This window comes from Saccopteryx leptura, chromosome 1 (assembly GCF_036850995.1).
Source record: "Saccopteryx leptura isolate mSacLep1 chromosome 1, mSacLep1_pri_phased_curated, whole genome shotgun sequence".
In the NCBI taxonomy this organism is placed as follows: Eukaryota; Metazoa; Chordata; class Mammalia; order Chiroptera; family Emballonuridae; genus Saccopteryx; species Saccopteryx leptura.
Genome location: NC_089503.1, coordinates 149,320,882 through 149,392,312, shown reverse-complemented (window position 1 = coordinate 149,392,312; position 71,431 = coordinate 149,320,882). Strand labels below are relative to the sequence as shown.

Sequence of the window (71,431 nt, the reverse complement as noted above, 5' to 3'; positions counted from 1 at the left end):
TCAAGGCGAGCGGGCAAGGGTGGGCGGAGCTTACTGAGGCCGCTGGCTTGTGGTGGGTGGAGCCTGAGACAAGCTCGGCCCGAGGTGGGCGTGGCCGTGGTTGAGGCTGCGGGAGTCAGAGGAGGGCCGGGCGCCCGACGGGTCGTGGAGCTTAGGGGTGGGCGGGGCCTGAGGCCTATTTCCCGTCGTGCCCCGCGCGGCGGGTTTGGCCAAGTGGGCGCTGTGCCCAGGTCGGTTCGGTTTAGCAGTCTGCGCTGGCTCGCGCGCCTGCGAAGTGTGGAAAGTTTTGAATGAGACGTGCAGCGCGGCGTGTGGTGCGCAGCCGGCCCTCCACCCGGCGTGGCTAGCAGGTGGACGTCCTAGAAAGACCAGGCCCGGGCTGGTTCACGTGGTGAGAGCCACCCGCTGGCGGCGAGACCTGCGTTCAGCGGTGGGAGTGCCGCGCGTGGGCGCGGGTCCGCGCCTGGGCCAGCGGGTGGCGGCGGGCGGGTGTCGCCGGCGCCAGTCCGTTGTGCGCTGGTGGGGCAGGTCCCCGTGATGTCCACGGGAGCGGTTAGAGCCCCAGTTTCCAGAGGCGTCGTGAACTTTCTTTTGGTCCAGAGGTAAAAGCCATAGGATGATGGCATCACACTGTTGCAGCCATGAAGGAAGTGCTCACTCCTGAGAGAGGATGTGACAACGTGTATAAAATGTGACCTGCGATGTGTATTTGAAACTACAAGGCTAGGAAAAGCCATGGCCTGCGGGGATTCTCAGTGGCGCGACAGTCAGATGGGTGGCCGTGGGGGCTGCTCTGTCACTCCACCCCCACGCCACTTATACCACCTTTAGGACCTAATATCTCCAAATGCAAGGACTCGGCCACATGACATGCGGTAGGATTGGGCCTTTCATAAACCTTGGCAGTTTTTTCCCTTGGGTATGTATTGTTGGCCGTTTGATAACTCTACCCCTGAACAGCTCTTAGTTGTCTGTGCTTCAAACTCACGAGATTATTTTCATGGAGCCAGTGACCCCAGAAGGCCTAAAGACAGTCCCGCTGGCGTTTATCAGCTGAAGGGTAGTGATTAGAGATTTCTCCCGTTTTTTAGGACTCTCCGATATGTTCCAGAGGCATTTAAGGACAAGGTTATCTCTGATGAAGATGTTCTCGGAATGTTACTGAAAGTTTTCCAGGCTCTATTCGTAAATGATTTCGATAAACAAGCGGCAATCTTGACAGTGCTTCCAGAACTTGTTCACTCAAAATATCAAGACCTCCTATCAGGTCAACATCCAAGGGTGGAACTGCTTGAAAACAGATGTCATCAGCAAAATGTCTTTAAACCAGAGGATATTCTTTATAAGACACTGGGTTTCAGTGTTGCTCGGGCAACTAGCTCATTGATGTCTGCTGGAAGAGGTGTTTTTGTCACTAAAGGACTGGCAACAAAAGGCACAGTTGTATCCATGTATCCTGGTAAATATACGTTCAAAAAAAAAAAAAAGATAAACCTAGTCCTGTAATCCTTAGAGTAAGGAGTTGAATTGGAAGATTTTTAAATCTGGATTTGGAAATTAACTGTTTATAAATTACTTTATGTGTTACAAAGTATCCATAGGTATTTATTGGCATAAATGCATTTTAAGGAAATTTTTCTAGTCAATGTTTCCATTTAGGAGATTATGGAATGGCTTCCTTTGATCAGATTTATTGCTTAGAAAACACGAGAGAGTAAGTCATTTTGGTGTAGATAATTGGTAACTAAAGGAAAAAAGGATGTAGATTAAAACATGAAAGAGATTTTCAACCCCTACATCCCTGAATCAAGACCTTCCTGCCATTTCTGCATTTGGAAAGTAAAGCAGCTTCTTTGCAAAAGCTCTTTAATTAGGCTGCTCAGTAGACTATGTCATTTGTTAAGCTCACATTCTCTTATTTGGTGTAGTGGAAAATATATGTGGATGTTTAAGTTGGAGAGACTTATGATTCCAGAAAGTCCTTCAAGAACTAATTTTCATCCCTAGCAAGAGGGTCTCAATTTTTTCCTACACATTGACTCTGTAAACACTGAATGTACAGCCAACAACAAATGAATTCTGAAATAAACATAAGGGATTAACATGCCTGGAACATAAGAAGCATCCAGTAGGTGCAACATTGTCTCCTTTCCTCCATTTGCTGGTGAAGGGGGACTCCACCTGAATGTCAGACTCCTCTGTACCCATGTATGTCTACAGTATTTAATTGGCCATTAACAAAATACATTTCCGAAAAGATGCTCTGATAGATGTCTAATCACGTGTGACTAGAAAAGAACAAAAACACGACTCTGTAAACCCCAGCCTGAAACATGTACATGTTTTTGTGAACCAAGTCATACCTTTCTCAGCTGTTGGTTCTGTGCTCTCTGCCTTGGGGTACTCTTTAAAGGGAGAAACTAGCCAAAGGGAATGTGATGGTCTAGATTGGAGGTAAAATGTTAGGAAAAAAGGTTGAGAAACTAAAACTGTTACATGTTCTGTGTATGTTGCAGAGAAAGGTCCTTGTCATGATGTTGGTGATTTTTACACGCCATCATTTGTCTTTGTCTTGTTGCATAATAGGTACAGTGTATCAGAAATACGAGCCAATCTTTTTCCAGTCCATTGGAAATCCATTTATTTTTAGATGCTTGGATGGCATACTCATTGATGGAAATGACAAAGGAATATCAAGACTTGTGTACAGGTAAGTTGATGGTGCCATGTTCAAGTTTAGTTATAGGAAACAGAACCATACCCCAAGGACTATAATCACTAGCCTTAGTTGCCCAATTGATTAGACTAAAGGTTTTCTTTGTATGTTGTTTTGTTTTGTTTTTTTAAGAAAAATAGCACTTTTTCAGTTGCAAAGTTAATTTTGTGTTTTTGAACTTGAAGAGAAGAGCTATCCCTTAGCAATACTTTCACCTGTTTCAGATCTTGCAACAGAAGGGATCGACTTGGCCCTTTCAAAATGAGCGATAGTACGTGGCTAACATCAGAAACTCAGAATCCTCTGGCTGTAGGACAGTATGTCAACAATTGTTCCAATGGTAAGCTGGCATTGTGGGGCCATGAGACGGATATTAAAGAGTTAGAAATCATTCTCTTCCTTTGCCATATGACTGAATGCCAGGGGCAGTGGAATTTAACATCTCAGCAATCTGAAGCCCTTACAGAAACTCACTCTTTGAGACAGATGTCAAAGAGAGAATTTGGAGAAACAATAATATACATTAATTGGAACTCTTTAATTTACTACTTTTGTTTTGGTGTTGCAGTCAACATAGGCAATTGAAAACTGCCCTTTTGGTCATTATAATCATCATTTTTTAATAGTTAACAGTTGAGAAAACTGCTATGTTAGTCTTGCTGGCTTGTACTTGAGCCTGATTAGTGCATGAGCATGTGGCAGCACCATGTTTGTATAGTCTAAGTAAGGCTACGAGTGCTTGCACTCGGGGTGGATGGTGGATTGCCTGCCCGCCACTGTGAGGCGCTTTTTTTTGCTGTTTGTTCACTTGCTGCTGTGGGAAGAGGTTTCCTTTGCCAGGTTACTCAGCCACCATTATGAGACTCTGCTAAACGGGAATGGCCCCAGGCTTTCTGGTTCCACAGTTTCTGTACCGTCTGCTGGAATCCAGGGTGGACCTGCCTGTCCTCTGCCACCAGCATTACGTTAATTTAGAAATTATTTTGTCTGTGCCCCTATATAGCCTTGTAGATTAACCACTAGACTGGTCTCCCCTTTCTGTTATTAACTTTGTAAATAATTTAACCTTCTCTGAGGCTTGACTTTCCCACAAGTGTAAGTTTGATCATCTATCTGGCTGCCTTAGCATAGGCTTTGGCGATAGGGAGACGTGAACTTGAGGCCTGACTCGTCTCCTTAGCCTTTAACCTTCTGACCCTGTTTCCTCATCTTCAACAAGTAAATTTAAAAAAAACAACAACCATAGACATATATGTGTTGTATATATAAAGCTTAGCAGTGCCTGGAACATAATAGTAATTACTAAATTGAGCATGTTCTGATAATTTAGAAAACCCCACATCAAGTGTCATAATTCAGTCTGTTGGGGAAACAGCTATGTTGGGCTTGCTCACTGGCTTACCGGCTGCAAACACTTTGCTTGATTGGTGCGTGAGCCCGTGGCAGAAGCACGTGTGCAGAGTCTATGTAAGGCTATGGGTACTTGCACCAGGGGATTGCGGGTAGCGGATTGTGGATTGCCTGCCCTCCCGCCCGCCACTGTGAGGGGGCATTTTTTTGCTGTTTCTTTGCCTGAGAAGAGGTTTTTCCCCTGCCTGTTTGCTTGTCCACTGTTGCAAGACTTTATTAAACAGTAATGGCTCAACGCTTTCTGACTCCGTAGTTTTTCTACCATCTGCCTGAATCCAATGTGAACCTGCCTGGCCTCGGCCACCAGCATTGCACAGTCCTGTTTCCCATGACCTTGTAATATGGCTCTGTTTCTAAAAATGGCATCCTTGTTCCTAGACAGGCCAGCTAATGTCTGTTACCAGGAATTTGACCTGCCCACAGTTTTCCCTGTAGAACTGAAGCAGTATCTCCCGAACATTGCCTATAGCTGGGACGGACAAAGGTTAGTCTTCACAGAGAGCCTTTCCTAGCTTCAGTCCATGCTGGGCTGAAAAAAATATTTTCTCTAAAAAAAAAAAAAGATACACTGTATATAGAATTTGGGTGTTTTATTTTAGTGAAAAATTATAACTTAGGTTTTTATGTTCACATCATAATGTGTTTATGTAGACTTACTTGAAAATAAAAATTTTCCATGAACTTACCAACCTTAAAGTTTTTTTCAAGTGATTCTGCTGTTTATCCTACCTACAGAATCTTCCAAAAACATTTTTACTCAATCATTCTAAGGACCATGTTCTCCACCAGACCTGAGAGCACCTCACTAAAGAAAGAGGCCAAAGGACACATTAGTTCTTTTGCCCCTTTCTCTATTAGATCTGGAAACTAATAGTGGGGGGAAATAAAAGATATACCAACTAAAATTAGAAAGTAAAATAATTGCCTGACCAGGCGGTGGTGCAGTGAATAGAGCATCAGATTGGGATGCGGAGGACTCAGGTTCGAGACTCCAAGGTCGCCAGCTTGAGCACAGGCTCATCCAGTTTGAGCAAAAGCTCACCAGCTTGGACCCAAGGTCGCTGGCTCGAGCAAGGGGTTACTTGGTCTGCTGTAACCCCACGGTCAAGGCACATATGAGAAAGCAATCAATGAACAACTAAGGTGTCACAACGAAAAACTAATGATTGATGCTTCTCATCTCTCCATTCCTGTCTATCCCTCTCTCTGACTCTCTCTCTGTCTCTGTAAAAAAAAAAAAAAAAAAAAAGTAAAATAATTTTTTTAAGTAGTGAAAAAAGAAACATATTTAGAACATTTTTATTGTGGCATTACTCTTCTGTCCACTCAGTATAAAATCTACTGAAAATACTCAAGTAACAATTGTTAGTAATTCTGAGTTCTCTATCAACAATGATATAGGAAGATATAATCTTTGTATCACAAGGTTGCCATTTGCTAGCAAACTATTTTGTATGGGCCCTATGAGTTGTCCTTTTAAAAGAATAGTATTTAAAACTTAGACTATTCCCTGCCCTTAAAACTTGATAACTTTTCTTGTTTGAATATTTAAATTAGGCTTTTTTTAGCCATCTACTCTGAGGCATTATGTCATTACTACTCAGCAAGTACAGGAAACATTAAAGGAGTAGGAACATTGAACATTACACATCTTGTGTCTATAAGAAAACTATTTTTAATCCAATTAATTTTAAGGAATGTTTCCAGGTTTGCAGAATACAAAGACATAATTTTAAAATGTTAAACTTAATGATAGCATTTTTTAATACCTCTTTATTGTATATTTTCTCTCTATTTCATAAAGGATTTAAGTTTACTTAGAAAATTTCATCAACTGTAACAAGAGAGCATACCTTCAATGTGAGGCCACAGAAGAAAGTATGGGTTAGTTAGTACAAAGGGGAAACAGGATCGAAAAGAAAATGAGAGGAAAGTGCAAAATGTAAAACCATGATGTGCTTCTAAGCATTTATAATGGTATCATTTTAAAATGCTTTTTAGGACACCAGTTTTGAGGACCTGAACACAGAACATGTTCAGAAGTCATCAGTTGTATCAGCTTATTGATCTTTGATCTTTTTAAATGATCTTGAATGGACATAGTCTACTTTTTTTTTTTTTAATTGAGAGGCAGGAGGCAGACAAAAAGGCTTCTGCATGCATCCCAACCAGGGTCCACCCTGGTAAGCCCCCTACCTGGCGATGCTCTGCCCAGCTGGGGGTGCTGCTCCATTGCTTGGCAACTGAGCTTAGTGCCTAGTGCCGGAGGCATAGGCCATGGAGCCATCCTCAATTCCTGGGGCCAACTTTCTTTAACCATTGGAGCCATGGCTGTGGGAGGAGGGGGGGGGGGAGAAAGAAAGAAATGAGAGGGGGGGGGGTGGAAAAGCAGATGGTCACTTCTCCTGTGTGCCCTGACTAGGATTCGAACCCAGGACTTCCACATGCCGGGCCGATGCTCGACCACTGAGCCAACAGGCCAGTGCCGACATAGTCTACTTTTAAATGCCTCCATAAGGGATAAGAATGGTTTCCTCTTGGAGATCAAGTGCGTAAACTGAAATGATAGTAAGGAATGTGAATGAAATGACCTCCGTGACACTCATATTGGTTAAAGGAATGTGATCTTGTTCTGTTAACTCTTGTAAGTTGCATGTGTTGTTCTTATTTTCAGCTCCCTGCGCTGTGTTGTCCTTGTCGCACTCAGGGACATCAGACAAGGAGAAGAGCTTTTTTCAAACTACTATACAATTGTTAGCTGACTCTGAATGCAAAATTGGGTTTTCTACTCAGTATTGAGCTAACCTTAAGGTTTTTGTGAGTCAAGTCTCTGAGTTCCACCTGTATAGCATGTTATCTTGAGATCAGATCAGAGTGGGACTTTTACATTTTTGTTGATATTTTATTCGTGTTTCAATTCCACAATAAAAGCTGTTTGCTTTGTTACAATTTCAAATTTGCGATGCGATTCCAATTTTATTTCATTTCACCTAAATACACAATTATGTTATTAAATTAAAACCTACTGCCTGAACTTACAATTTCAGTGTTTCTTTTGTTTATTTGCTATATCTTTGTAGTGGTTTAAAAATTCTAGCCAAGTCATCAGCAATTTCTTTTGCTATTAATGTTGATGAACTTCGGTAAAAACTTTATTTTTATAGAATAAACTAAAGTTAAACATATTTTTTGTGTTACCATGAGTTAACTGATGTGTCCCTGTGTATGTATGTAATTGAAGGATTGTTTTAGCTGGCTAAGGGAGAAAATGTCAGGTAGTGGGGTGGTCATTCTGCTATTTTCACTTTTTTAAAAAAATATTTTATGTATTCATTTTAGAAGAGGAGAGAGAAAAGGGAGAGGAGCGGGAAGCATCAACTCATCAACTCCCATATGTGCCTTGACCGGGCCCAGGGCTTTGAACCGGTGACCTCAGCGTTCCAGGTTGATGCTTTATCCACTGTGCCACAACAGGCCAGGCCCGCAACTTTACTTCAACATTTACACACAGTTTAAAACAGCGTGGGAGAGATGGTTTGATATAGGAATTTGTTAAAAGCTCGTGGTGGGGCAAACACTTCCTGTTTACACACGGAAAGAAGGCTCCCATTAGTCATGCTCCTGGCCTCACTGCACCCCCTGGGGGAAGCTTGACTTTCTGTGATTCTCTGGAGAACTGGACACCAGAGCCCTCGAGTTTCTTCTCTGTGGACTCAGCTCACAGAGGACATGTCACTGGCCACTCTCTGCCCTATGTAGGCAGCCCCGTGGTCAGCTTGGCCTGTGGTGAACGAGGAATGAGCCAACTTGGCTACTGCTCTGAAGCCACTTTCTACAGCGAGTTTTATTCGTAATAGACACTTTCACCTCCATCGACCTGATTCCCTTGCCCAGCTCTCTGTTCCAAATGTGGGTAAGGAAGGGGTGTGTTTACAGGGCTCTGCTGTCCTCTCCTGGGGCTCTGCTGTCCTCACCCGGGGCTGTAGAACCAGACTCTCCTCCTTAGCTTCTCACCAGGCTTCCTGCAGCAGACAGCCTCTGTCCTTGCACAGAATAGGTCACAGGGAGTGTTTCTCTCAAAACTAAGTCCGGTCTTCCCCTGCCTGTGCTGAAAACCCCTGCTCAAAATTCTGATCACTCGTCCAATCCTGGGTACATGCTGTGGTCTTAAACACACACTCCCCTGCTCACTCCACCCAGCCACACACACCTGCCTGCTGCCCCTCCTGCACTTGCTGGGCGCACTGCCCCAGGACATTTGCATGCTCCCTTGTCTGCCAGATCTTCCTCCAACAGCCATGGAACTCATTCCCTCCTGTCACCTCTCCTCAACGCCCTACTGAAACTTACGGTCCCTCACTGCCCCTGGAAGTTTCTGTTCCACTTCCCTCTTTTTCTCCATGGCATTAATCATATATAAGGTGGGCAAAAGGAGGCTTATAGCTAGTCACATGGAGTAGAATGCAATAGTAAATGATAACAAGAGAATAAGCTGTGTTTCGCTGACTCAGAACTGTAAACCTACTTTTGCCCCACATTGAGCGTTCGTTTTTCTCATAAAAAAATCAACCTACTTAACTGAGAAGATCCTACGGCCCAGGACTGTGTGTAAAATACGAAAACTAGCTCCTGTGGATGTAGTAGGTAGGCTGAAGTATTTGGGAGCGAAGGGTTACAATGCCTATGACTTGAAAAATAGTTCAGAAAAAAATGCATGATAGAGCACAAATACGGTAAATGTTATTCTGTCTGGGTTGTTCTTTGTGCCGTTAAACTTGTCTTTAACGTTTTATATACTTTATTTTTATTTTATTTCTTATAATTTTTAAAAGTTGGAAACGGAGGCAGTCAGACAGACTCCCGCATGCGCCCGACCGGGATCCACCCAGCATGCCCACCAGGGGGCGTCGCTCTGCCGCAATCAGAGCCATTCCAGCGCCTGAGGCAGAGGCTACAGAGCCATCCTCAGCGCCTGGGCAAACTTTGCTCCAATGGAGCCTCGGCTGCGGGAGGGGAAGAGAGAGACAGAGAGGAAGGAGAGGGGAAGGGTGGAGAAGCAGATGGGCGCCTCTCCTGTGTGCCCTGGCCAGGAATCGAACCCGGGACTCCTGGACGCCAGGCCAACGCTCTACCACTGAGCCAACTGGCCAAGGCCTGTATACTTTTTAAAAGTTGGGGAAAGTCACCATCAACTTAAGGGTAATGTCACCAATATTTAGTGAACACCTACGTATTCTGTGCAGGGTTCTGGGAATAAATGCTTATGGTGGGCCTGAAGGGTGTGCATGGGACTGTGACGGTTTGTCCTGGAAATGGAATAAAGGTTATTTTCTTAAATTGAAGTTATTGGGGTGACATTGGTTCATAAACTTATACAGGTGTCAGGTGCACAGTTTTATAACACATCACCTGCGTATTGTGTTGTGTTCACCAACCCACGTCAGGTCTCCCTCCATCAGCATTTGTCCCCTTGATCTCCTGACTCCCCCACTGCCCCCTTATCTCTGGTAATCACCATGCTCTTTGATGTTTTTAAACGTAGAACCGCCTTTCCTTCTCCTTACTAAAGTAACTTTTTCGATTCGTAAGTGGGTGATTTCGCTTCTGACATGCCGCTGTGAATCCTGTGCCAGTGCACAGCATTGCTGCAGTGTCACCTGTCCGTCTGTGAAGGCAGGCGCAAGGGCAGGCTGCACAACAGGGCAGTGTGTCTGAAGTTCAGTTGGCTAGGGCACTATACACAGAACCTTGTAAGCACGCCTGGTCTAGGACACGAATTCGGAGCCCTGGGCACTGTTTGTCAGAGAACCTTCACATTCAGAAACAGAGGATGAGGACTAGGGGTCTCTCACCTGGATGGGAAGTGGCGAACAGTGCTGTGTCCCAAGGACTTGTTTAAATTATATAAGTGTGTACAAAAACACCCCATCTATAGACACCGAGTCCGTTGAGGAAGACAGAGAAGGAGCAGGCAGGCACAAAAAGCAAACCACTGTTGGAAGTTATGGCCCAAATAGATAAGGTATAGAAGTCACTAGTTTGTTCTACTCCTTCCCCTAAAAGCCTGAAACGCGATGTCACTCTTCTTTGGCACCTGGCCGCCTTCAAAAGTCCCCCATTGAAGGCACCTGTGTCACCCAGACCCTGCACGCCAGGCTCTTTGGTGTCCGTGAAGGCAGGCATATGGCTTTGGACAAGTCAGCAAAGCAAAGGGTCCAGGCTTTGTTTCCATGTCACCCTCTCTGTCCTTACACAAAACCTGGACATTCTAGGCAGCCTGACCAGCACATGTTAAGAATGGAACTACAGAGCAAGTGAAATACGGGTATAAACCTGTGAAATTAGGTGGAAAAAGCTTTAGCTTGAAAAGATGAAAGCTTAGGGAAGATATTTCTAGAGTCTATTAAACTGTGAATATAATAAAGACTGGTTTACAATATATTCTGTCAAACAATAACGTGATCAAATTTCAGATATGTCTTCCTAAAGCATAGTTACCTAGAAAAGTGTTTGAAACATAAAACATTCATTAAATATCTCCTTAATTAAAATTTGAAAGTATAATCCTCATTCTGGAATGGCTATGGTTTTATTATAAATGGAAATTTATTATAGAGAATTTACAGAAAACTTATCTACCAACTTTATTACTTACCTATCAAATATCTTATTTACTACATCTAAAACCAATATCGCCATGGTTAAATAGCTACCCATGTACTAGAGCTTAAGATTCATTAAATAAAAACCAATTTGTGGCAAATATTCACACAAACCAAGAAAAAAAAGATTTCCAGATTTTTATTTCTGGAACTGGACAGGTATTAAAGTACAACAAATACAAAATAATGCTAAAAAAATCAGTGTTTATGTACAGATATTAAAATCAATGCAACAATAGCAACTTCCTCTTGAACATCTGGTACTACAACTTGTTCTGATTGTCACTAATTCATCTCATACAGGGTACTTAGTTCAAATGGGGACCATTGGAATCGCTGGTTTTCTAAGAGGAATTTTCATATCTACCATAGTTAACAATAAAACTAATTAGTTTCCTCCTTTTAGTGAAAAAATTAAGAACTTTTTTAAAAACATAGTAATGTCAATATTCTTATAAATTATTTAAATTTCCATTTGTAGATAATGTGCTTTGAAACTCTGGGCAAACATCTCCTTGGTGGTCAGGTTTATGCCTTAGTTTACATTCAGAGTTGAGTCACTAGAGACTTTGGTTATGTTAATTGGCATCACGTTCTCAGATACATAAGGACCCTCAATTTTACAAATGAAAAGGAAATAACTGAACAATGCTTTGACCTAATTGTACACACTTTAGTACTATTTGTTTAAAGAGTTTCTACATCCTTCAAGTAAATTCAGCAGCTGACCCGGACAAGAGGAAAAGCAAGCATGTAGAGAGCCACGTGGAAAGGCGAAGCGTAGCTCACGCGGGAAGTATTGCTCCGGTCACAGCACCAACCCCACGTGGCCCCACCCCACCACAGCTCTCCGCACAGAAGACACACAGGCCAACAGTACAGCTGCTCACCATGGATTTTTGGTTTGTTCATACGAAAATAATGCAGCAAAGGAAACAAAACAAAAAGAATTTATCACAGTTTGTTATAAGAATTGTGCTTTAACACTTGGTAAGAAAGGCATTATTGTTTCTTCATAGGATTGCAAATCAGTTCTTCCCATGCTCTCAGACGCAATTCTTCTAATAAACAGTAACAAATTCTGTGTTAAGATGCTTAAATGGAGAGGGAAAAGAAGTTAAAGAAAGTTCAATAAATAGCTATTTTACATGAAGAAAGTCATAGTGGTACAATTTATGTATGTCACATCAAGCATGCACAAAAATGGTATTATACATGGCAGAGTCAGAAAATATTGAATTGGATCTAAAAAGATATGAAGAATTTATACATATATACAAAAATCTTGCAAATTATTGCCTCATTTTAACAAGGAATTAAAAGTAAACGTCACCAGCCAGTCGGCACTGAGAGGCTGAACCACATTGGCATTAAAATATCTATGAAACTAGCTGGAATTTACTTTTCTCTCATATCATTTTCTGGATTTTGGTCAAAAATCTTTATTCAAATAACTAAAGTGTCTATTCAACTTGCTGATAATCAAAACTGTAGATAAGAAACACTGTTTCCATCTTGTATCAAGACCCCAGCAATGCATAGATAAACTGAACATATTACTGCTTCAGCTACAAAAAATGGGCGTGTTCACTTAAGTGCAACTGGTATTCATGAGCATTCAGTCATCTTTGTGTAAATTGCTTTATACAGACCAGCCACTGTAAACCCAGAGTGGAAAGTAAAGTTACAACAATGGAAGATGACGGCCAGTATCTCACTAAGTTACAGAAGTTGTATTGATTTTTAACAAAAGAAGTAAAGTCCGAAGCTCAGCACAGCACTGCAGCAACAAGAAGCTGGCGATGTGGATAAAAACGTCTGAGCGCGACACTCGGCCCAGGTCACGCGTCACTTACTGTGTGCACAAAGGAGTGCTAGACTCCAGATGTATAATTAAAGACTGACTTCAAGTTACTAATTTATCTACTTTTGTCCACTGGGCTAAACAAAACCGTATGGTCAATGTGCTATACTGCGTGAACACTTCAAAGCAATCTTCATTAAAATGCTGCAAAGAAAAACAAGAACACACATCATCCAAACTAAGGATGTCATTGCAGTTCACAGTTTGTATAATAAATACCCTCCCTGTCCATCACCTACTAAGGTCGCTACAGCCTACCTGCCTGTCAGCACACCTTGAAGCGACGTATACTTACAAAGATCAGCAATGCAGCCAAACATTTAATTAAGCTTTAGGCAAAGCAAGAGAACTAGTAGAAATTGGAAACTTTAATTAAAGTGGTGCAAATAAAAATTTTTAAAAAGTAAAATTCTGTGTTTTAACTAAAATATAAAAGCAAAGCTTATTGCATCCTAATACTGTATCACATACTGTTTGTTTGAATTCACCTTATACGTTAAAGATGCATGTTTATAGAGCTAAAAATGGCCAAGGTTTATGACAATGGCTTCTCATTCACGTTTGCAATAAAAATAAAACTGAGTTTGAAACGCATCTGTCTACCACTTTCTAAAACTTAAAAGTGGTAACGTACCATTCTATTTCAGACAGTAACGCAAGATTTTTCTTGCCAATGGGTCAACTAAACAGAAACGTTTAAATATACTTCAAGGTTCTGCTGCATCATGTGTGAAATCTACAGGTTCCCCCCCAAGCATTAACACTTTGAACTGCAGTGCTACAGACAACGTAAGAGGTGTCCCAAAATGTAAACCATGAGTGGCAGCACCCACCCTGGGCTCTGCAGACTGTGCCGTGCCAGCACACTGCCTCAGGATAGACTAAATCAGCAATGACTGGTGTGGTTTTACAGTGACAGTCTTGACAGTGGTGGACAAAAACCCCATCTGGGTACCACATCTTCAGACGCCAGATCTGTAGCCAGTGAGTGAGTCAGAGAAAGACCTCCCGAGAGGAGAGGACTGCCCTGCGGAAGGTGGCCCTGCTTGAGTCCAGATCGGGACCCGGCAGCGTTCTTGCCCGCACGTAGGTCCCCATGCCACTCCGTGAAGACGGACTCGCTGCTGTGTAAACTCAAGTGCTCTTGGTGGAAGAACGTGAGAGAAGTTTCCATTAAAAAAAAAAAATTCTTGCATGTTTGTGCAGTTTAAAGAAACCTGTCCCTGCTTTTATTTAATTAAGAAAACCAAAAAAAATTGCTACATTGAGCAGGGATCAGGGTCGGTACCTGTAAACATTGTTATCCGCTGCATCCATTACGGCAAAAGGAGCTGACACAAAAAGAAGCCACTCCGTTCAGTTCAGAATCCCTGTGCTGGTTTTGAGCCGGTGGCCTCGGTCTACAGGCTTTAAAAGTGGGGACAAGAAGAGACTAGAAAAAGGAGGGAGTGGGCGAGAGGTATTGGGAGATAAGGAAGAGACGAGCAGAGCTTAAAGCTGCACCACAGAGTTCAGTCCTCTTCCCAACTCTGCTGATCACAGTTCGTTTCCACATGTATGGATTGAAAAATGAAAATATTCTTGATAAATCAAGATATAGTTCTATACATACTGACATCACTGATGTCATAGAGAGACGTTCACACTTCCAGTGAAAGACTAGGCAAACCCGACATCCCCTCCGGTTCACCGGCGTGGCCGGCCGGCGCCCAGGCCCGCGCTGCCCGCATCACTCGGAGTGCAGGGCGGCGTGCTGGTGCAGAGCGTGGGCGCTGATGAAGCCGTTGGTCTCGCCGGCAGACAGGCTGCCAAAGTCAGCCACGGACACGGCCATCTTGGCACTGGCGATGTGATGTGTGTGATTCTCAAAGTCCACACCCAGGTTACTGACGGAAACCTCATTCATGAAGGACTCGGGGACAGCAAGGCCCATTTTCAACCTCTTTGCTGGCCTTTCGGACTCCTCCCCGCACATGTTCATGGGGTTCAGCTCCGAGGGATAAAACCCAGTCTCAAATAAATTAAAACAATCACTCTCCCCGTTGCTGGGCAGGGTGAGCAACTCCTCTGTCACCACGGGCACGTGAGTCACTTGTCCACGGGGCGTGCTGCCCAGTGGAGGAAAGCCTTCCTCCAGACAATTCACGTCTGAGGGGTTGCAGCCGGTCGCAACACTGTTGGTCAGCGCTTTAAAAGAGAAAAGAACGGTTTAAGGAAGTGATCTGTGGTCCCACGTCATGAAACAAGAGGAGCCATGTTGCCCTGAGCTACGGAACAGTGTGTGTGTTACCTGTCAGGTCACCTGCGGTGAACGAGCTGAGGATATTCAGCTGCTGGTCAGGAACTGGCTCCTGTCGGCTGGAGGCTGAGGCGGGAGAGCCGACCGTCCCCCCCAGAGTTTCCGTCTCGTCCACCAGACGGTCCATGTAGTCCCTGGAAAACATACCCAGTTACCTCACAACCGCAAGTCCCGTCCCAGTGAGAAATCCAGGTCCCCAAGGTCGAATCCAGCACTCACGTGACTCCAGGGTGGTGGTTGTAGCGCTTCTTTCCAAACCTGGTCTGCTGAGCGAAGTAGTCATAGCGCTCAGACTTCTTCCACATGTAGTAGAACGCCACGCACTCCGCCACGGTTCGCGTCCTCACCTGGCGGCCCAAGTCAAATCCAAAAAAAGACCCGATACATTTATTAACTTTGCAACTTCAATCCATGGGACATTTTCTCTCCTCTCAATTATGAAATCCTGAACATTTTATCAGTGAAATGTCTCTACATTCATACTATTTAATAACGAGGTTACCCTCAAAAGCCCAAGGCATATTTTTTATTTAAACCAGAATGTGTTAATTTATAAAGTAAATGTGTCTCTAGAAGTTATCTTACACCTTGATTACACAGCCTACACCAATGGCTTTTCCGTTCCGCACTGACCCCTCCCTGCGGTTCTGACTGCAGCAAAGGCCTTCTCAACCCTGAGGGGGCAGTCCACGAAGGGCCTGCACTGGCATCTGTGGATCCCTAACAATTAAACGCAGGTACACTTCTCTGGGGAGAAGTGCAGCTTCATCATACTATCAGAGAATCCTAAAAATTCTCCTAATAAAGGGTCATAACAAGGCTGCAGGACACAAGACACAGAGTGAATGTGCAAAGGTCAGCTGCTTGCCTGCACACCAAGAATGAACAATGGATATCTGAAATTAAAACCACAGTGCCATTTCTATGAGTAACCCCCAAAAATAAAATACATAGGTATAAATCCAACAAGGCACACACAATATCTACGTAAGAAAAACTGCAAAACGCTGACTTAAGAAATCCAAGATGATCGAAGTAAATGGAGAAAGAGTACATTCATGGATAGGAAGACTCGTTACTGTTAGAACGCCAGTTCTTCCCAATTTGACCTAGTAGATTTAGTGCAATCCTGAACAAAACCCCAGCAAATTATTTAGTAAATGCTGACAAACTTGAGTTTTTACAAAAAGGCAAAACACCCATGATGGCCAGCATGATACTAAAGAACGGAATAGGAGGGTGGGCCGGGCTGATCTCAGAGCTGACCACAGGCTGCAGTAATGGGGACGGGGAGAGAACAGAGAGCCCAGAAACAAACCCACAAACACAGTCGGCTGATGTCTGAGAACAGGAGAGCCCGTGAAGGAAGGAAAATCTATCTCGCAACAAATGGGGCTGAAAAAAATGGACATCCACATGCAAAAAAAATCTAGATCGGTCTTAGCATTTTTCACAAAAATTAACACAAAATGCATTATAGGCCTAAATGTAAAATGCAAAACTATAAACCTTTTAGAAGATAACTTAGGAAAAAACCTGGATGACTTTGAGGATGGCGATAACTTTTTAAATATCACAGAAACCATGATATAAGAAAGAAAAATTAGTTTGGACTTCATTAAAAATGAAAAGACAAGCCACAGGCTGGGAGAAAACATTTCCAAAACACACGTCTGATAAAGCACTGTTATCCAAAACATACAAAGAAGTTTTAAAACTCAACAGTAAGGGGGAATAAAACAAAAACACCTGGTTAAAATGGGCTGAAAACCTGACCCAACATCACAGAAGACACACAGAAGTCAAAGCAGCACAAGAGAAGACGCTGCACATCCTGCCATCAGAAAAGGAAAGTAAGACGCCACTTCACATCTATTAGAACAGCTACAACCTAAAACATGAACACCCAGTGCTGGCAAGGATGTGGCTACAGGAACTCTCACTCCTTCCTGGTGGAATGAAAGATGGTACAGCCACTGTGAAAGACAGTTTGGCAGTTTTCTAAAACACCGATCAGCCACCTGGCCATAGGACCGTATGATCCAGCAGTCATACCCACTGGTATTTACCCAAAGGTGGTGAAAACTTCTGTCCACAGAACCTCCACACAGATGTTCTCAGCACCTTTACTCTTACCTGCCAACACCTGAAAATAACCAGATATCCGATGACACAAGAAATGAGCTATCAGAGGCCACAAGAAGACATGAGAGACTTTGAATGCGTACTGCTAAGTCAAATAAGCCAACCTAAAAGGACTCCATGCCATCTGGTCCCAATGACAGGACATGCTGGAAAAGGAAATCCTATTGGAGAAGGGTAAAAAGACCAGTGGCCCCCGGGGTTGCAGGGAGGGGTGAACAGGCAGAGCATGGAGACTGTAGGCAGTGGGGCTGCCCTGTATGGCACTGCCATGCTGGACACACGTCATCAGACCTGTGTCAGAGCCCACAGGATACACAGCACAAGAGTGAGCCCCAATGTAACTAGGGACTTAAGTTAATAAAACTGTATCGGCCCTGGCCGGTTGGCTCAGTGGTAGAGCGTGGGCCTGGCATGCAGGAGTCCTGGGTTCAATTCCCGGCCAGGGCACACAAGAGAAGCGCCCATCTGCTTCTCCATCCTTCCCCCTCTCCTTCCTCTCTGTCTGTCTCTTCCCCTCCCGCAGCCAAGGCTCCATTGGAGCAAAGTTGGCCCGGGCACTGAGGATGGCTCCATGGCCTCTGCCTCAGGCACTAGAATGGCTCTGGTTGCAACAGAGCAACGCCCCAGATGGGCAGAGCATCACCCCCTGGTGGGCATGCCAGGTGGATACCGGTCAGGTGCATGCGGGAGTCTGTCTGACTGCCTCCCCCTTTCCAACTTATGAAAAAAAAACACAAAAAAAACCCTGTATAAATATTGGTTCATTAACTGTAATATACCTGTCACACTACTGTAAAATACTGAAAAAGCTGTGTGTGTCGGGGAGGGGTATAAGGCAACTCTACACACCTTCTGATCAGTTTTTCTGAACACCAAAAACTGCTCTCAAATAATGAAGTCTTTTGATTAAAAAGAAAAAAGCCTTAGATACGCACCTACCCACCTGACTACTTCAGAACCCTCTGTTCCTTTACGGTGAAGAGGTAATCATAATGATTCCAAACATTAGAATTTACACACACTTTTTAACAAAATATATTTTAGAGCAGTTTCAAGTTCACAATAGACTTGAGCAAAAAGTAGAGTTCCCACACACCTGCTCCCCAACCTGAACACCTGTCCGGAGATACATCCCCTGTAGTCGCTGAACCTGCACTGACACCCACCACACTGACCCCCACTGCCCGAAGTCCACCGCTCACGTGAGGCTCATTCCTGTTGCTGCACGTTCTATGGGTCTGGCGGAAGCAGAATGGCATGCGCCCCCCGTGCCCCCCGTTTACTGGCACACAGAGCAGTCTCCCTGCTCTAACACCCTCTCTGCTCTGCCTGGTCCTCCCTGTCCCCCACTACCCCCGAATCGCTGATCTCTGTGCAGTTTCCCCAGATCTGCCTCTCCCGGAACCACAGTGACTGGAATCAGACAGCAAGCAGCCAGATTTTCAGATGGAATTTTTTGGGTTAGCAATATGCATTTAAGGGTCCTCCACGTCTTTCTGTGGCTGGGTAGCTGATTTCTTTTTAGACCTGAATGATATTCTATTATATGGATGTACCACAGTTTATCCATTCACCTCAAAGGACATCTTAATTGCTTCTAAGTTTTGGCAAGTATGTAAAAAAGCTCCTATATACATTTGTGAAACAGTTTTGTGTGGACGTAAGTTTTAACTCCCTCGGGCACAGCTGCCGGACTGTGCGGGGAAGAGTGTGTGTAGTTTGGTGAGAAACTGCCGCCTGCTGGCCCCAGTGTCTGCGCCATGCTGCACCCTCATCAGCAGTCACGTTTCTGTTGCTCCGTGTCCTCCCAGCATTCTATATTATATTATTTTTACTTGGTTTTAGGAACCAATGTTTCTTCACCAACCACACTTCTTGCTAAAGAAAACATTTTGAGACCACAAACCTCTGAATAGTTTAGAAAGAAATGAAAGTCAAGGAAAATGGTAGAAATGACAGACTTCCCGAAAACTCAGTAAGCCCATTTTCTGGGAGTAGTAGAGTATACCGTGTGTGTGCGTGCGTGTGCGTGTGCGTGTGTGTGTGTGTGTCAAAGGCACGTGTGTAGAGTATACCGTGTGTGTGTGTGTGTGTGTGTGTGTGTGTGTGTGTGTCAAAGGCACGTGTGTGCACAGTCAGCCATCCTATGAGCAAACTCCCTTACGCTGAAAGCAGTGTTAGAAATATTAATGGCAAGGAAGTGTAAACAAGTTCTGCTTGTTTTCCTACCCAAGTGACCTGAAAATTAGTTGCTTGTTCATTGCATTTCTGAAGCGACTTCTCTGTAGTCATCTGCCCAGCTTACCTTGTTCTTCTGTATCAGGTAGAAATCCTTCCCAAACAGCATGAGTGCGTGCTCGAAGCTCCGGCACTCCTCCTCCGTCCACGCTGCCATTCCCTCTGGGGAAATTTCAGAACAGAATTCACTGTCCTCTGACTCTGTTCTGTGAACCACTGGTTTACTTTCAGTACGATTTCCGTATAAAAGGCCGTGAGCACACTCTCTCACTCAAATTCACACGCACGCACATGTTCTATGTGTTGGAGATTTAGGATTAGCAAAGTATGCACACTAGAAATCACATCAAAAAGTCTAGAACATGAAAATAAAAACACTACAATTTTTTTTTTTTTTTTGCTGCTGCTGCATGGTGGGATAAGAATTTAATGTTTTTTTCTATACTTTATACTCATTGTTTTTTTTTTTTGTTTGTTTGTTTTTCTCTTTAATTGAAGCTGGAAACAGGGAGAGACAGTCAGACAGACTCCCGCATGCGCCCGACCGGGATTCACCCGGCACGCCCACCATGGGGAGACGCTCTGCCCACCAGGGGGCGATGCTCTGCCCATCCTGGGCGTCGCCATATTGCGACCAGAGCCACTCTAGCGCCTGAGGCAGAGGCCACAGCGCCATCCCCAGCGCCCGGGCCATCTTTGCTCCAATGGAGCCTTGGCTGCGGGAGGGGAAGAGAGAGACAGAGAGGAAAGCGCGGCGGAGGGGTGGAGAAGCAAATGGGCGCTTCTCCTATGTGCCCTGGCCGGGAATCGAACCCGGGTCCTCCGCACGCTAGGCCGACGCTCTACCGCTGAGCCAACCGGCCAGGGCCTATACTCATTGTTATTGTAATTGTTTTTCAAAACAATGAGCATATATTTTTTAACTAGAGAAAAGGGTTCTTTATTTTATGGAAAAAGAAGCCTTATTTTGGTCTTATATCAAAACTAGAAGTTCTTTAAATGGAGGCCATAAATAATCCATACCTATTTAAAGTCAGTCTTCTGGGTGCTAGACTCTGGAAATACAAAGGAAATAAGGAACAGCACATGCTCTCAGAAGACTAGCTCCCACTCAACTTCCTGGCAGATGTCAATTTTAGTGAACTCAAATCAAACTAATAACTTGAGGCAGAGGAGACCGGAGTCTCACTCAATGACATGGGGGCCAGGTCCCCAAAGCCGTTAATAAGGAGTCCACAAGAAAGTTCAAAAATAGTGTGAACTAAGAAAGACACCAGCATTTTAGCTTTTGACAGTTATGAGAACTTAAAATAATTTTTTCAAAGCAGCAGCTTTTAAAAGGAAAATATTTCAATCGATTATTGCACCCAACAGGTTTCAGTGTACTGTCTGCAGCTTTTATATTTTTCCCAGCCATTTCTATAATACCACTAAGTGTCATTTCACTCTGCACACATTTAGTGGGACCTGTGGGGTGTGCAGCCCATCTGTGTAATAACACTTGAACCTAACTGAAGTCAACCATTTTCCCCGACACACACACACACACACACACACACACACACACACACACACACACACACCAAAACCTAAGTATTGTAAAAATCTTATTACATAATCACTAAAAATACACTTCTTGGAATAATCTCAGTGGAATATATTATACACATTTTCTCCTTTAAATCTTTTTAATCTCTTTTCATTTCCTGTTTTTTAAAAAACTTTTTTCCCCAATGAAATTGTAAAATCATTTTAAAAAATTACTTTGGGTATATTGTCATCTCTGGGGTCTGCTTTGCTCTGTAACTATTTCTTCATGAAAGTGGAGGTGACAGGGGAAACTAATTTGTATGTGAACAAGCTCTGGTACGTCTAAAAGTAGAGGGCAAGAGAAAGGAAAACATTATTCGCTATAAAGATAAGAAAACAAAGACCTTACAAGCGTGTGACAGGATTGTACCATACTTGGCTTATTTTGATCCCCACATGACCATCCCTTGTTATCCCCTCTCATGACCCCAAGTCTCACCTTGAGACGCCTTCCCGCTGCAGCAGTACCTTTCGACAGCTTCCTGTATGTTATGGTTACACTTGAGAAGTTCATATAATGCCTAGGAGAAAGAGGAAAAAATAATCCATACAAATAACCACAAGTTCACAGGTAACATTAAAAACAAACGAAGAAACAACCAGGTGTGTTTTCAAGTCCTGGCTGAAAGGGTCTCTGACTTCAGGATACTTGGGGGGGGGGGTGTTTGCTCAGACATTTTGTCCACACAACTGTCCTGCAGGTGGACGTCAGTATCTCATGAGTTCCTTGCTTATTCTCACTCCACAGCTCAGATGTCATCTCACACTATTATTTTTTACTTCTTTTTTTATTTCCAGGCCTTCTGAGCTGGGGGAATTCCCTATTCTATATATTTTCTAGCTGGGAAAAAAATGGAACTATAGCCCTATCTTTTTATCACCAGCCTCCTGCCTTTGAGAGTCTCAGAATGAGAGAGGAGAGCAGCAGCAGGCCCAGACAGAACCAGGAGCTGCAGTGACAGACTTGTAATGGGCTCAGCTGTTTCCGGCTGCCATGTAGGGTGTCTTTTTTTTTTCTTCTTTGTGAGAGACAGAGAGCAACAGAGAGAAGGACAGAGAGGGACAGACAGGAAGGGAGAGAGATGAAAAGCATCAACTCATAGTTGCAGTACCTTAGTTTTGCATTGATTGCTTTCTCATATGTGCCTTGATGGGGGGGGGGGGAGGGCTATAGCAGAGCAAGTGACCCTTTGCTCAAGCCAGTGACCTTGGGCTCAAGCTGGTGAGCCCTGCTCAAACCAGATTGGCCCGTGCTCAAGCTGGTAACCCCGGGGTTTTGAACCTGGGTCCTTCCACTTCCCAGTCCGATGCTCTATCCACTGTGCCACCGCCTGGTCAGGCTTGTCTTTTTTTTTTAATTAGAATTTTCTTCCTATTACATCTGTTTAAAATTATAAACATACAAAATAGAAGTGGACAGAAATTAATTTAAAGTTAAATAATAATCCACCTTCCCAAGTTTCAAGAAAGGCAAGGATAGCTCAATATTGGTAAGTCTGTAATGTGTCAATAGGTTAATAAATCAATACATTAATAATCATTAAAAGCAAATCTCAACACCTGCTTTTAAGAAAGCATCTGGTAAGTTAGTACCCATTTCTAGTTTAAAAAAGACAAGCTACAGTATATGGTAGTTACAAGTAGGTGGTGACTACTTTACCATAAGGCAGCTTACAACGAGCTAGGGGCTGGCATTATTCTGACTGTAAAAGCCTGAGCTGTGTCACCCTACACAAAATGCATGCCTGCAACCAATAGTGCTACAACGTCTCTGGAAGTTGCAGCTCAGGGAGTGAGACACAGAACAGGAACGAGAGACAACAGAGGCGAGGAAGGAGCAGAGCTGCATTTCAGTAATGACTTCAAGACCAGAAAACCTGAGAGATATAATATGGCTGAAAACCACTATATTAGTAGTTTCAAAAGCTTGAGAAAAAAATTTCAAAATATTCATAATTGGTATTCTTCTATATCAATGATATACAATTATAAATAGAACAGAGGTCTCATTTACAATAGCATTGAATATACATACATATTTAAAAGATATTGAGGAATTAAGTTAATTGGATACATGTCATGTTCAAACAAAATCATTTGAGTGATAAAAAAAAAGGTCAAATAAATGGAGTCACAGGTCATGTTCTTGAAGTGTGAGGTTTAATGTTTCAAAGGTACTACTTCCCCTAAAATTAACTCATAGTTTTCATGGAATATCAGTACAGAAACCCAATGGGACTTTTCTGGACGGCTAATAAGACCACTCTGAAGTTCAGCTTGTAGGGCTGCTCTGTGGTCATTAGGAACAAGTCTAAGTCCACCTGTTCCTGGGCACTCATTAGTCAGTATCACACAGGCTGACAGTGCAGAGTGAAAAGTATATGGGGGGGGCAAAGTGACATCAGAGGGCAAAACAAGGGGTATTCAAAAAGCCCTCCATAGGCAACAGTCCCACCCCCAACCCCATACCACAGGACCAGGAGAGAGAAGTAAGACCAATCCAAAAATACCCATAATCCAAAAATGTCCCATACAGAATGTTTAAATAAGTGGTATTACAACTACAGAATGGAACACAGTCATCAAGAATGAGGGATAAAAGAATTCTCAATGGCACAGAAAAATAACATTCCATGGTTAAAGAATGTGAAATAATATCTAACCTAAGGTGTGTGTATATGTATAGAAAAAGGGGCCTGAAGAAAACAGGTAGAATGATGTGTAGAGTAGTTACCACTAGGTCTTGAGAAATTTATTTTAACCAGTATTTTCCAAGTTTTAAAAACCTATTAGAAAAAGATATCCAAAAAACCCCACAAAAACAAAAATATTAAATAAAGTTTAGGAGATAAAGAAAAAAAGAGGTATCAAGTAAGAAGTATTTGAGTCAGATGTAAGCTCAGCAGGAAGATACACGAGTTGGCGGCTGTTGCGAAGAAGTAGTGGTTGTACCTGTTCATTGTCCCTTGTGAGCGTCCCTGCCGGGTTCCGATCCATCGCCCTCTCATTTCCAGTTCGCAGCGAGGTCTCAACAAGGTACTCCTTAACTGTGCTCTCCAAAACCACACCCGGAAGCCAAAGCAACTGGTCTTCATCTTCATACGCTGATGAAGAAAACCCTGTTAAATAAAGTACTGTAGAGAGAGCAAGCACACTTGGAGATGCACACAAGTCCTGCTCCTCCGTGACAGGCTACCACTGCGACAAGGAACTAACCCTGAGGATACCAGCAATGTGATTATCTGGCAGGTGAGGCTTACATTAGCAAAGGCTTAAAATTTTTTTTTAACTTTATTAAGAACCAAAGGTTCCAGGAGCTAAAGGAAGTAGCTTTTCTGGTAGTTGAATTTTACTAACCAGTCAGGCTTTGCATGTCTAGTAAAGTCTAATGTAAAACCCCATACTGGTGTCTTACAATCTCCTAATGAGGGGATAAAAGTAACCTCTGTAATGTCTTTAATAACCTCAATGGAATTTTCAACTCCCAGAATGGCTCTATGAAATGTCTGGTAGTTAAAAGTTGACAAAAATAAATAAAAACCAAAATATCTGCCAATAATGAAATACCCAAGAAAGGTGTATTTCTTTCCCTTCACTCATTTCCTCCCAAAAGTTGATGTTTTATAGAAAGCAGATTAATCAAAAATGAAAAAAGATTAATAAGAGAAGTAAACTTTCCACACTGTCTTAAAGAGGCTGATATATATTGCCTGACCAGGTGGTGGCTCAGAAGATAAGAGCATTGGCCTGGAACGCTGAGGACCCAGGTTCAAAACCCCGAGGTCGCCAGCTTGAGCGCAGGGTCACTGGCTCAGCTGGGGCCCCCAGTCAAGGTATGTATGAGAAAGCAATCAATGCACAATTAAGGTACCACAACTATGAGTTGATGCTTCTCATCTCTCTCCCTTCCTATCTCTGTCCCTGTCTGTCCCAGTCTCTCTCTTTCTTTCTTGCACTTAAAAAAAATAAAAAGAGGCTGATGATGTATTAATAAGCAAAGTATCACTAAAACAGGTGTATTTTTTATGAACGCACAATGCTGTCATACACAGCATCTACACCACACAATAAATACAGATGGCCTAAGTATTTCTCCCATTGCTTCAAGTGCAGTCCCTCCTCCAAGTGTATGGCAAGGACTAAATGTAACTGATCAGTAATTTACTGAGAGCTCACCAGTGTCAGGGGCCATGCTAAGGGCCTCATATTCATGATGGTTTGAGGCAGGCATCACCATGCCCAGTGAGCAGGACAGTTAAACGTAAGATACGCCTGTGCAGCACACAACTGACTTCTGGACTAAGCTTCTGGAACCAGTTTCTTTACTATTTTGTCAAAACCAACACACATAAAATAGTCTGGGTTTGTTCCCTCCCAAGACAGAGAAAGCAGAGCTGAGAACACTAGCTCTACCATGTGTGCTCTGAGGACCGAAGAGCTGAGCAGGTAACTACCCCAGGCTGTGTGGCAGGTGGACAGGCAGGGACCTGAGGATAACCTGCTGCTGTCTACCTCCCCGGGACAACCGTCTCCCAGCACTCAAAGAGCAGTTCAGGGAAAGTGCTGCTAGCACTGACACGGCTAACAGCTCCAGGTGCCCAGTCTTCCCTCAGTCAGCAGGGGACCGTGACCCAGGAGGAGGAAGAACTCAGGAGGCACTGTGCTGGCCTGCCGCTGTGACTACAGAGGGACGAACCGACTTGTCAGGGATTAGGTCAAATTCATATGGCCAGACCTGCCTGGTTCCCACATTCAGCCAGGAGGTGTAACTATTTTTTCTACCCATATCTCTCCCCTCCATATTTTCAGAACCAGCTGTAGCTGGGACCTGCCAACAGTGTGAGGAGAAGCTAATGACACTTAAGAACGCCTTCATCCCACCCCCTTTCCTCTAGGGCTATGCAGGGGTTTCATCTGGTCTCTCTTTTACTCAAGTTTTCTTTCCAAGAGGACTGTGTCCTGACATCCTCATCATCTCACGGGAAAAGATTCTCCCCAATTCTACCACAGCAGGATGCAGGCCACATGCTGCACCCTAAGAGGCATTCACTATGTTCACCGGTGCTGAGCACACATGCTAAGACACACACGCGCAAGACGCAGAGGAAGAGGTGCTGACCTCAAGTTCTGCGCTGACACAGACATAGACACAGCGACCCTGGCGAGGCCTACGGTTTCCCCGACTCCCCATCGACTCTCATACCAAGGCCGGTTTGCAGTCAGACCCTGCAGCAGCCTTTCTCACCTTTCTGGTCAGCGTCACACTCCCCGAGGTAAGGGGGAATCTCCGCCTGGTACTGCAGCCCGATCATTATTTCCTACAGGAAATCCAGAAGGAAGACAACTCATTTCAGTCACTGCAGGTCAAAGAAACTTCATCACGTAATAACAAAATTTCTTAAATTATTTAAAAACAATTTTACAAGCTACTTGAAGACCTGAGTCAAAATGGTCCACAACATTATGATGGTAACTCAACTTACCCTCCTCAAATCCTCAGGGGAGTTGCCACTGTCTGTTTCGACGTCTTCAACCTCGGACTCTTTATCCCCGTCACAAGTAGTGTTTGCTTAAAAGAAGGAAAATTAAATTTTAAAAACCACTTTTATTGCCTATTTTCGTAGCATCTGGAAGAGTGCCTGGCACATGATTCTTATTAAAGTTTGCTGAATACATGGGATCGGCACAAGTAGACAATAAACCTCTTTCCTAGTCTCACATTTTGACACGTCAAAGCAAAACTCTGAAAATGCTAAGATAGCAGATGGATCCTCCTAATGACTTGGTGTTCAGACATGAAGTTTGGGAAGGCACGAGGCAGACACTGAGACACACACTAAGTCTGTCAGTTATGTCTTTGTGTCACACATGTATTTGAACTTGTTAACTGAACCATTATAAATAATAAGCAAGCTGCATCTAAGAAATTATTTCCATTCAAAGACCTAACTATTACTAATACACATTAAGGGATAACACCAGGAAAGAAATGGATTAAATAAATCACTAAAAATAAAAGTGCTTTTTGAGCAACTGCTAGTTTTCGAAAACAGGAGAGCAGTAAGTCCAAAAAAGGCCTATAAAATTTCATGTTTGAACTCAGAACTGATTACCATAGCAACAGATGAGTCTCAGGAAAGAAAAGAGCCTTTTACAACTGAGCAAATGCTTTGATTTTTAAACAGAATATTAGTTGACCTCTATTCCCATTAAAAAAAGGTTATATTCTTATTCAGATTATAGTAGCATTTAAATTCACAGAAGTAAAAAACTTTAGACTACTTTGGCAAACCACTGAATGTGAGAACATGTGCCCAGGCTAGAGCAGCAACACTACTTGCTACGCATCAGGGATGACTGGGTAGCTCACATCGCAAAGGCCGGGGGAAGAAATCGGAAGTTTCATGGGATGTCACGGATGGTGTCAGGTCATCTGCAGAAGACTGGGTCTCCTCGTCATCGCCCGACAGCAGGTCCTTGGCTATTTCCTCCTGCAGGACAGGAGCCAGAGCTGGAGTCAGCAATGCTCACATCTCAGTACCTATGACACCCACCCCAGGCGCTGCTCTGTACTCAGGTGTAACTGAGAACCGGCTGAAGTTCCCTTAGTTCTGACAGAATCTGAGCTGCTATAATGCATGTCAATATTAATAAAATTAAGATAGTGACACTCAATAACTATACTACTGTACAGTTACAATAAATAATTCACCGAACTTGTGGCTATGCAGAGAATTATCTGAAGCTGCAGGCTAATTTTCAGTGACTAAATTTAAAACAAAAATCTTACTTCTAAGTGGCTAACAATTAAATTCACTTTCAGCCAAAATAAATAAAGTCAGCTTCCAGTACCTGAGGGTTTTGCATCCACAATTCAACCGTGGATCAAAAATACTTGGAAAAGATGTTCCGCTGTTGAGAATGTGCACTAGCCGTCAGGCCTACGGTGGCTGTGTCTGTACTGAACACATACAGACTACTTTTTCCATGTCATTATTCCCTAAACAACACAATATCGCAACTATACATTTATATTACATAATATTTATATTATGTATTATATTATACATTGTGTATGTATTATATGTTTATATTACATGTACAGTGTGTTAACTATTGTAAGTCACCTAGAGATGATTTTAAGGAAATGGAAGGATGGACTAGGCCATTTTACATAAGGGACTTGAGCCTCCTTGGATTTTGGTGTTGGTGTGCGGGGTCCTAGAAACAGTCCCTCCCCCAACCCCCGACAGATACCAAGGGACAACCATAAATAAAGTTTCATAAGTCCACCATTCCAATAATCTGGGAAGTCCAACTAATGAACAGCCCTGACCAGTGAGATAATTTAAAAAGGAACAGGTCTGAATTCATTTTCATGTAAGTGTACAGTCGTCCCTGTGTCTGGCACGTGTTTGCTGGGTGACCACGCTCACTGAGGTCTGTGCGACATTAAAATGACATTTGACTGAGAAGGGGGAACATAACTCACAGGAAGAGGTTCCAAGATGTGGATTCCTCTCCCTGCCTGAGCTCGGAAAGGCGAGGAAAGCTCCCCAGGGATCTGTTAGCAGAGACAGTGGCTGCGTGAGTGTCCTTGGCAGGGACCAGCATCCCCACACCAGCCTGTCAGCCATCACCGAGGCCCTGGCTGCCGCAGCCGCCATCCCTTGCAGGGCCCAACATGTAGACTTCTCTCCAGCCCTCCCCACCTGAGCCCGCCTGGCTTGAAGGCTTCTGGGGGTTTACTGAGCAATGCATTCACGTGTTCACAGGACCAAAAGGGGTGAGGGCAAACCTAAGTTTAGGCAAAATATGTCTAACATAGGAAAGATGGAAAAATTATGGAAGAATACTCACACATGCACAGGGTTATGAAGCTACTTACTACTACTGACAACAGTGTTTAAATCTGTCACCAAAGTAAGAGCCACGGGGGGATGAGAGGTTCAAGGTTCAGAATTACACAGCCCTCCAAGTTAAGGACACCCCCCTGAAAACTGTCGGAGGCCCTGCCTGGCTGTGCTCTTTCAGGGGACCGCCCTCACCTTGTCGAGGGTCATGTCTGGCAGCTCATCCGCGAGTTCGCTGGGGGAGCTGTTGGCGCTGGAGTCCGCAGCGGCCGGCAGTGCAGGCTCGTAGCCGTAGAAGGCCAGCAAGTCTTCCAGGGGCATGCTTCCTTCCTGCGCAAGCCAGACACACGTGAGCTCGGGACACACCACAGGGGGGCCGCAGGCAACGGTGGTGCCCCACGCTCACAGGGCACATCCTCCACACGGTGGTGTCCAGCCAGAGCCAAGCTTTAGCTCCTTCTCCGTCTGCCAGAGCGAGCCCCGGGCACCAAGAGCTACCGTTAACAAGTGAACAGGCACCCCAAAACTAACATCTCATCTGCATTTTCAGCATCACTTTACTACTGAAAGAATTCCTCAACTATTTGCCTTAACGCAGACTTTTATTTTTTAGCTTTCACAATGGTATGAAGATTTGCCTGGAAAACATTTCCAAACAACCAATCAATTAGTCAATCAGACCGTCTGTGTAATTTTCAGCTTCTTTCCTTGCAATTAACAGTTTACCATTTGGTTTACTCTGTGTGTTAATAAGAAGACACCTGCCCTGGCCAGGTTGCTCAGTTGGTTAGTGTTGTCCCAACATGCCGAGGTTGGGGTTCGATCCCCAGTCGGGGCTCATGCAGTAAATCAACCAATAAATACATCATAAGTGGTACAACAAATCGATGCTTCTCTCCCTCTCTCTCTCTCAAAGCAATTAAAATAAAAAGACAACTGAAGTAAATCTTTGCCGAACATTTACTAACACCAACAATATTGTTAATAACATAATTATCCTTTCATATTCTTACTACTATATCTATCTTCTGTACTAGCTTTTTCGGTTTTATTTTCCTCAACCATCCAGTGACATTTGTATTATTACCATCACCTTACAGATGACAGCACTGTAGCTTAGCTCTGGCTTTAAACCCCAGGACCCAGGTATCTAATGGGCCCTGCCCACAGTGACAGTCTGTGTCCCCCCACAAACCCATCTGAGAAACAAGCACTCCACAGCTGACCCTCAAACCGCAGGAGAATGAACTGCAGGGTCCGCTCAGATGGGGATTTTTTTTTTCCAATAAAATGTTAGAAAAACTCTTTGGAAATTTGTGACAATTTAAAAAAACTCACAAACCTTATGATTTTCTTTTCTGTAGCTTATTTTACTGTAAGAATATAGTGTAAATACATATAATATACAAAATAAGTGTTAACTGACTACAGTATCAGGAAGGCTTCTGAAGAACCTCACCAGTGAGCTTTCCGTTAGAGCCTATTAATAGAGCTCCTGGTTCTTTAACGTATAAAAGACATTTTTTCAAACTTCACTTAGTAAATCCCAAAGTCTCTGAGGATCTGTGGTGACTGCATCAGCTTAGAAGTGTGTAACCCCAAGCCTTATCCCAGGTATAAGGGCTTTTCTCTTCTTGCTCAGGTATTTTGTTGGACCTAGCTAAATTTTCAGGGATGCAACTTAGTCTGGGTCACTTACAGATGAACTGTTTTATAAGTTGAAGGTTTTATATCAGGAAGAGAAGATTTAGAGTCAGAGGATGCATTAACTGTAACCATTACTGTGGGCAGATCACCTCGCCCCTCCCCCTCCATTTCCTCATCTGCAAACAGAACACTCCCGTGTCCTTGACCCTCTAACTCGCACAGGGCCTTGCACAGCAGCAGGCAGAACATTTCTGTCCCCACTGTGCAGACTCCCACAGGAGCCCTCCTCCCTGCCCCCACCTGGAGACTCTCCATCTGTGCCCCATCTCACTCCACATGCCTCTGAGCCCAGGACAGGATGCCAGGAGCACCTGGCACACCTGATGGTGTCCGCGTGGGTCAGGGGAGACTGTCTCGGTGAGATGCAGGCCATTTTGATGTAACACCAGTCTGACACCTTAAAATGCCAGATGAAAAACAGTGTTCATAACTTCTTCAAATGCTTAAAAGTAAAAAACAGAAGGGCCGATGCCAAAGTCTAAATGGTACAAAAGACAAAAGGTGATTTCTACTTTCTCATTCATAATGAGACATCTATATATTAATAAAAGCAAAAATATAAAGGTTTTTTAAAAAAGTTATAGCTCTAGCTTGACCAGGCGGTGCTGCAGTGGATAGAGCATCAGCCTGGGATGCAGAGGACCCAGGTTCGAAACCCTGATGTCGCCAGCTTGAGTGCAGGCTCACCAGCTTGAGTACGGGGTCGCCAGCTTGAGTGTGGGATCATAGACATGACCCCACGGTTGCTGGCTTGAGCCCAAGGTCGCTGGTTTGATTGCAAGGGGTCACTGGCTCTGCTGTAGCCCCCAGTCAAGGCACATGTGAGAAAGCAATCAATAAACAACTAAGGTACCACAACGAAAAATTGATGCTTCTTCTCTTCTCTCTCCCTTCCTGTCTGTCTGTCCCTATCTGTCTCTCTGTCTCTCTCTCTCTCTTGATAAAATTATAGCTCTAAATCTAGGGCTATTAGGTTAAAACAGCTCAGGAACATGAATAAGTTAAAATACAAAAAGACATGACTTAAACCTTATCTCAATGCTCAGTAAGGAAAATCTATTCACATATCTATTCTCTATATTTAACAAAGCTCTGCTATAAGAAAACTAACTTTATACATCTCTTATTTTCCATAGCAAACAATGTGACAACAACCTGTTAGCACCAAAAACAGGCTATATTTAGTCTATAAATTGAGTTTATTTATGGTAAGTATGGACAGTTATTGTAAACTTTGAAAATGAACATTAATACCCAGCCCTATTAGCATGGACCAGGACCTAAATCACTGTTCCAGGAAGATTAATGGAAGACATGACTTTAAATTATACAGAAATGATTTTCAGTGTCTTCTAAATATTAAATGATTCTCACTCTATTTGTTTCTCTGCTGTTTTTTACTCATTCATGGTTCATTAACCATTAATAGAGAATAGAGACATCATCTGCAGTTATGCGTTACTAGAGCAAGAACCCCAGCTCGGAGGTAGAGATAGCCACTAAGATACAGCAGCCACCTGACCTGTGGTGGCGCAGTGGATAAAGTATCGACCTGGAAATGCTGAGGTCGCCGGTTTGAAACCCTGGGCTTGCCTGGTCAAGGCACATATGGGAGTTGATGCTTCCAGCTCCTCCCCCCTTCTCTCTACCTCTCTCTCTCCTCTCTAAAAATGAATAAATAAAAAATAAAAATTTAAAAAAACAAAAACAAAAACAAACAAACAAAAACAAAACAAAACAAAAAAAAAGATACAGCAGCCACCCCGTCCCTGCCGGAGGGAGGCAAGAAAAACCAGCCTTTCCAGGGAAGACGCAGCTCTCCCTGGAATGTACTCCAGGATCACCTACAGTATTTTGTCCCAATTTCCAAGAATATGATAAAGTGCCAAAAAGCAGAACCGCCCAAGGACAGAGAAGCTGAAGTATTGTAATACCTACAATTTTTCTGATTCTACAAATTGAGGAATAGGCAGCATTACAAACCACGATTTAATTATACCTGTGTTTACTAAACAAAATGAAAATCACAGGAACTAGGTATCTAAGTGAAAAGTGACTCTTTATTCTTATTTTTCTGTATCTTTCCCAGCTTCCTTTTAAAACTCACCACAGATGAAAAAGCAGCTATTACTACAATCTCTAAAAGAATAAAAACTACAAGTCAAAAAAAGTTTTACCAGATCATAAAAATGCCTCCCAGATCACCCACACCCACCCACTTGGTTAACAGTAACCAAGTTAACACACTGCAAGAAGCTTTTAATTCTATTTCATTAACACAACAGCTGTCCATGTAGCTCAGACGCAGTCCAGCGCATCTACACCATTTCCTTACGCTATGTTATAACTAGACAGTGCTCTCCCTATCTTTAACAAGCCTGTAATCAAGGAAGGCACACTGTGGAAACACCTGGGACTTCTGTCCCACACCCACAGCGTTGTCCCAACTCCAAAACCTACAGGGAAAAAGTCTTCCGTGAACTTCTTACTACATGGCCACACCTCCCCCACAGTTCCCCCTGCCCACTGTGTTCACAGTTCTGAGCATCCTATCTTAAAATCTGTTACTGTCTGTCTCTACAGTAGACTCCCACATTCCAGGGACATTGAGTCAAATTGTTCATTTTGCAATCCCCAGATCTAACACAATCCTTGGTTTAGTGCTCGTGTTGCTGGGTTCTAATTCCTGGTCATTCTAGTTCACCCATCACAGACACAGGACTGAGCTGCCTGAGTCAAGCCCAGGCCGAGCTCGTGGCTCCCAGGCATTGTCTCATCAGCAGCTGATATGCACCATCAATCACCCCTTAAAGAAGCGATCCTGATTCTGATCTGTGAGACTTCTTCTGGAGGGTTTCCTGACAGTTTCATCTCTAGACTCTCAAATATGTTTGGCTTTTATAGGAGATATATGTACATTTTTTAAATGATGAACTCTAACTGCAACTGTGTTGCCAAATGAATGAAGAGTAGTTATAAAATTTCATCTGCAGCAGGAAGCCAGGTCCCAGCCTTGAAGACTGCCCTCTGTTCCCATGTAAGTAACCCCAGTAACAGCCCACCCGGCCTCACAAAGTCAGTAGAGGACATGACATAAGGGATGCGCTTTGTTGTTGTCAAGAAGACTCAAAAGAGTATTATTATTATTTAATAGTATTCCTGAAAGGTTTTGTTATTCTGGGCTGTTTAGAAATTTGCAGATAAGGTTAATTTATAGGGAAGTGGAATCCTACATTTTTTCAAGGTGACCCCTATGTAGCTCTCTCTTTGCATTGTATAAATATGTGTTTAAAATCCAGTTAATTTGAATTTATATTGATTTTGGATTTTAAAAGTTACAAGCTACATTTACTCCTGCCTCCCTTTAAAAAGATGATTGAGGAGCTTAGAAAATGGGATATTAATAACTTACATTTTAAAACAGAGTATAATTTTTTTCTCTTTTATATTTCTTAAGAGTATTCTACCAGAGTATAAGTAATATGAAGGAAAAGACAGGTCCCTGTGTCTGCCTGCCCTAAGAAGACAGTGTGGTCTAACCACACAGAGGGGACAAGGGTTCAGAGCTCAGTCTGGAGCAGCCCCTGACTGCACCTCCACCGTCCACCTGCAAGCCCGTCAGGTGGGTCTCCTGCACTGTGCTGGGGGCAGAGTCTAGTTAGTTTAACAGATATAGAGTAATTCTGGAAAACTAAAAAAAACCGGACTTATCAGGTGACCCTCCAAAATAATGACAAGATCAGTGACATTCTATGCAAGTTAGATCAAAAACAACAGACTGTGAAATAATTTACAATAGAATTTCAAAAGCCTTTGTTGAAAGTTTGTATCAAAATACCAAAGTAACATCCTTTACCTTTTCTAAGTCTTCAATTTCCGAACTGAAGTTTTTACCCTCCTCCATCATTTCCTCTTCTTCAAGAGTTCTCTCATCATCGTAGTCATGGACCAGCATCTCCGCAGTGGGGTCAAAATCATGATCCTCAGAAGACAAAGACCCAACTGGAATAAAACAAACTTGGTCACTTTACAAGTTCACAAGGCTATTTACAAAAGAAAATAATTTCTGTTCTTCTGCCAGTTCCTTGTAATATGTGCACGTAAGCTTTATTGAAAACATTTACTATACAGTTTACAGGTTATAAAGTAAGACCATACAGTTCTAAGATTTCTAAGCCAGCAAAGGACACACAGAATAATGTAACAACACTTTCATACGGGGCCTGATCCCTAAAAATGAAACTTATCATAGCAGACAAGTGACTTGTAAATGGAGTGGCCCTCAAAAATGTTCTAACAGAAAAGTCAAACTTGCTGATGAGGTTGGTTTAATACATTTGTCTACAGACAATGGAAAAAATGTTAGGAGGATGAATGAAATGTCCCAGACTCTGTTACACACTAAGGTCAACATTCCTGGAGAAGAAACTATGTTACCCAAATTCTAGACTTCAAATAAAGGTGCAAAATACAACAGAAATCTGGTTTTTGAAGAAATACAAGTCCCTGTGAAGCAGCAATACAGCAGTTCAGTATTTAAAAGCCTGTCTGATTCCACATCAGTACCAATCAGACACGCACAAAACTGTCAAGGCATGCTTTTCTTTGGACCACTAAAAAAACTTTTAAGAGCCCCGGCTGCGTGGCTCAGTGGATGGGGTATTATCCCAGAGCACCAAGGTCATGGGTTCCATCCCTGGTCGGGGCACATGCAAAAAGCAATCAGTGAGTACACAACTAAATGGAGCAACTAAGTCAAACAACAAGTTAATGCTTCTCTCTCTCTGTCTGAAATCAATGAAAATGTTTTTAAAAAAGTTCTTAAGATTTAGCTGAGGGGAATATAGAAAATCATATCTATAGGTTTTGGAAGTTGTATCTCATTGCAAGTTGTTTTGGTCAATTTACACTTGCTTCCGTAATTGTAATGCATTTTAACGGCAGATATGAAGTTTACAGGATGCTTCGAAAACCAAGCAGAAAAATAAATAAGATCCATAATCCCAAAAGAATACAATCAAATGATGAAAACCAGGATTTTACTCCAGAATCTAATTCCATTAGACCAGTGACTCTCACAGCAGGGAAGGAAGGAAGTATCAGAACCTTGGGAGAAGGGAGGGAGAAATGGGAAGATGGACATTCAACATAGAAAATTTGATCTTTTTAGTCAAGCTATGTAACATTTTGAAATTCAAACACTTAAGGATGGTATAAGAGAGATCATTACTAAAATACTGATCTAGACTTAAGATTTTTCACAATGGGAAAAATCACAGACCAACTCAGTGCTTCTAATTCTGAGTTTGGAGACATCTGATCATTTGCTCCAAATAGATATATAATTTCTATGAGACTTAGTTCTTTAGGAGGTTTACATTATGTTACTTTTTTAATGTTGATAATATTATCTGCTCATTTTAGAACCTGTTAAAGCATAGGCATAAACTTTTAGAGAAAAAAAGTATTTATTAAATAGCTCAAAAGTAGGACATCTACAATTAAAATGTTTCTCTTCTTGAGGAATTCCTGGGAACCTCTGTGGTGTACCAAATGTCAGGGTGACACAGATGGTAACTTTTCACCCTCTTTGAGGGCAGAGTTCTGCCCTCTCTTGTCCTCACCACATCACTTGGCTTGGCACTGCAGGCTCCCTGTTAAAGTGGAAGGTATTCAATAAGAGCAGAGATGAGGGGCCTCAGGGTCTACTCTTGGCTTTGTCCCTGGCTTTCTGGGACCCGCGGCAAGTCATTTAAACTTTCTGGGCCTAGGTCCAGTTTTTCATTTGTAAAGCACACAGGGTTGGCTTTTTTTAAATGACCTCAAGAGTCTCTTTCAGCTCTAAAATTCTTTTAAAATTGACTAATCGATTGAAAACAGGTTATAAATTTGCTTAAACACACCAAAACCACACTGTCTTTTTGCTTTTTTATTTAGATTGCAACTTCTTAAAAGCAGACAGTGATATAAAATGGAAAAATTCCATTATCATCCAGATGTTTGGCATCCTGCACATATTCTTTTCCTGAAATCAGTTATAACAAAGAAATGTCTGTCTCAAAATTAGAGAAGTGTTTTGAAAACAACTTTTAAATATAAAGATGTAGAAAGCTATTTTTCAAATAGCCACACCTTTCTCATATTTGGTGTTAACTATTTTACAATACCCTAAATGATAATTAAAGGAGACCTCAAAAGGGGACTAAGTACACTTTTTTACAAAATAACCTGCAAGAAAATGGACCACTTGCTCCAAGAGCAGGGAAGGTGAAGACTTGGGAGCTCATCCAGGCTCTGCTGCAAACTAGGTGACTCTCTGCAGACTTACTCCAAAGTGTCGTCAAGTGTAAAATAAGGGAGTTGGACTAGTTCAGAGTTTTCCTGGAGACTCAGAGGGAAAAGTGGAGGCCAAGAGGGGCTGGGAGGAAGGGGTAGGAGACGGAAACAAAGCTACCCTCCCACTTTTCAGCACAGGCAGCAAGACGCTCTCACCAGGAGCCACTTCAGGGGACTCCAAAATCCCAAAATGTAGCAGTGATATCTATGCGCAGAGTTCTGGGGAGAGCCCCCAGCTTCCATCACATGCCACAGGGTTTACTGGCCCCCAAAGAGTAAGAAAACACTGTACTCCATGATCTAAGGTTGTCTCCGCTCAAAAATCCTGTCACCACACTTTTCTATGCCAAACTTTATAGATTCAGGGCTTCTTTTGATAAAGCAGCTTTACCTAACTCTCAAATTTCCATTTCAACACAATCTGTAGACATTTCCCAATTATGAACAAATGTATGAGACGAAATTAGGTGGAGATGGGCGTCGTGGTTTAACCATCAGTATCAGCAGCCCCACCGTTCTGACAAATTGAGTCGATTTCGCAAAGTCACCAAAATTCACATCTTCACTCAATTTCGGAAGTTGTGGAAAGATGATTTCCGATTATCTCTTTCCGGATTGGAAAAAAACAAACAAACACGCTACACGAAATTAAACAGTTGTCTGCTATCAGCTTTCTAACATGGTATTTTTTGAACAAGTAACAAAAAGGAACGAGTACAGAGAGGCGAACACTGAAAAGATGATTATGATTCAACAGTGCTGCTGGAAGGTTCTGTCATTCTAGGCTGATCCCAACAGCTCCGTTACCAAAGTGGGCACCAAAACTCGAACAAATGGAGAACTCGAGGACAAACTTTTGTGGGAGCACCTTCCGCAGCGGATCGGAGCCCCATCACCCTGCAGACCCACAGAAGGGGTGAGGAAACGGGACACACCTGGGCTGGAACTCCCGAAGGAAGCCTGCGGGAGAACAGAGAGCGTGCGATTAGCTGCGGGCCGGAGCGGGGACGACGCGGGGTCCGGGTGCAGGACACAAGACACGCCGCCCGCCCACCCGGCCTCCCCGGCTCCTCCCGGCCGCCCGGCCTCCCCGGCTGCGCGCTCCGCGATTACAGCCCCGGGACGGTTCGCAGCCCCGCGCCGCCAGCATCTCGGCTTCCGCGCCCCCGGCTCTCCCGAACCGGCCCGGCCCGGCCTCGTCCACTGGCACCTGCGCACCCCGCGCCCGGGCCCCTGTCCGGGCCGAGCGGAGGCCGGAGCGCAGCGGACGGTCCCCGCACACAGAGTGGAGCCATCTGCTGTCCCGAGTGCGGGGACGCCGGTCCCCGCCAGGGGTCCAGTCCCCTGCCCGCCCGCCCCCACACTCCGCCCCGCGGTCCCGGGGGACGCGGCCGGAGCCCGCAGGGCACAGGGCCGCCCCGGGCCCGGGCGCAGCGCGCAGAGTGCCCGTCGGCCCCGCACCGCCGCTGTCGCATCCCGCCCTCCGCTGTCCCCGCGCCTGCAGCCCGGACGGCGCCGCAGGAACGCGCTCCTTCAGCGGGCAGCACCGCAGCCCCCGCCCCAGCGCGCAGCGCCCGGGCTCCGCGTCCGCCCGCGGCCGCGATCGGCGCCGTCCCCGGCCCGGGGCTCGCTGCCCGGCGCCGCCTCCGTCCGCCCCGCGCGGCCTAGTTCCGCCGGGGCGCGCGCCCGCCCGCCGCCCTGCCTCTGTCCCTGCCTCCGCCCGCAGGCGCGGGAGGCCCGGGACGCCCAGGCTTGCCGAGGACGCGAGGACGCCGGGCCGCCCCGCCGCCTCCCGCCGAGCCCCGCTCACCTCCGCCATGTTGCTGCCTTCAGGGCTAGCGAGCGAGCGGCGCCGAGCAGGCCCCGGATGGCGCCCCAGCCAATCGGCGCGCCGGCGCCCGCGCGACCCGCCCCAGCCCCGCCCTCGCACCGCGCACCGCCCCTCGCCCCCCGCCCCCCCACCACGCGCGCGCCCCCCCTGGGCAGCCCTCCCCACCCGGCCACGCGCGCCACTCCCCGCCCCCGCCACGCGCGCCTCCCGCTCCGGCTGCAGTAAAGTTCTTGCTCAACGCGAGGCGAGCGGGGCGCGCACGGACGCCTGGGCGCCGGACAGACCCACGTCCAGCGCGTGGAGGCCCGAGACCCACCGACTCCGCGGGCCGGCGGGCGTGGGGGCGCGGGCAAAACACGCTCAGGGGCGGCTGCACAGACTTCCTCCACCGGAGAGAGGGGGTCGCAGAGCAGACCGACGTGCGACACTCGGGGACGTGGGGACGGGAGGCGCGGGATGACAGCACAGCGACCAGGCAGGCACCTGGACGTTCCTGGATGGACCTGCCCGAGCGGGCCACGCAGACAGCGGCTCCTGCCGTGGACGGTGCCAGTGGTCACTTGCAAACAGGCTTTAGAAGACAGTGACATCGGCAGGGCAGAGACCTGAGGATGAGCAGACTCGCACAACTCGAAGAAGACACTCAGGAAATGTGCATCGTGCGCGTAGGAGAGAAACGAAGGCAGTCCTGGGGGTTGTCAATCGCTGGACAGTGCGGGGGTGACGCAGAGGGACTCACCTGATACACCTGTGGGAGGCACATCAAAGGCCCTGACCTGAGTCTCAGAAACTCCACCTCCCACCTCCTTCCCAAAAGGCCACACACTTGTTTACAGTGTTAGCAAAGGGACCAGCCAAGGAGAGAAGACCAGGCTTAACAGGTGTACCTGCTCCTCCTCATGTGTGTGGCCATGGGCTTTTTTTTGGGAGTCCTAAGTCTGACTCCCGGCAGATCCTTAGCCACACTGAGCAACTTGGAGCAAAGTATACAAAAATACTAAAATCTCGTTGGCCCACAGAGGCAAAAATCCTACAAGTTCAGCTCAGCGTGCAGTGTTGCCTTGAGGCAGGAAGCCAGAAATAACTAGGTACGTTAAAGAAAGTTCCAAAATGTGGGAAAGTCGCTGTAAGGTCAGTCCATGGACAGGTGAGATGCTTACACAATCAGAGAAGTGTGGCAGGACCCTACCTGCAAAGACTAGGTAAGTGAATGGTCTCAGACACCAGAGTTCTCCCAGCTATTACCTAAACAGGGAATAAGTGACAGAGGTGAGGGTTTTGCTGTCTTGTCACAGGTTCAGGGACTGTTCAGAAGCTCTTTATCTACTTGTAGTCCACTTGTGAAAGGTCTGGGATTTAACCTGAGGTGGTGCACACAGGAGGAGGAGCCTGCAGACTGCATTCCAGATAGGAGGGGGACAGGATTACTTTCCACATTTTTTGCCAAGGTACCTCCAAATGATCAAGTTTCCTCCACCGGTAAAAGTTATTTACTTGTGGAAATTTTAGGGGGAAATCACTTCAACCATTTCCAACCATCATGAAGACATGGAAAATTACACTTTTCCCTGCTGCAAAAGATATCTTTCGACCTTTTGTCCAGTCACATAACTCAGAAACATCTGAACTTTGAAACCAGAGGCTTAGCACGTGCTGTCGTCCTGTCCCCAATGAGGCATTTCAAGTTTTCAAACTAAAAAAAAAAAAAAAAAAAAAAAGAGCCTTGAAATTGAGTGGGAATGATTCACTTTAGAAATGCGTCAGTGAGCACCAACTGGAACGGAGCCGGTGAACAGTGCCTTCAGCCTGACCATGGGGTCTGGGACCGCACTCATGAAAGTGTTTCCAACAGCCTGCTTCATACTTAATGCTAAGGAAAAACATTTTCTTTATAGCAAATCATGGCCAATCCAAACTACAAATGTAGCCTTAGGTTCCCTGTTGCCATATTTGAGAAACAGACTCATGCATTTGCATAGATGTAGTGGAGTTTCTGCAAAGTTCCCTATTAAAGTGAAGATTTTGTCATTTTTGACTGTTTATCGTCTCTTAATCATAGTGTACAGTTTAAGTGGTCTGTGTCCAAGGTGTTAAATAAGGATCCATGGAGAGATAAGTGAACCTAAATTAATTCACATTTTATAGACACAGAGCTACTTTCCCACCCCTGACCGCTAGAGAAAACGTTTACTACCCAATGTTACATAACACAGTCCTTTTGTGATCAAGTGTGTAAAGGCTACTGTATACTACATGGGTCTTTCATTCTCCTTGATGACAAGAGTTCCAGGAGTCGGTACAGATACAAAATCCTCTTATTCTGGGGAGTTGAAATAAGAAACTGCTTTTACTGTTGTTTGTTATTATCCTGTCTCTATGTGACAGGTGGCATTACAGTGTGTCCGTAAAGTCATGGTGCACTTTTGACTGGTCACAGGAAAGCAACAAAAGACGATAGAAATGTGAAATCTGCACCAAATAAAAGGAAAACTCTCCCAGTTTCATACCTATTCAGTGCAGTTTGATGTGGGCTCACACACAGATTTTTTTAGGGCTCCTTAGGTAGCTATCCTGTATAGCCTCTACAGACTCATCACTGACTGATGGCCTACCAGAACAGGGTTTCTCCACCAAACTGCTGGTTTCCTTCAACTGCTTATCCCACAGAGTAATGTTATTCCTATGTGGTGATGCTTCGTTATAAATGTGCCGATATTCACATTGCACTTTGGTCACAGATTCGAATTTAGTGAGCCACAGAACACACTGAATTTTCCCCTGTACCATCCACATCTCCACTGGCATGGCCATGGGCTGCTCCACTGTATACATGGTGTTACACTATCATCTGTGCATGTGCACATGCTGCCACATCATCCTACAGAAACTAGGAGGGTTTTTCTTTTATTTGGTGCAGATTTCACATTTCTATCGTCTTTTGTTGCTTTCCTGTGACCGGTCAAAAGTGCACCATGACTTTACGGACACACTGTATATAGAAAGGAAGTCCTGTGCTGGACACTGGGCACTGTGGAATAGCCATAAAAGTCCTGGTCCCTCAGAATCTCACAGTGGAACTGAGTAATTTCTCTCTACATGGGAACCAGAGCTCAGAAAACTCAGAACAGAGGAAACCATGGAGGCTCCCTCCAAAGAGAACCAAAATGTAACAGATCCTCCAGCCACCTTTACAAATGAAACAAATCCAGAAAAGATATATGTGATCTGAAATATCTTACAATAAGTACATACAATGAAATAAGAAAATGATTACCAATGGAACTAATTAAGGTAGGAGGTTAACACCAAAGAAAAATTTACAAGAATGTGTAGGTAATGAAGTGTAACACACTATATGAGAGTTAATCCATAAACTTGGCTTAGCGCTTTCTGGAGCCAAAGCAAAAAAGGAAAAGAAATGTAAATGTGGCCCTGGCAGGTTGGCTCAGTGGTAGAGCGTCGGCCTGGCGTGTGGAAGTCCCGTGTTTGTTTCCCAGTCAGGGCATCCAGGAGAGGCAACCATCTGCTTCTCTCTCCCCTCCACCTTCTCTTTCTCTCTTTCTTCCTCTCCCACAGCCATAGCTCGATTCAAGCACATAAGCCCCAGGTGCTAAGGATGGGTCCCTGGAGCCTCTGCCTCAAAAACTAAAAATAGCTTGGTTGCCAGCAGGGCCCCAGATGGGCAGAACATCAGCCTCAGACGTGGGTAGCCCGGTGGATCCCAGTCAGGGCACATGTGGGGGTCTGTCTCTGTATCTCCCGTACTCTCACTTAGAAAGGAAAAAAAAATGTAACTGCAATTAGTTCTTTGGTTCTTACTGTCTTTGAGGAGAAACACACAAATTCTTCAGTGGAAACAAACTTTTCCGGACACTTTAAGAGAGATGTGTTGCCTGACTGAGCTCCACAGGAACAGGAACGTCAAGAGACATCTTCTACCAGAACCTGAAACCCACCAGCAGGTGTTTTTGTGACCATCCATGAATATATGACGTACTGAAATCAGTTGTAATGGCCCCTGGGATGCAATACAAACCTGTCGTCTTCCACAGATTTCATCTAACCCCAATGGAAAATAATAGACACCCACCCAGAGTTAATCTCAAGTCTGTGGTCCTCAGAGCACAAGGAATGAGTGTGAAGATGGGGGGGGGGGGGGCAGCAGCCCATGGGAGGGGGAGGGTAATCCTGCCTAAATGGGGCTGCCAACCATCTCAACAGCCAGCCCTTCTATGCCAGCCTGAGCTTGGTGCTTCCAGACGTTTCATTTTCCAGGGACAGCTGGAAAGCTGGGTGTGTGTGTGTGAGTGAATTCTCCTGCTTTTTAAAACTTGTCAACTAATTTTAAAAAGTCTAAACACAGCTCTGGCCAAATAAACCCCATTAAGTAAATCATACTAGGTAATCGTGAGCTTGCACATGGCTCTGGGTAAGACTGTCACGCCAACAGTTCAGCTCTCCATCATATCACACTTCTTGCATTTCTCTAAACATATCCACTTCTGCGTGAAACTCGAGTACTGTTTTTGTTGGAATGGAGGATGGTTCTCTGAGAGGAACTTTGCCCAAACCAAATTGTTCACAGAATGGAGATGATCGGCATGGTACCTGAAGAAAGGAAAAGGGCTTTCATCGAGATGGCAAGTGAGCGTGAACCCTCAGTCCATTACGAAGGAGAAGGGGATTGTCATGAGATGGATGTGTCAGACCAGCGTACCATCATAAGGCAGCCCTGTTCCATCTTACAGCTCAGTGGCTTTCAGTTGCGAGGATATTCTCAAAAGAATTTTGAAGAACTGTACCCCCTTTTTACATGTCCAAGTTGACATCTAATTTTTTTCATATAAGTTTAAATAGCTGACCTGGAATGCTAAGGTCGCCGGTTCGAAACCCTGGGCTTGCCTGGTCAAGGCACCTATGGGAGTTGATGCTTCCTGCTCCTCCCTCTTCTCTCTCTCTCTCTCTCTCTCTCTCTCTCTCTCTTTCTCTCTCTCTCTCTCTCTCTCTCCCTTCTCTAAAATAAATAAGTAAAAAAAAATCTAAAAAAGTAAATAGTTGCAAGATGATATATTTCCAACATATAACCATGATCACAGTAAAAGAAAGCTATCATAGAACACTTTAAAATACTGTAGATGCAGTAGAATCTAAATACCATCACAATTTGATACATCCATTGTTCTTTCAAAAATGAACTTGTCTCTTCTTTAACAAGAGAAAATGTTGTGACTTCCTTTTCTCCTTGAACTCACATTCCCACTTTCTTTCCTCTGGAGGATTCCATCCTTGTGGACTGTGCTTCATACATAGAAGTCTTTTGTTGGTCTAAAACAAAAATATCTCTGTAAATTGACACTCAAAATTAATCCTGACCAGGCAGTGTTGCAGTGGATAGAGCATCAAACAGGGATGTGGAGGACCCAGGTTTGAAGCCCCAAGGTCGCCAGCTTGAGCATAGGCTCATCCGGCTTGAGCATGGGCTCACCAGCTTAAGCGCTGGGTCGCTGGCTTGAGCGTGGGATCATAGACATGACCCCATGGTTGCTGGCTTGAGCCTGAAAGTCCCTGCCTTGAAGCCCAAGGTCGCAGGCTTGAGCAAGGGGTCATTCGCTCTGCTATAGCCCCCCCCCCCCCCGTCAAGGCACATATGAGAAAGCAATCAAGGAACAACTAAGGTGCTGCAAAAGAACTGATGCTTCTTGTCTCCCTTCCTATCTGTCTGTCCCTATCTGTCCCTCTCTCTCTGTCTCTGTCAAAAAACCCAAAAAAACTTGTTGAACAAAAATTGAAATGGCACTGGAAATCAACTTCTTAATGAGATGAATGGGACCTTAAGAAACTTAGTATGCACCTGTGGATGGATATTACTTAACACCAGAATGAGAATGAGTTTAGCATTAATTATTGATACATTCTTATTTTTTATTTGTTTAGAAGTAAGCTCAGAGAAACCATGTTTATACAATAAGTAGACGGCAGTGGAAGGTTTTATTATTTAACCATCACCCAGTTCTTTGAACTCAGTAATATATAATGCTGTGATCTTCTCTCAGACATTATTTCTAATATTCTTACACTGATATTTTGATTGCCTCCAATTTTGCTGAAAGCAGAGAATTAGAAGCGACCTGACTGGCCTGGCAACAGGACTTGTTATCTAGCCCTTACAGGCTTTCATTATAATTCACTTACATTTTTATGGAAAAAAAAAGGACTATGCTAAGATGTTGCATGACGATTAATTGTACCAGTTATTTTTTTCACCTGAAAGCAACTGTTTACCCCCCCCCCAACACTCTCAGAAAAGGGAGGGAAAATGAAAGTAGTCTTCATTTCAATACTTTCTTGCCAATATAGTACTGTATTGTTAAATGAAATGCTTTATTGTGTCCCACTTTAAAATGCTTTTTTGTTGTTGTGGGTTTTTGTTTTTTTTTTGTCAAAACCTTGGAGCAGTACATTTCTCCCTGCTAGCAAAGACTGTCTTCCTTCTCAAACCGAAGAGCTGGGTCAGGCTTGCTTTTTTTCAGGAAATGTCTGACTCCACGGTTCAATTCTAATGCGCACGTTAAATCTCATTTTGAAGCATATTAAGAACCATTGAGAAATGAATTACAAACCATGTACTTTAAAGCAGGCAATTCAAGATGAAAATAAGTTATGCACTTTATAAGTTATAAAAATAAGAGTAATCAATATGCAGTTCCTCGTTCCTTAGTTTATTATCATTCGATGTGATGTGTGGTTAAAATTGACATTATCTTCCCAGGAATGTGATAAAAGGCATAGTATTCCTTTGGTACACAAGGATACTTATACATATTGAACTTTGGTATTTGCTTTGGAAATAAGAATTATGAGTAAGAAAATAAATCATCCATTAATTTCATTTGGGTTGAAACTTTTATTATATATTTGATGACAGATAAAGGGGGAAAAAAAATCAGTCCAGGAGTTAGCCTTTCATTTTATTTCGTAGCCTATATCATTTTTTTCCTACTCCAAGTTTTCAAAGATTTTTCTCTGATTATCTTTTTTTTCCCTGAAAAATATGTTATAATTTTAACTTTAATATTTAGGTCTGTAATCTGTTTTGAGTGACTTTGTATGTATGGTGTGACGTAAGGGTCACGCTCATTTTTTTCTGCATAGGCACTCAATGGTCCCAGCACCATTTGTTGGGAAACTTTCCCCATTGTCACCTTGGTCAACACTAAACTGGATGTGTGTGTGTTTGTGTGTGTGTGTGTGTGTCTTTTCTGGGCACCATATTTTGTTGTTCTATATGTCTGTTCTTAAGACAATTCTACACTGTCTTAATTATAATAATAAAATATATAATATATTGGTTATTATATATATATAAAGGTTATGTAAACCCTTCAACTCTGTTCTTTTCCAAAATGTTTTGGCTGTCCTACATACTTTGTTATTTCCATAAAAGTTTTAGAATCAGCTTGTCAATTTTTACAAAATGCCTGCTCATATTTCGATTGAGATTGTGTTGAATCTATAGATCTAACTGGAGAGAAATGATATCTGAACAACCAACCATGAGTCTTCCAACCCATGAACATGACATATTTCTCCATTTATTTATGTATTCTTTACTTTCTCTCAGTAGTGTTTTATAGTTTTCAGTTTATCAGCTTGCACATTTTCTAGTAAATTTATCCATAAGCATCTTATAAATATTTCTAAAATTATTTATTGGTTTTACAGAGGAGAAGGACAAGAAGTAGTTGTTTCACTCTAGCTGTTGGTTCCTTGTCATATGAGCCTTGACCAGGCAAGCCCAGGGTTTTGAACCAGCGACCTCAGCCTTCCAGGTTGGCACTCTATCCACTTTGCCACCACAGGCCAGGCATAAATATTTTAGGCATTTGTGATGGTATTTAAATTTTTTTTATTTTGAAATTTGCTAGAGTATAGAAACGTCAAGTCTCCCAATGACTGCGGCCCAGCTGACATCTTCAAAGCAAACTCATGACAGCATCTCAGCAAGAAGGAGCCTGCTAGCCGGTCTCAGATCCTCACCCTCAGAAACAGTGCAATAAGCTGCTAAACAGTGCAAAAAACAGTACTTAAGCTGCTAAATTTGGACGCAATGCTTTGCCCCACGATAGATAAGGGATGCAGTCACCAATCACCATGCTTCCTGCACTTGCCCCTCTCCTATTGAGACACTGCCTTCTGTTCCTGGTGTGCTGAGAGTATTTATCACGGATGGATGTTGAATTTTGCCAAGAACCTTTTCTTCATCAATGCAAATGGCCATATATAGTTTCTCACCTTTATTCTGATAATGTGGTGATTTTCAATGTCTACCCAACATTTTCTTCTTGGGATAAGCTTTATCATGACTGTCAACCCATACTCTGGGAATATTACCGAGCAGTAAGAAGGCATGAACACTGATACGAGCCCCAACTTGGAGAAGTCTCGGAAATGCTTTGGTTCCATTTATATAAAGTTCACGAGGTGGCAAAACCAACCTAGGGATGAAGAGTAAGTTAGGACTTTCCTGGTGCCAGGACATGGCAGGGAGTGGGAGACATGGGGACAGAAGCGTTCTGTGTCTCGACTGCGGTCATAGGTACTCAATTGTGTACTTCTTCGCTCGGCCCCCTTTAAAACAGGGGTGCTTAAATATAAGTGAATTCCACCTCAAAAGACTTGACATGTAAATGTTTACCTTGACCTCTACAAAACTAAATAGATTAAGAATGTACTTTCCAGTCATGCCTTTGAAATGGTCTGACTTAACGAACTTAATCTGCTATGTGTGGAAAGGTTCCTGCAGGAATGTGCACTCCTGAGCCCTCTTTCCTCAGGCAAAATTTAAATGTGCCCAAGAAACCCAAATCCCAGTCATTTCTGCAACACAGATGCCGCTGTTTGAGCAACCCAGCCTCACCATGGAGGGTTCCACCAGGACCCATGTGTGGCTTACCTGATGGTTTTTCCCTCTGTGCTGAATGTCAGTCCTGTAGCTGTGAGCATTGTAAAACCGGTCGTACCCCTGAACGGGGTCTCTTCAGCTTGGATACGTAGAAATGGCTCAAACGGCAGCAATTGTTTCTCCATAAACCAGCCACGAGAGAGAAGTCGTTGGTACGAGAAAAGATTAACATCATCAAATTATGGGACCATCAGTAAAAACAGTGACTTGGTATTAGCATGGCCAATGCTGATCCTTCTCAACCATATCTTCACATTTGCAGAGAAGGACCAGGCAAAGGAAACGAAGTCTGCCTCCACCTCAGGGACAGCACGGGCCACACTATCAGCCTGTCATTCAGCTGAGACTCGGGAATGGCTGCTGTCCCCAGGTCGGCCCCTCCTGGGTGCTTCATCTCATCAATCCAGTGACCGGAGCAGAAGAGAAAGAGGATGAAGATAACTCAATCACATTAACTTTCCTTTTCCCTACTCTTTTTTTGGGGGAGGGGATCTGATAACCCTACTACGTGTAACCCATTTTCCTCAGTGGGGAAACCACAGGCTCCTTCTGTCCGTGATGGAGGCGCCTTTCACAGGGAACTCAGAAGAGCCTGAAAGTCCAGGAAGAGTAGAATACTTAAGTTCAGGGGTCCCGGGGGGGGGGGGGGAGCCAGGGGCCAATAACCAGGGGACCATTGTCAAAAAGACAGGTGAGAACAAGTGTTGACGAAGATGTGGGGAAACTGGAACCCTCATTAACTGCCAGTGCGAACGCAGAAGGGTGCAGGTGGGAAGAGTCTAGCCGTCCCTCAGAATGCCATCTACACGCGGGGTCGCTGGCTTCAGCGTGGGATCATCGACATGACCCCAAGGTCGCTGGCTTGAGCCCGAAGGTCGCTGGCTTGAAGCCCAAGGTCGCTGGCATGAGCAAGGGATCACTAGCTCTGCTGTAGCCCCCCCTCCCCACCATCAAGGCACATATGAGAAAGCAATCAATGAACAACTAAGGTGCCACAACGAAGAATTGATGCTTCTCATCTCTACCCCTTTCTGTCTGTCTGTCCCTGTCTCTGTCTCTCTGTCTCTCTCTTGCTTTAAAAAAAAATGAAGTCTATACACAGAGTTCCCTCATGACCTAGAAACCACTCCTACGTGTACAGCCAAGAGAAATGACAACAGGTGCTCACATGACTTACACACAAATGTCATAGCAGCATCATGCACAACTGCCAAACAGTGGACACAGCCCAAGTGTTTGTCAACTGAAGAAAGGGTAAACAAACAAAATGTGGCATGTCCACACAATGGAATACTATTTGGCAACAGAAAGGAATGGGGCATTGTTATGTGCCACAGTGTGGATGCATCCTGAAGACATTGTGCACCATGAAAGAAGACAGTCACCGAGGATGGTACATTGTATGATTCCTTTCAGAGGGAATGTCAGCACAGGCCAAAAACTATGGAGACAGAAAGTCAATGAGTTGTTGCCTAGGCGGGAAGGGGAGTGGGAGGGGGAGGGGGGGTGCCAGCTGGAAGGGTCGGGGTTGAGGGCTAAGGAGTGCACTGTTTCTCTGTGGGCTGATGAAAGTATTCAAAGATGGATTGTGGTGACGGTTGCACAACTCTGCGCATATCCTGAAAGCCATTGAATTGTTTGCTTTTAAATGGGGGAATTGTACGGTATGTGAATTATATTTCAGTAAAGTTATTACAAGGAAAACAAAAAAAAGGTCAAGGGGGACCAGGACAGGAATGGAAAACGCTGAGGCTGGCCAGAGGGAGGGTTGCGAAGGAGAGTAGCAGGGGGTGGCCTGAGGCCATCCCTGGGTGGGCGCCACAGGAGGATGAACTAAATACGCAGGGCCCTGGACCTGGACGGCCAGACACCTGCGGTCCAGTGAGCTGCCAATTCCACAAAAGGAGACTGTTCTCATTGCCCGGAGGGCCCCAGAGAAGCTGCCTCTGTGCACAGCGCAGTGGGCTCGCGCTGATTTATCTCGGTCCTCAGGGTCAGAAAGTTCACAGCACAGACTCAGTTCGGGAGACTTGATCCCCCCTGACCCCATAGACGGCCTGTTTTTGTGTATTCCTTTCATATTATTCCTTCTGCCCTGGGTCCCACCCAAGCAGCCATCCCCTGGGCACAATGCACGTCATTCGATGTGTGTGTGTGTACTTGCGTGTGGCATGTCACTGTTCTGTGTGATACTGAATATGGCGACTGTTTCTGTGCTGGAGAGCTCAGTCTGCCTCCTCTCTTTCCTCCTCCTACACTCCGTGTGGAAGACCTCTCCCCCTGGTAGTGCACATGACCTCTTCGCTTCTGACTGCTCCCTGGTGTATGTCCACCCCATCTTCCCTGTGCATTCTCCCCACGGTCGATGTGCCGCGCCACCTGCAGTGAGGTGCTTTGCTCACAGACCCCAGTCACAGAGAGGAAGGCTGTTCCAAGGCCTCAGCTAAGGTCCACTCTGTTTCACCCATGGGCATACTTCCGGGGCTGTTCCAGCCAGCAACTGAGTGCCTCAGGGACACTGAGACAGGCCCACTCCTAGGAGACCTGAGTGTCCCCTCACAGAAGATTTGGCTGGAGGAGGGCTTCCTGGTGGCCTTCAGAACCTTCCTGAGGCTGTCCTGCTGTCTGGACACATCACTAGCTTTCCTCCCCTCTTCTGCACCTGGGATCAGACTTGCATCGTGGTAGGAGATCATCCGGCCCTCTCCATTCTCTCTCAGGCATCTCCCCTAATCAGATGACTGAGCCCACATCCTGACATCTGCTTCTTGCAAGACCCAGGCTAGTCCATGATACTATACCAAACCTCCTTGTACTCGACCCTAACAAATCTGTGTCAAGATTTTGTGGGGATATAGGGTGGGGCCGGATTGCTCCCTGGAGGGGCTGCTCCTATCTGCACTCTCACCAGCAGCACTTGGGATTCTCACTCTTGCCTTTTTGTGGCATTATCCAGGTAATTTCTGCCTCTCTAACAGCTATAGATAGGTACCTCTTTGTTGTTTCAAATTTCTTTTCTCTGATTATTACAGTTGTAGATCATTTTTCATAGCCTCATTAGTCTTTAGTGATTTCTCTTCTATAAATTGTGTGTTACATTCTTTGCCCATTTCTATGTTGGCATTGCTTTTCTTTTTCTTTTGGTTCTAGGAATTCCTTATATATTCTAGATATAGAACCCTGGTTGGTTTCAGACACTGCAAACCTTTCCCAGTGGATCATCTAATAACTTTGTCCACGAAGTCCTTGATTAAACAGAAAGATTCTTAATTTTAATATAATCAAGAGCATCTTTGGGCAAGGAGGAGGGTTGTTGGCATCGCATTATGATCAAAAGCTTGAACTGTGGACAGACACACACCCAACTTTCGTTCCTGGCTCACTGTCTCCTATACATATCCATCTAGAAATGGTACCTCTCTAACCTTCAACTTTTCATCTCTAAAATTAGGTAACATAAGACACATAATCCTGCTCATCTGAGAAACTGGGTTACGTAGTCAATCAATTAAAAATGGAGAATCAAAATAAATGTCATATGTATGTCAAACACTTTCTTTTAACTTAACACTTAGAAACGTGTGTTCTGTTTCTTTTTACACATCTCTCTGTAGAGATCCTTTGGCTAACTGTACCTCACAGATTTTTTCTTATTTAATCCAGGTCCAGAATGCATGATGCATTGCCAACAACATCCAGTTTGGGATTCTTTACAGGGTAGCAAGAATTTATATCTTCTAGATTTTTTATAATTTTTCTACCCATTCCAATTGTTCTTACCCATATTGAACTGACAGTTTTTTTTAATCATTGTTCCAGAGTATTCCACTTAATTTTTTAACAACTCTCCACATTCTTATCCAATGTTTATGTACTTCTTAATCAGATTGCACAATTATAACAAGGACCATAGCACAAACAGGTTTTTTTCTGTAAGCACATGATTTATCGTGTAGGAGAGAAGTGCACAGGCGAACCAGAGTTCTTTGTTTTTTTAAAGATTTTATTTATTAATTTTGCAGAGAGGGATGGGAGTGAGAAGTAGCCACTCATAGTTGCTTCACTTAAGTTGTTCATTGCTTGTTGTATGTGCCTTGATCAGGAAAGCCCAGGGTTTGAACCGGCGACCTCAGCGTTCCAGATAGATGCTCTATCCACTGTGCCACCACAGGTCAGGCAAACCAGAGTTCTTCGCTGTAAATATTCCATGTGCCCTAGGAATTCATCCTTGTGGGCCATGAAGGAACCGGAGAGCCTTGGAGAATTGGATGAGTTGTCCCAGCAGGGTCTGCTTAGGTGTTTCTGTTGTCATCTGTGCTTTGGCTGGTTGTGCTGCCCCTGCTCCTGGCACCTGGTAAGTGCTCTGTGACTGTTAACCATTATTGATACGAGGCCAGTGGCTGTCAACCCTGGGTGATCCGTCCCTTCCGCTCCCCCCCCCCCCACCCAGGAACAGCCGCAATGTCTGGACACATTTCTGGTTGTCTAAGCTGCAAAACTGGTATGAATGTCCAGTGGGTAGAAGCGGCAACTACTGTAAACATGCAGCAGTGCCCAGGGTTACTCAGCCAACCCAACAGGGTGTCGACAGTGCCAAGTGGAACTCCCCACAACAGACCCTGCCTCAGGAGAGCAGCAACCACGCAAGTGCTGTTGTAAAGACAGTAGCCACGGCCACCATCAGCCACCTGGCCCATGCAGGTTCGCATTTGATTCGGACAGACGGTAATGAAACAACAGAGCCAAGAACTGGTGGGCCATTAGCTTTAATCCTAGCTTGTACCCAGCGGGCAAGAAATACACACAGTGGGAAAACACTTCCCTTTCCATTCAGGGCTCCCAAAGCCACTGACTTATCCGAGTTTCCTAGAATCAAAGGTTTCTACCACACCAGCCTTATTCACCTCTGTTCCCCATCTCCTTCTCTCTGCACAAACTCTGCACAAACTGGCTTCTCCTTCAGCACCTTGCCATCTTGGCTGCTTCTCCTCTCCTCCATGTGGCCTTTCTCTGCTCTCCTCTAGCATGGGCTCCTCTGCCCCATTTTATAGTATAGAAATCAAAACCAATATACAAATAAAGAGGTCTCTGATACAAAGTCACTTACCTGAGGTATAAATGGGATTCCTCATAAGAGTGTACCACCCTATATCATTCAACAGTCAAGGGTGTGGGGAAAAGCTTAGTCTTAAAACTAAGCCTTAGGCTATAATGACTTTGCCGGTTTACAGCCTGTCTCCCACACCCAATGCAAATTATAAATGAGCAAACATATATATCATATTTATAAACTTATTTGACCAACAGCTATTCACAGGTGTGTCTCCAGCACCTAGCATTTCACAGCCCGCAGCAATGACCGCACATGTGTGTTGGTGCCTGCATGCACACGGACGAGGGAGGGCACATCCTCAGGGTTAGGCATCATGCCTTCAAGGGCACAGACAGACCCCTTCCCAGGAAGCCAGCCCACCTTCTGGGTACCACAGCCACTCAGCTGCGGTTCATCCACCTGGTCTGCCTGCACCATCTTGCCTGTCTCATTACCCACCAAGGGTGCTTTTTTGTGTTTGGGTCACTGATCTCTGGCTACATACCTGAACTGTGCTCCATCCTGCGGTTCGGCTTTGGCCCACTTCTCTGGGGACTGCAGCCCTCTGCCCACTCAGTGCCCAGCCTCTGGCCCCTGCCTGGCACTGAACGCCGGCTGGGCTCTTCCCTGGCCAAGGCGCCCATCGCAGCCACTGAGAGAAAGGCCCGGCGTGAGGGGAGTAGAGGTCCTGGTCCCGGGCAGCGGGCTGGGTTCACACCCTGATTCTACTGCTTATCACAAATATCTTAGGTAAGATCTCTATTTATATTCCCATAACTTTGGTTTCCTCGTGCATAACATGGGAACAAGGATGCTTTTCAGCCTGTTTCACAAATTGGTTTGTAATAAAATGGTAACGTAAAGACAATTCTCAGAAAGGCTTACACATAACGCATAAGGGATGAAGGAGAGGAGGGAACAGGACTGGATGAATCTGTGTCCAGAGAGGTCAGACCCAGGGCGGGCGAGGAGGATCAGCCTGCAGCTGCAGCCGCAGTGAGTCCCAATCCAGTTTTGAGTGCGGCCCCGGGGAGGGGATGGGTGTGTGCAAATGCAGGTGGCTGAGCAAGCGGTTGAGAAGGAAGAGGAGCCCAGCAGGTGTGGGAGGCACAGGAATGTGCCATTCAAGGAGGCCCAGGGCCCCAAGCAAGAAGTCTGTCAGCACTGAGGATATTTGCAATTCTAGTCCCTGGAAATTGGGCTGGCAGGGTCCAGGGAGGCTCCTGCCCTAAGATCAGACAGGGACACCAAGCAGGCTACTGAGAACAAGTTCAAAGACAGAAGCCCAGATTCAAGAAATGGTTGCCTATGAAGGAAGATAGAGAATTCAGCAACAATGTGGGCGTCGCTTAGGGTGGGACCTCTGTGTACCCGTCTAGCTGAGCCAGACAGACTGCTCTGGGGGAGAGGAAAAGACAGGAACAGGGCTCCCGGTTGGGATAAGTGGTGGTGAGCCGACCCTATCTGTGGGCTGACACTCTCCACGGACTGTGGGGTCCTGCACAGGGGCTGCTGTCCCACGCAAGCACACACCAGGAGTGCTGGAGTCTCCAGGATCTGGGACATTCCCTTCCCTTTCCTGTCCCGGGGGTAGCCTCGCAGGTCGATATTATCAAAGAGTATTAAAGGAAAACTTGGAAAACTCTCGAGGTTGAGACTTTTAAATATGTACAGTATTTTCTGTAATTGATAGTTCGTTGACATCTGTCGCTCCCTGCTGCCCCCTTGCACCTGCCACCAGCCACAGACCTCTCCCTGGGGAGCCAGCCCTGACTTAGACCTGTGAGCACTCTCCTTGAACAAAGCCTATCAGAATGTTTTGATGGTTGCCAGAGGGAAGGAGGTTTAGGGGACTGGGTGAAAAAAGAGAGGCATTAAGAAGTACAAATTGTGGTAGAGCGTCGGCCTGGCATGTGAATGTCCTGAGTTTGATTCCCAGCCAGGGCACACAGAAGAAGCACCCATCTACTTCTCCAACCTTCCCTCTCTCTTTTCTATTTGTCTCTTTCTCCTCCTCCCACAGCCAAGGCTCCATTGGAGCAAAGTTGGCCAGGGCACTGAGGATGGCTCCATGGCCTCTGCCTCAGGTGCTAGAATGGCTCCAGTTGCAATGGAGCAACACCCCAGATGGGTAGAGCATCGCCCCCTGGGGGGCATGCTGGGTGGATCCTGATTAGGCGCATGTGGGAGTCTGTCTCTCTGCCTCCCCGCTTCTCACTTCAGAAAAAAAAAAGTACAAATTGGTAGTTACAAGATAGCCATGGGGTTGTAAAGCACAGCATACAGCCAATGGCATTGTAATAACTGTGTATGGTGCCAGGGGGTTATGAGATTCATAGGGGTTGATCCCTTCATAACTGATATAATGTCTAGTCTCAGGGATCCACACCTGAAACTAATGTAACATTGTATATCACCTGTAATTGAAAAAAAAAATTTTAAACCCTATCAGAGGTGTCTACATGGGAGAGAGGATGTGACAAAAAGAGAGAGGGATGGCCAGGGACCAGTCTAAATTGGACGAACAGTGAAAGGAATTGGTGTGAAGAGAGAGAGAGAGATGTCGCTCTGAGGCGTTCTGTGTGAGGGTTGAGTCATGCTCATGGGTAAAGCTTTTTACGGCTGATCTACAGAGGAATGAATAAATGAATGGCCGGATGAACAGATCAATGAATGAGTCAAAGAATCAATGGATTGATAAGTGAATGAATGGTGTGGATAGGAAAGTAGCAATGGACAACCATCATTACACAGGAGTGTGTGTGCGCGTGCATAGGTGTTTGAAGGAGAATGAGTTCCAAGTGCCGATGGATGTAATAGGTACACAGAGGGCTATTCTGCCTCTCAGAGATACTGGTGACAAACTAAGGGACGTCACCAGCCCCACTGTGTCTCAGAAGCCCTCACCCCTAGAATGGCAACAGATTTGAGCAGCAGCTGTGCCCATGGAGTGGACAGCTGTCATGTTCAGCTCTCCCCTCCCTCCTCCAATCCAGGGTGTGTGGAGCAAAAAGGGGCCCACATCAAAGGACTCCACCAGTGCTCTCTCTGACCATCCCTGCCTTTCCCCCCTCCCCTCAAACTACAAAGAGACAGAACCTGTCACAGAGGACATAATGGGCTAGAATGCAGATGCAGCCCCATGCTCCCCCACTCCATGGGCTAGGACATCTCTTCACACAGGCACTGGGCTATGGCTATAGGAGTGAGGTGACCACCAGCTGGGTTTTGTGTCAACAACCCACCAGGGAATAAGTTCAAATGGTTTCTTGTGCCTGACCTCTTCAGAGTATCAAGTTCTCACCTGGTGGGGGAGGTTTGCTCCAGGACCTCCTGGGGAGACTTGTTAGACTTCACCTGCCCCAGAGGTCCTAATGTCATTCTGGGATTCCCTGTCTGAACCACAATGTGCTGGAGTTGTCAGCAGCACCTCCCACACCCAGCACAATGCCTACCGTGTAGTTTGGACCGAATAGGTATTTCTTGAATAAATGGGTGATGAATAGATGAATTTAGATCTTTTTATAATCATATCATTTGGAGCTCAAAGAGACCTTAATGTTCAACCCATTATCTTATTTAATGGCAGGAATTAGGCCCCAGAGTAGGGAAGTGACTTGCCCAATAGCACACATCTAACTGATGACTCAGAGTGGCTATTCACACTGCAGGAGAATTCAGAGTGGTCTGCATACAAATGCAAATGAATCGTTAAACATAATTGTTTTCCTGAGAGGGCAGACCACCAGTTTTAAATGAATCAGTAGACATCATTGTTTTCTCCAAAGAGCCAAGGGCCAAGCACCAGTGTCAGGTAATTAGTCAGATGGCCTGACTGAGCAAAAGAAAAGGCACGCTATAGGTCACAATGTGGTGTGGACAGCCCCGGGGTCTGCGCTGCCATCCCGAAAACCTTCTGCCCACTCAGCCTTGGTTCACCAAGGGACATGCTGTCCTGGCAGGAGAAAAGGAACCAGTGTTGAGTGCCAATTTATGGCTTCAGAGAAGATTCACTGGTCAGGAACAATTCAGGTGTGATTCCATTTCAAGACAGGTGTGCTCTATGATCAGAACCCCCTCCACCTTTAAAACATCCTCCCTGGGAACAACAGCCAAGTGTCATGAATGTGGCTACCCATTTCAGGCTACTTATTTCTACCATCATAAGCCAAGAAATCATTCAACCATTACAACAGTCACTGTCTTCTCATTGAGCGAAGGCCAAAATACAAACCACAGCCTCTGCTCAGAGGTTAAGCTCCTTTCAATAACACCACACTCCAAGGATCCACATGTAACTCTGTTTGTTTTTGAGTTGCTAGAAAGCAGGTTTGTTATTTTAAACAAACAACGCACCAAGGGTGACACCCTCCATGTGGCCGCTTAGACGCCACCTAGAGAGATACTAATGAGGCGCAGTTGTCTTCTAAGACTGTGGCTTGGTGATTAAACAGCCAGGAAGGAACTCTGATGGGGAGGGTTGTGCCTTTGGCGAGCCCCTAGCCCAGGCATTTTGTTACTGTGTTGATAGTAAGGGCAGCTCATAAACCTGGGCTCCGGGGAGCCCTTCCCCCATCCATCTTCAGACTCTTTCCAAATAGTTTCAGTGAAAATCAAGTGTTTTGGCCTGACCAGGCAGTGGTGCAGTGGATAGAGCATCGGACTGGGATGCGGAGGACCCAGATTCGAGACCCCGAGGTCGCCAGCTTGAGCGTGGGCTCATCTGGTTTGAGCAAAGCTCACCAGCTTGGACCCAAGGTTGCTGGCTCCAGCAAGGGATTGCTTGGTCTGCTGTAGCCCCCCGGTCAAGGCACATATGAGAAAGCAATCAATGAACAACTAAGGTGTCACAACGAAAAACTGATGATTGATGCTTCTCATCTCTCTTTGTTCCTGTCTGTCTGTCCCTATGTATCCCTCTCTCTGACTCTCTCTGTCTCTGTAAAAAAAAAAAAAAAAAAAAAGAAAATCAAATGTTTCCATATAAAATATTTTTTATATCTATCACTCTCTCTGTCTCTGTAAAAAAAAAAAAAAGAAGAAGAAAACCAAGTGTTTCCATATAAAATATTTTTTAAAGATATGTGTGAGATCTTGATAAAAAATGTTTAGGGCAGCATGTTCTCCACCACAGTATTTCCAAAATTATCAGTATCTCTTGCATCTGCCTGCAGTGAGGCACACGACCTGGGTTTCCTCTGCCTTTGGTCCCCTGCGCCATTGTTCACTTTCGAAACCAGCTGTGGAAGGGCAGTTGTGGCAAGGTCCCTCGGCTGCCAAAGAGCATTGTTTGACAATGGCACACGAAGTCCAGCTGCAGATGGAAGTCTCTGACTTCCAAACTGCATGTGGCCCGCATGGTCACACAATGTCAGTGAGACCAGAGAGGAGCTGTCACCAGGAGGGTGGGGACACCATTCTGAAATTGAAAAATGCATGAGTGCTTCGTTCGCCCTGAGATACCTGAAACTTACCAGCTGATGATGATTTTAAAAGGTCCAGAGGACAAGACTTCCAAATATGTACGATATTCTATGAGTTTATCCTGAGATAAACTTTTTTTGTGTGTGACACAGACAAAGAGACAGAGAGAGAACAGATAGGGACAGACAGACAGGAACGGACAGAAATGAGAAGCATCAATTCTTCATTGCAGCTCCTTAGTTGTTCATTGATTGCTTTCTCAAATGCACCTTGATGGGGGGGGGGGGGGGGCTGCCACAGCAGACAGAGTGACACTTTGCTCAAGCCAGTGACCCTGTGCTCAAGCTGATGAGCCTTGCTCAAATTAGATGGTCCCACGCTCAAGCTGGCGACCCTGGGGTTTCAAGACAGTCCTCTGCGTCCACTCCGACACTCTATCCCAGTGGTTCTCAAACTTTTTGAAGTCAGGGCGCTTTTAAAATCTTACAAATAATTGTAGGTGCACTATATACAAATTTCTGAGAAATATGTTATAATAATTAAGTCAAATACTAAAGAAAAAATATAAAGTCCAAGTGTGCTTTTATGGTAACTAAACGAAATAAATACAACAAAATTAAATTTATTCTGACATTAAAAAACATTTTTAGGCCCTGGCCGGTTGGCTCAGCGGTAGGGCGTCGGCCTGGCGTGCGGGGGACCCGGGTTCGATTCCCGGCCAGGGCACATAGGAGAAGCGCCCATTTGCTTCTCCACCCCCCCCCTTCCTCTCTGTCTCTCTCTCTTCCCCTCCCGCAGCCAAGGCTCCATTGGAGCAAAGATGGCCCGGGCGCTGGGGATGGCTCCTTGGCCTCTGCCCCAGGCACTAGAGTGGCTCTGGTCGAGGCAGAGCGACGCCCCGGAGGGGTAGAGCATTGCCCCCTGGTGGGCAGAGCGTTGCCCCTGGTGGGCGTGCTGGGTGGATCCCGGTCGGGCGCATGCGGGAGTCTGTCTCACTGTCTCTCCCTGTTTCCAGCTTCAGAAAAATACAAAAAAAAAAATTTTATGTTACATTTTTTGAGCTATGCTTTTTAGAATTCGTAAAAAAGAGGGATTAAAAAATAAAAAGCAACAAAAAAGTTATCCATATATATATATATATTCTTAGTAAGATTTAGTAAATTCAGCAGGGCCTAGCACAAATGTGTTAAGTTTCTTCATTCTTGTGTTTATGAGAAACATGAGCCTGATGTGTCCTAGTGATTTCTTCAATATTTGGGCATATATTTGAAAGGCAAACTCTCATTTCCTTGTCAATACATTGGAGAATTCCTCTCTTTTACTCTTAATTGTGTTGAGTACAGAAAACCCCCATCATACATATCATCTTAATTTTACACCAAACAAAGGATCGAAGAAACTTGCCTCCAGTCTTTACGGGGAACATGGGGGATTGTGTAAACAATCCAGCACCACAGCTTAACAGCCTTTTGCAATTTAATCAGGCAAGTAAGGTGGGGGGTTGGGCAGACTGTCAGCTTACAGCCAATTCCCCACACCTCTATCCCCCCAAAATCTAAACTCCAAAAACCCTGTTGGTTTTTTGGTCCCCAACAGGCACATATTTCTCTGGAATACCATAGGGTGCACCTGGAAATCTAGGGCACACCAGTGTGCCCTGGCGCAACCTTTGAGAACCACTGCTCTATCCACTGTGCCACCACCTGGTCAGGCTATCCTGAGATAAACTTTAAGAAAGTTTTTTTTTTAAACCAAGTCATTACTCATGCAAGTTTGAGAATAAAATGATTTCTCAAAATCACCAGAATGATTTCTACAGAACATTAAATGCAGCACTCAGATTACTATGTGTTTCAGATATAACCACACCCTTCTGGGCAGACTGCAGACATAGGAGATATGGAGGAAGGTTAGGGCTCCTATCTGTCCCGCATAGGCTCGTAGCTCATTGTCTGAAGAGTTTTCTTGGAATAAACCTCTTCAAAAATTATTTTACGGTGAGAGATTCTGGTTCTAAGTAATGAGACAATAATGTTCTTCTTCTGTTGTCCATCACATAATGATAAAAGTTGGCAAACCTTCCCTTGGCCCCATGTATAATCTTATGAAATTAAAATATGACTATGGTTTTGATCACAGCCAATGAATTCAGGCAATCCTGAACTAGCTACAAGAATAAAATGTTAAATTAGCAATTCTACATCAATGAATTTATCTGAAGAAAATAAACATAGAAGTAAAGGTTAATGTAAAAGGCTATTCAAAGCAAGATTTGTCTTCTAGGGAAAAATGGAAAACAATCTCAATGCTCAACAACAGCACTAACCAGATGATAGTACAGCCATTAAAAACAATGACTGAAATATAACAATCCTTTACATTGAATGCTAAATATTGGAAAAGTTATAACACACCAAAGAGGAATTAGCTAACTTTTATGGGGAAAATATATCTACGTGCACATAGAAAATAATCCGAAGACTATATGGTATAATTATGGGTTATTTTCACTTTCCTCTTTCTTTCTAAATTTTGCATAATATATAAAGACTTGCAATTTTTAAAAAAAAAAGCATTTTATAATAAGCAATTAAAATCCCAAGACAAAAATATTACCCGCCAGCCTGACCAGGCGGTGGCGCAGTGGACAGAGCATCAGACTGGGATGCGGAGGGCCCAGATTTGACACCCCAAGGTTGCCAGCTTGAGCGTGGGGTAATCTGGTTTGAGCAAGGCTCACCAGCTTGAGTCCAAGGTTGCTGAATTGAGCAAGGGGTCACTCGGTCTGCTGTAGCCCCCAGGTCAAGGCAAATATGAGAAATCAATCAATGAACAACTAAGGAGTTGCAACAAAGAATTGATGTTTCTCATCTCTCTCCCTTTCTGTCTATCTGTCCTTATCTGTTCCTCTCTCTGATTCTCTCTGTCTCTGCCACAAAAAAAAAAAAAAATTGAAGGTACCATGTCCTGGGACCTCTTTGAGTCTCAGGCAAGCTTTGCTGAATGGTCATTCTAATTGGTCAGAAATCACTGCCTCCTTATGATTTGTGTGATGGTCTCAGACAAATTCTGTATTTAATTTTTTACTAAAATAGATCATCCCAAGACTCAATGATATCCAGAGCTTTTAGGAAATAAGGGTTTTGTTTCTGGTGAGGGCTCATAAATATTAAAACAAACAGCTTTTAGACCACTATGGAAACCTATTTAGAGAAAAGAAAATTGTCATTTAGGATGTCTCAGATATGGGGTGCTCTGTAATTTTCTTTCATTCTTTCATAAGTAGGACTGAACAAGCAAACCCAAAGAATGTCAATATGCAGCTCCAAATATTATAGGAGGGGATCCGAGGGCCACATCAAACATGTCATCAAAAACCTGAGGTCCCTAGAGCGTGCAGAAGGGACTTTGGGGTCACCAAAGTGTTTCCAGTCAAAAAAAGGTCCCCATACTTCCCTCCTCATCCTAATGCCTCTCTGACTTGGGTTTCAGGCTTCATGCTCCACCTATCACACTGGCTATGTTTCAAGTGAGTGACCCCCATAGATGAATTTGCCTAATTGATTTCTACTTTGTTTCTGAGATATTCTTTTCATGTGAGAATGGGTGAATGCCGGGTCACCAACCAGTCATTTATACACTTACACATCTGAATATTCAGAAACAGACATCTTAGTGTTCCCGCACTCTGCTTCATGAATAATTCACATATTTGACAGCAACCCACATAACTCAATTTATTTCAAGACTACAATCGGTACTGCACGTGACCCCAAACTCAGCTGCCGGCCCCTCAGCAGTGATGCGCTTTCAAGTTTCTTTCCAACTCTTTCTTCATCGTATTAAACTGCAAACACAGGGTGATTATCAATAATTCCATCTCTGTTTTGCATGTCACCACCATCAACACATTGATTGCCTCTTGATGATAATAAATGGTTGGCTAAATTGAAGGACCATGATGAAGAAGGTTAAGCTCAGATATTTACTTAATTCAGCTGCTCCCATTTGGGTGATACATGGTCATTTCACTGAAAGCTTTTGAGAAGTTGCAGAGCAGTTATTTGAATCAAGTTAGAAAGAGAGCCCATTCCTCCAGGAGAGTCTAAAATTTGAGTCCATTATAGCTATAATAGGGTTTGGGCTTTGCCTCCCGGAGTAGAAAACCCAGTCCAGGATCCTGCTCTTGTGGATATGAAAATAGAGTGGAGGAACACTTAGGAAATTCCTTAGGGTAATGTCTTATTTCAGGACACTAATGAAGCAGGATCAGAGGAAAAATGATTCAACGAACGCTCGTTTATGCAAAACTTTGCCCTCCTAGGTATAAGCAAGGGGCTTCACCTGGGTGGGTTCCGACAAAAACAAGGATGATAGAGGAAACACAACTAATAATTGCTTTGGGTAGAGAAGTTAAGAGAGGATCAAGATTCTGGCTTACAGCCAGGAAACTTATTTCAAAGGAATGAAAATCCACTCTATCTTAAAGTCCCTTAAGAGGGGCCTATCGAGTTTGTGCACAAACCCAGATTTGTGGTTAACAAAGATCAGCCCAAGCGACAACGATGGCTGGTTGGAAATTCTTACTAAAGCTCCTCCAGACTGAACTTCCATCTCATTTCCTCTTCCTCTCTCTGAATGGCTCTCTCTCAACACCTTCCTCATTTATTCATTTCAACAACACGGTGTGTTCCAATGAAGCCCATGGCTCCCCCTTCACCAACCAGGGAAGTAATGGAGTTATACAGAACCAGCTTTCGTATTTTCTTGACTCTTGGGCATACGTGGTTCATAGTGTAATGCTTCTGAAATCAGGATATATGATTAATATATTCTTTCTTCCCCCGCACCCCCCCCCAAAAAAAGCTGTTATTTATTTCATGGTCTCTCAATTCATACTGTATTAAGATGAAATGATGATATTATCATTGCTCACAGGCTCATTTAGAGGAGAGTGTTCTTGGAAATCTAATCAACTGTGCCATGGTTGACTTTTTATACAGAAACCCAGTCCCTTCTCTCCATGAAGCCAAGGTAGGGACTAAGCCCTCCATATGCTCTCATTTCATGCATCATAGTTTACTTCTATGTCAACATCGACACCGGTGAAGATAAAACCTTTGTCCTCTCTCTCTCCTAGATTCTTCCCCCCACTATCTGTTCTTCCTCTTTCCTGCCTTAGCCACTAATTTTCCTTTCTCTCCCAAACCTGTCCATTATACTCTTGGAAGCCCCTGTTTCTAAACTTTATTGGATTTTTAACATCGCCAAGGTTCCCTTAGGTCTTATCGCCTAAACAGAAACCCCAACCTTCCCAACAGCCACCCTCTGGAAGGTGGCTTCTCACTCTTCCACACCTGATGTACCCTGAGGTCAAAAGATTTGCTTGACTGGGTCTCCATTCAACAATGATGCATTCAGGCCATTATTCTCATCCTTGAATAGCACCTTCTTTCCTTTGAGGCCCACACCTGGCTGTTCCTGTCTTTCCTTCATCATCTCTCTTATTTATTGACCTCAGATGTCCCATCATTAACTCTGAACCTTGGCTTCTCAGCTACCATCCCCCTCTTTCCCATTCCGTCATCACTGATGGCCGCTTCAATGTCTATATGAAAGACCCACGAAGCACCTCAGTGCCTTCTTTACCTAATCAACCCCAAATACCGTCATCTTCACCTCCTCCACTTGATATACCTGGGACCTCTCACCACCACCTAAAGTGATTCCACCCTTAAAATCTTCAAACATCCCAGTAGCTGAATCATAATCTCCTACCTTGGTGTCTCTCTTATTCTGAAATTTCTACCATCTGTCCTTGACTTGTTTCTAAATTCTCTCAGCATTTCTTTTTCTATGTAATCTAGACCCCATAGCCCATAGCTTCTACTTGTCTAAATCCAGTTTCCTCCACTGCCTCCTCTGTGGTTCTTCCATCACGCATGCCTGGCAAAACTCCAAGCTTGGAGAACCCTGCCTTCTGGACCTCGTATCTAGTCTGTGGGGCACTGATGAGAAAAAACCCCAACTATACAAACATTCTAAATTCACGGATTCCAACCCAGTCCACTGTGGCTGCCTGGAAATTCTTCTGTTGTCTGGGAGACTTTCTTCTACTCTACAGAAACCATGTCAGACAAGCCCTTCGTTTTTCTCACCTGTATTCCATCTTTCCTCACTGTAGGAAAACAGAAGCCATCCTTGGGGAACTCCCACAACTTTGTGCTGCCCGATGCACAAACTTACATGCTACACCTCTTCCTCCTTCTGCCCTCTCTTACCAGACGGGAAAGAGGGCCTGCCTTTTATCGAAGTCTGTCCTTTCTCCTTGTGATTTAACCTGACTTGGTTCTGCTATTTCTCAAAATGGTGTCTTCACTGTTGCCCTGACAGTACCTCGTTCCTGCAGTCATGGGATTCCTCGTGGTTCCTTCTTAATAAACCCACCCTCAGCTCCACATCCACCGGACACTGCTCTCTCCTGTACACGGACCAGACTCTCAAAGAGGGGCCCACACTCCATCTTTCCTCTTCCTCACCTGTCATTCATTCCTGGGCTACTGCTACCTGGGATTCTCAGCCCACTGAAGTGAACCCCAGTGAGATCTCCAATCCCAACTGTTAAATTCAGAGGACACGTTCCAGTCCCTAACGGACCACATTCACTGCGCCATCTTTCTGAAGCTCTTTTTCCTGGGCGTCTGTAAAGCCATGTCCTCCTGGTTTCTACCTGCTTCTTTGGCCACGTCTTCTCAGTATTTTTCTCCAGGCACCTTCTGCTCTGCCTACCCTGTGAACATAAGTGACCCCCGGGGTGCTATTTTGGCCCCTTCTCTTCTCCACCGGATAATCTCCACCACTTCTGTGCCACCAGTGACCATCCATATGGTCAGCTCAGGTTTTCCAAGCAGTGTCCACCAAGATGTGATTAGACATACAGAGATTTATTGGGGGAACATCTGTGAAGGACAAAGGGAGGGAGCAGGAGTAGGTGGGTAACACATCTAGATCATGATGTTGTCTGACATCTGTGGAAGAAGAGGGGGAAGGAAAGGAGGTTGGATGAGAAGAATCTCAGATGGCCACAGAGTTCCAGGCATGGCCCATGGGGACTCCTGGAGGCAGAGTCACCTCTTACATAATTCTGTGGCCAGCTGGGAAGTGTGACCTTGGTGTGAGCACAGTGCAGGGCCTGAGGGGGTCAGTCAACCATGATTCTCTTGGCAGGTTCTCTGGAAGGAGGTCTGAGCACTGCGCTTCCATGGCTAATGCACATATCAATCAATCCCAGCCATGGGACACCAGAGTCCTGATGGAGCTCTTTAAAAGCACAGGTGTCTAGATACTGCCTCCTAAAATTTTTGATTTAGTTGGGTCACAACGATTAGTGTGATCCCTGAGCTGTGGATGTGACTTCTTCACTGTAATACCCTCAGTACTTAGCATGCTGTTTAGTACAATGTAGACACTCAGTAAATATTCACATATAAATGAATGAGTGACTGATGTTTTGGCCTCTATACTAGACATTGAAGGTCTATGTACCATGAGGGTTATAAGCAGTAGAAAGACTTTGAATCCTCTTTCTGGATAACCTTGAACAAGCACATCACCTCTTTAACCTTCAGTGTTCTTATCTGTATACTGAAAAATACCTCTCTGGGTTGTTGAAATAATTAAATGAATCCTTATATCAAATATGATGCCTGTCCTATGGAAGGTGGACTCTCAAATTCTAGTTTCTTCACTCTCTTCACTTTTTGCGGTATCTCCATTTAACTCATCATTTAATTGAGTGCAGTATGCCTTCCCCGTCCCTTCCTCCAGAGCTGTTTGCTCCTTCCTGTATATTAGATCATCTTCCCACAACTCGTCTTTTCTTTGATTTCCTCCAAGAGCTGATTATGGGGGCCTCGTTGCTCAGGCAGACACTGCTAATGGTTTTTGCAGAAACCGTGGCGTCAGACACAGCAAATCTATAACTTACGGCACGTCTATGTGCGCCACAGCTCGGGCTCGAATCCCCAGATGGGAAATGATAAATATAATTGCTGAAGTGGATACCATTAATGGTTTTTGCAGAAATTAGACTGTCAGATCCTTCATCTTGTGGACATATGTGCTCCCCAGAGCAACCAGAGTAATAAATGCTGCTGCATCAGAGAAGTTCTTAGCCAGATCCTAGACATTAAAGCACAAGCTCACACGAGCGTTTGACGGGCACAGCGCGAAAGCTGGATAACCAACCCTTCTGACCCAGATGATGTGAGAAGTTGACTTGGGACTCCTGTGCCACATAGATTAATGAACTAAGTGCCCAGTTAGATCTTCCAGGAGTGCCTGCTGTGTGTCTGTGATGGGAGGGCTGTGGGAGAGGGGACAGAGGCAGTGAAAATCAGTGGTGATGCCCATAGAATACGCTGCCCAATCCCTGGCCTCCAGTAAGGGCTCATCACGTAGCACTTCCCGGTGTTCCGTAAGTGAGAGGTGACGCACTGATGTGATTGCTATTCATTCTTTGGCACTGATCCTGAAGAGCTCACTCCACTACCTCCCCCCCCCCCCCCATGATGACAGACATGCATTCATCTTTTTCTTTCATCTTCTGGTCTTCCCTTGCACCTGGGTTCCTACATGTGGAGCTGTGTTAGAAAGAGTTGTTTGCATTCTGTCATCGCCTGCCAGGCAACCGGCTCCCAGCAACCCCTGCTCTGCCCTCCTGCCCTCGGGATGGGTCAGCCGCCCTTCCAGCTCTCACCTGGAACTGGCTCAAGGCCACAGACAGTGTCACCGTCAGCCCCTGCAGAGCTGCGTGCGACGCTCCCAGTCCTCTGGTCTCTCCAGTCACTGGCGCTGAAGTGGTCAGGGACGGAGCACAGATACGGGCTCTTTGACACAAAGCAAGTTCTTAATCCTGATATTTCTAGAAAAGCCCCAGCCTGATTTTGTTGGCACAATTCTCGGGGGTCACTGGAACTTGGCACCTTCTCGTTGGTGCCATCTCACTTGGATGGTAGACCGAGTTGCGTGAATTCAGCTGAGGATGGCTTGGGAAAGCCAGGGGGTAAGAGAGGGTGACTTCTAAATCTCCCCCAGAGCCCTCTAACCGTTTGTACCAGGGCGGGCGCCCAGCCCAGTGGTTGGGCCCTAGGACATCACACTGCTCTCTGTAGCCCGGAGAAGGATTTATGAGCTGGCCTCCTGACTTCCCAGGGCCTTCTCCTGGACATCAGGAGGGCTTCTGGACACTGGAGTCCTGCCTCGGCTCATGATCTGGCTCTCTTGGTTCTGTTAGTTCACCTGCCCTAAGTCAGTGGCCCCTTGGTAGAGCTAACAACTTAGGATGACTCTTGTTAGGGAATTGAAGAGTGGTTGCCCCTTCAACTCAGGGTCGCTCAGAGTGTGGTCTGGGGACTGCAGACATCAGAGACACGAGTGTGGTTTGTTAAAAATGACAACTTGGATACAAAATTTTACCAGGTAAAACCCAACAGTGTTATTAAAAAGGAATAATACACCAAGACCAAATGGGATTGATTCCAAGGATTCCAGGTAGGTTCCACATTCAAAAGCCAATCCATTAGCCCTGGCCGGTTGGCTCAGTGGTAGAACGTCGGCCTGGCATGCAGAAGTCCCGGGTTCGATTCCCGGCCAGGGCACACAGGAGAAGCGCCCATCTGCTTCTCCACCCCTCCCCCTTTCCTTCCTCTCTGTCTCTCTCTTCCCCTCCCGCAGCCAAGGCTCCATTGGAGCAGGGTTAGCCGGGGCGCTGAGGGTGGCTCTGTGGCCTCTGCCTCAGGCACTGGAATGGCTCTGGTTGCAGCAGAGCGAAGCCCCAGATGGGCAGAGCATTGCCCCCTGGTGGGCATGCCGGGTGGATCCCGGTCGGGTGCATGTGGGAGTCTGTCTGACTGCCTCCCTGTTTCCAACTTCAGAAAAGTATGAAAATTAAAAAACAAACAAACAAACAAACAAACAAACCCAAATCCAGTGGCATTCACCATATCAACATGCTAAAGGGAAAGAAAAAAAAAAGCGTGTGGTCATAGCAATTGATAGAAAAGTTTGATGCAACTAGACACTCATGGATGGTAAAAACCAGAAAGGGGAATTTCCACAACCTCCTAGGAAGCCTCTGCAGAAGTTAGAGCTGATACAACACTTCATGGTGAAAAACTGAGCGTGTCTCTCTAAGAGTGGGACAGTCGGATATCTGCTCCCACCCCTTGTGTGCAGGGCGGTCCTGGAGGCTCTAGCCCGTGCAGCAAGGCAAGGGAAGGAAATGAAGGGCATCCAAACTGGAAGGGAGGGAGAAACAGTCCTTATTTGCATGCTTGTCCACATAGAAAATCCCAAGAAACTAATAAAAAGACCTCCTAGAACTAAGAAGTTCATCAAGATCTCAAAGATATAAGAGTCATACAAAAATCAATAGTCCTTCTGTGTACTAGCAATAAACACATAGACACTGAGGCTGAAAATACAATACCATTTAGAATTTTTTAAAAAGCCAATAACATACTTAGACATAAATCTGACAAGACTATAATTCTCGATAGTTATCCTGAAATAAAAAGTTTGAGTCCATAAATAAAAATATTGATATTTCACCATTGTTCACGATTAATCTCATTTACCAATAGTGATCATTAGTTATTTGGATTTACCTGTTTTGCCTTTATTAAAGACATCTTGCTAATTTTAAAAAATGACCAAGCCTCATACCCCCCAACACACACATGCACACACACATGTACACACATTTTCCTATGATTAAGCACTTCTAGTCCGCGGGTCAGGTACAAACCCTAGAAACCGGTATTTCTAACAATCAGATCAAGCTGATATGCACTTAAACACTATTATCATTCCTCATCATTCTAAATTAATGTTTCAAGGTCACCTGGAAGTGACCATAGGTGTGGTAGTAGAACAGAGAAATCCTTGAACTTTGCTACACAAACACTCATGGGACAGGCTCCTATTGGGACAGAGAGCAGCCTCCTGCTCCTTGGGTGTGCCCCACCTTCGTCTGTAATCACCTCTGCAGGCTGGTGGCCCAGGCAGTTTTACCTGGAGATAAAAGCATGGCATTCAGACTCTTAGAGTCAAAACGAGCATTTGTACATAGAGTCAAAATGAGGATCTTTTGATTCTACATACAAATGAGCTGATTTTAAAATAAAACTTAGACCCTTACAGGTCCTGATCCTGCAAATGGTAAAGAACCAGGAGAGCCTGACCAACCGGTGGCACAATGGATAGAACGTTGGACTGCGATGCAGAGGACCCAGGTTTGAAACCCTGAGGTCGCTGGCTTGAGCGTGGGCTCATCTGGCTTGAGCATGGGTCACCAGCTTGAGCATGGAGTCACTGGCTTGAGCATGGGATCATAGATATGACCCCATTGTTGTTGGCTTGAGCCAAAGGTCGCTGGCTTGAGCCCAAGGTCTCTAGTTTGAGCAAGGAGTCACTCGCTCTGCTGCAGCCTCCCTCCCCCCAGTCAAAGCACATATGAGAAAGCAGTCAATGAACAGCTAAGAAGCTACAATGAAGAATTGATGCTTCTCATCTCTCTCCCTTCCTGTCTATCTGTCCTTATAAGTCCCTCTCTCTGTCTCTAGCTCTCTGTCTCTGTCACACACACACACAAAAAAAAAAGAACAAGGAGAAAGCTGCTGGCCAAACATAAGCTCTGGACTCCCCGTGGTCACACACTCCTGTCTTCGGGTGAAGGGATACCGTTGCTTCCCCAAATCTATTTAAGGCAAACGAGGATCTAAAAAGAGACACACATGTCACCTCTGGTGCCAAACAGAAAGCACTGAAACCTGCAGGAGACAGCTGCTTGCCTCCCTAAATGTCTTGGCAGCCTCACAGCTGAAATTGGAGTTCAATTCAAGAGAGGAAGTTGGGAGCTAAAGATGTTCATCACCAAAGCATTGGGAAGTGGAGAGGAATTCCGGCTGACTGGGCAAGTCATCCACACCAAATACATCTACGTCACTATAGAGGTTTTGGAGTGTTGTCTCCCCAACCTCATCTTTTCCCATAAACCCGTGGGTTTTTTTTTGAGGTATTGTGCACAGCATGGTGATTTTAATAAAGGTATATGTCACATGTAGCAGAACTACATCAGGAGTGTAGGGTAGAGCCATGAAAGGCTAATCTTGGGTCCAATAGCTATTCATGTGCATGTGCTTGCACACACATACACACAGCCTTGTTTAAATACTACCACGCAGGTGTCCCATCATTTAAGTTTGTTTCTGAGCTGATAGGGAGGAAAGTATTCTCTTCAGAGTTAGCCCACTCTCTGAAGAGTTAGTTGCAGAAGCCTGACCAGGTGGTGGCGCAGTGGATAGAACGACGGACTGAGACATGGAGGACCCAGGTTCAAGACCCTGAGGTCACCAGCTTGAGTGTGGGCTCATCTGGTTTGAGCAAAGCTCACCAGCTTGAGCCCAAGGCCGCTGGCTTGAGCAAGGGGTCACTCAGTCTGCTGTAACCCCCAAGTCAAGGCACATATGAGAAATCAATCAATGAACAACTAAGGAACTGCAACGAAGAATTGATGTTTCTCATCTCTCTCCCTTCCTGTCTGTCTGTCCCTCTCTCAGACTCTCTCTGTCTCTGCCACACAAAAAAAGAGAGAGAGAGAGAGATAGTTGCAGGTCATGAGTCCCTTGCTCCTTCTGACCAGTGACTGAACTTGGGTGGGATGGAGACCATAAACATTGGCCAACCAGCAAAGACAAGCATTAAATCAGCTCACGCAGAATGGATCAGGCTGAGCAAGGACCCACCCCTGTGGCCTCTTCGGTGCTAGAAACAGGATGGGTCAAAGCATGGGCCATCATGGCAGGCACCAGGATCATGTGGGGAATGGAACAGGATGAAGATTCCAGGGCCCCACTCCAGATTGGCCAAATCAAGACATCCAGGATCACAATCAAGCAATCATCATATGACAGGTACTCCATCATCCTGAGCACCCTGAGTACCCTGAACTTGGAGAACCGCTGAATCAGAATGTCTACCTGAATTGCACCAAGCCACACAATTCAGAGCTGGACTCCTGTGTGTTTACTATGTAGCCAAATTACCTTTCCCCTAAAACAGCTGGCTCTTATTCGAATTCAGATACCATCACCGTCCATTTGCAGTAGCTTCTGTCTGATTTGAGACCATCATGGTTGAGGATATGTCATGGGTGCCGCAGGTTGACCTGCTGTGAGTAATAGGTGGTTGAGAATAAAAAAGAGAGAGGGCTGACGTGTTGATGTGCCAATCCTGTAGCTG

General features: G+C 44.8%; 2 protein-coding genes across 6 annotated transcripts in view; one reads left to right on the top strand and one right to left on the bottom strand.

Moving 5' to 3' along the window:
• The window catches only part of SETD9 (SET domain containing 9), a 7,513-nt gene extending 431 nt beyond the window's left edge, over positions 1-7,082 (top strand). Inside the window, exons 2-6 of one of the 3 annotated variants that reach the window (XM_066377604.1) lie at positions 1,092-1,267; positions 2,587-2,710; positions 2,941-3,056; positions 4,505-4,610; positions 6,801-7,082. In XM_066377604.1, the coding sequence (XP_066233701.1) occupies positions 1,092-1,267; positions 2,587-2,710; positions 2,941-3,056; positions 4,505-4,610; positions 6,801-6,888 (610 nt within the window). In that variant the 3' untranslated portion in view covers positions 6,889-7,082. Of the gene's footprint in view, positions 1-1,091; positions 1,460-2,586; positions 2,711-2,940; positions 3,057-4,504; positions 4,611-6,800 lie in introns of all 3 variants that reach the window. The other 2 variants (XM_066377586.1, XM_066377595.1) reach the window with 2 other exon arrangements.
• Positions 7,083-10,912: 3,830 nt separating this feature from the next.
• On the bottom strand, positions 10,913-38,702 carry MIER3 (MIER family member 3). 3 transcript variants are annotated; one of them, XM_066377550.1, is made up of 14 exons: positions 38,631-38,702; positions 37,756-37,780; positions 34,341-34,486; positions 28,973-29,107; positions 28,417-28,488; positions 27,295-27,415; positions 26,408-26,493; positions 26,170-26,242; positions 23,877-24,028; positions 21,364-21,445; positions 19,402-19,496; positions 15,171-15,298; positions 14,943-15,085; positions 10,913-14,839 (listed from the first exon to the last, which is right to left on the bottom strand). In XM_066377550.1, the coding sequence occupies exons 1-14, from the start codon at positions 38,637-38,639 to the stop codon at positions 14,382-14,384; spliced, it is 1,725 nt and encodes a 574-aa protein (XP_066233647.1). In that variant the 5' UTR covers positions 38,640-38,702; the 3' UTR covers positions 10,913-14,381. The 3 variants fall into 3 exon arrangements, with proteins under 3 accessions (XP_066233647.1, XP_066233668.1, XP_066233658.1); XM_066377571.1 differs by lacking the exon at positions 28,417-28,488; XM_066377561.1 differs by lacking the exons at positions 37,756-37,780; positions 38,631-38,702 and adding an exon at positions 37,689-37,728.
• Positions 38,703-71,431: the final 32,729 nt, after the last annotated feature.

Excerpts from the sequence above, each read along its gene's own strand:
- MIER3 (XM_066377550.1), bottom strand. Across the intron at positions 34,487-37,755 it reads CTTCGGGAGTTCCAGCCCAG|TTGGGTCTTTGTCTTCTGAG; the intron begins GTGTGTCCCGTT and ends GTTTTATTCCAG. Across the intron at positions 14,840-14,942 it reads CACCGCAGGTGACCTGACAG|CGCTGACCAACAGTGTTGCG; the intron begins GTAACACACACA and ends TCTCTTTTAAAG.